Raw genomic sequence first — 72,089 nt, forward strand, 5'->3', positions numbered from 1 at the left:
ACAGCTAAGAATTTAAAAAAAATGAGGAGAATCTCCGAGAGATAGTGGACTCAATGAGGAGAAAGAATTTAAGGATCATAGGAATTCCCGAGAATGTGGAAAAGGAAAATGGAGCAGAAAATGTGCTTAACGAAATTATTGAAGAGAACTTCCCAAATCTAGGGATTGAGGGAGAAATGTGTGTGGAGGAAGCTTTCAGATCTCCTAGATTTATCAATGCAAAAAGACCTACTGCAAGGCATATAGTAGTACAAATGGCAAAAATGAAAGACAAAGAAAGAATACTCAGGGCAGCAAGACAGAAGAAAATAACCTACAAAGGAACCCCTATCAGACTTTCAGTGGATTTCTCTACAGAGACCTTACAAACTAGGAGAGAATGGAGTGACATATTCACAACTTTAAAAGATAAAAATCTCCAGCCAAGAATACTCTATCCAGCAAGAATATCCTTCAGATATGAGGGAGAAATTAAATCTTTTCCAGACAAACAAAAGTTAAGGGAATTTGTAACGAAAAGTCCTCCACTAGAAGAAATCCTCAAGAAGGCTCTCATACCTGAAAAAGGAAAAAAGGGAGGCAGGGGACACAAACCACAGAGTAGGGAGACAGATAGATAGAGCCAGAATAGGATAGCAAATATTCAATTATAGCATTAGGATAAAGGGAAGGAAACTACCAAAGCAAAGACAATCATATCACTCTAACTACAAACTCATAACACGAGTTGGAATAAGAAATGAAAATAACAATTTAGGAGGGGAAGAGCAAAGGGACTAAATCAGTCTAGGCCAAGTAAGTAAGAGACCACCAAAGAATAGACTACATTATACACAAGATTCTAAATACAAACTTCAGGGTAGCCACTAAACTAAAAAACAGAACAGAGACACAAAACATAAATAAGCAAAAATCCAAGAAACCCAGCATAAGAAATTGCAGTATTAAATGGATAGGCTAAGGCACACAGGAAAAGAAATGCAGGAAATCCAGATGACGAGCGACAGTTTGACAGCATTAACTCCACATGCATCAATAATCACTCTCAATGTAAGTGGATTGAACTCTCCAATAAAAAGACACAGAGTGGCAAAATGGATTAAAGAACAAGATCCAACCATTTGTTGCCTCCAGGAAACACACCTCAGCCCCAAGGACAAACACAGGCTCAGAGTGAAGGGGTGGAGGACAATACTTCAAGCTAATAGCAAGCAGAAAAAGGCAGGTGTTGCAATTCTTATATCAGACAAAGCGGATTTCAAAATAAGACAGGTAAAGAGAGACACAGAGGGACAATATATAATGATCAAAGGGACACTTCATCAAGAAGAAATAACGCTTATAAATATCTGTGCACCCAACATAGGAGCACCAAGGTTCATAAAGCAACTATTAACAGACCTAAAGGAAGATGTTAAAAACAACACAATAATAGTAGGGGACCTCAACACCACACTCACATCAATAGACAGATCATCCAGACAGAAAATCAACAGGGAAATAGTGGAGCTAAAAGAAAAACTAAAACAATTGGACTTAATAGACATATATAGATCACTTCATCTTAAAACAGCAGAATACATATTCTTCTCAAGTGCACATGGAACATTCTCAAGGATAGACCATATGTTGGGAAACAAGGCAACCCTCTACAAATTTAAAAAATTGAAATAATAACAAGCATCTTCTCTGATCATAATGCTATAAGGCTGGAAATTAATTACAAGAAAAATGCTGAGAAAGGCACAAAGATGTGGAGACTAAACAATACACTACTGAACAAGCAATGGATCATTGAAGAAATTAAAGAAGACATCAAAAAATACCTGGAAACTAATGAAAATGATAACATGCCATACCAACTCATATGGCATACAGCAAAAGCTGTATTAAGAGGAAAACTCATCGCAATACAGGCACATCTTAACAAACAAGAAAAATCCCAAATAAGCAATCTTAAACTACACATAACTGAACTAGAGAAAGAAGAACAAATAAAGCCCAAAGTCAGCAGAAGGAGAGAAATAATAAAAATCAGAACAGAAATAAATACTATTGAAACGAAAAAGGAGGCAGAAAGGATCAATGAAACAAAGAACTGGTTCTTTGAGAAGATAAATAAAATTGACAAACCCCTAGCCAGACTTACGAAGAAAAAAAGGGAGAAAGCTCAAATAAACAAAATTAGAAATGAAAGAGGAGAAATAACAACAGACTCTGCAGAAATACAATGGATTATAAGAGAATACTATGAAAAACTCTATGCTAACAGAATGGATAACCTAGAGGAAATGGATAAATTCTTGGACTCCTACAATCTCCCAAAGCTCACTCAAAAAGAAGCAGACAATCTGAACAGACTAATCACAAGGAAAGAGATTGAAACAGCAATCAAAAACACCCCAAAGAATAAAACCCCAGGACCAGATGTCTTCCCTGGGGAATTCTACCAAACTTTCAGAGAGGATTTAATACCTATCCTTTTCAAGCTATTCCAAAAAATTAGGGAGGATGGAACACTTCCTAACACATTCTACAAGGCCAAGATCACGCTGATACCAAAGCCTGACAAGGACACCACGAAAAAAGAGAACTACAGGCCAATATCACTGATGAACATAGATGCAAAAATTCTAAACAAAATTTTGGCAACCTGAATTCAGCAATTCATCAAAAGGATCATACATCAGGATCAGGTGGGATTCATACCAGGGACACAGGGATGGTTCAACATCCGCAAATCAATCAACATGATACACCACATCAACAAACTGAGGAATAAAAACCACATGATCATCTCAATAGATGCAGATAAAGCAGTTGACAAGATCCAACAGCCATTTATGATAAAAACTCTGAACAAAATGGGCATAGAAGGAACTACATCAACATAATAAAGGCCATATATGACAAACCTACAGCCAACATCATACTCAATGGGCAAAAACTGAGCGCCATCCCCCTGAAAACAGGAATGAGACAAGGATGCCCTCTATCACCACTCTTATTTAACATAGTACTGGAGGTCCTGGCCAGAGCAATTAGACGAGAAAAAAAAGGAATCCAAATAGGGAGGGAAGAAGTGAAACTCTCGCTGTTTGCAGATGACATGATCTTATATATAGAAAACCCCAAAGAATCCATTGGAAAACTCTTAGAAGTAATCAACAACTACAGCAAAGTTGCAGGGTATAAAATCAATTTGCATAAATCAGTAGCATTTCTATATTCTAATAATGAATTAACAGAAAAAGAACTCAAGAACACAATACCATTCACAATTGCAACAAAAAGAATAAAATACCTCGGGGTAAATTTAACTAAGGAAGTGAAGGACCAATATAACGAAAATTACAAGGGCTTTCTGAGAGAATTGGATGATGACATAAGGAGATGGAAAGACATTCCATGTACGTGGATTGGAAGAATAAACATAGTTAAAATGTCCATTCTACCTAAAGCAATCTACAGATTCAATGCTATCCCAATCAGAATCCCAATGACATTCTTTACAGAATTAGAACAAAGAATCCTAAAATTCATATGGGGCAACAAAAGACCCCAAATTGCTAAAGCAATCCTGAGAAAAAAGAACAAAACGGGAGGCATCACAATCCCTGACTTCAAAACATACTACAAAACTACAGTAACCAAAATAGCATGGTACTGGTACAAAAACAGGTGCACAGATCAATGGAACAGAATTGAAAGCCCAGAAATAAAACCACACATCTATGGACAGCTTATCTTCGACAAAGGAGCTGAGGGCATACAATGGAGAAAAGAAAGTCTTTTCAACAAATGGTGCTGGGAAAACTGGAAAGCCATATGTAAAAGAAGGAAAATCGACCATTCTTTTTCACCATTCACCAAAATAAAGTAAAAATGGATCAAAGACCTAAAGTTGAGACCTGAAACCATACGGCTTCTAGAAGAAAACGTAGGCAGTACACTCTTTGACATCAGTATTAAAAGGATCTTTTCGGACACCATGTCTTCTCAGAGAAGGGAAACAATAGAAAGAATAAACAAATGGGACTTCATCAGACTAAAGAGCTTCTTCAAGGCAAATGAAAACAGGATTGAAACGAAAACACAACCCACTAACTGGGAATAATATTTGCAAGTCATACATCTGACAAAGGCTTAATATCCATAATATATAAAGAACTCACACAAGTCAACAACAAAAAATCAAACAACCCGATCAAAAAATGGGCTGGAGACTTGAAGAGACATTTCTGCAAAGAAGATATATGGATGGCCAATAGGCACATGAAACGATGCTCATCATCGCTGATCATCAGGGAAATGCAAATCAAAACTACACTAAGATATCACCTTACACCCATTAGAATGACAAAAATATCTAAAACTAATAGTAACAAATGTTGGAGAGGTTGTGGAGAAAAAGGAACCCTCATACACTGCTGGTGGGAATGCAAACTGGTGCAGCCACTATGGAAAACAGTATGGAGATTCCTCAAAAAATTAAAAATAGAACTACCATATGATCCAGCCATTCCACTACTGGGTATCTATCCAAAGAGCTTGAAGCCAGAAATTCCAAAAGTCCCGTGCACCCCAATGTTCATTGCAGCATTATTTACAATAGCCAAGACACGGAAGCAACCTAAGTGCCCATCAACAGATGAATGGATAAAGAAGATGTGGTATATGTATATACAATGGAATACTACGCAGCTGTAAAACATAACAAAATCATTCCATTTGCAATAACATGGATGGACCTTGATGGAATTATGTTAAGTGAAATAAGCCAGTTAGAGAAGGATAATCTCTGTATGACTCCACTCATATGAGGAATTTAAAAATCAAAGAGAACAGATTAGTGGCTACCAGGGGAAAGGTGGGGTGAGGGGTGGGCACAAAGTGTGAAGTGGTCCACCTACAACACAAGTGACAAACATTAATGTACAAATGAAATTTCACAAGATTGTAACCTATCATTAACTCAATAAAAAAAAAAGGAAATAATGCAAGGCACAGCCCGCCACCCTTATTCTCTGAACACTACTAAACTACTGTTCCTTCTACATATCTTCCCTTATACCAGTGGTTAATCCTAGTAGCACATCAAAATCTCCTAGGGTGTTTTTAAAAATTATCTGTGCCTGAACTGACTCTAGGCCATTTAATTCAGAATATTAGGAGGGGTGGGAGGGCCTTAGCATAAGGTTGGGTTGTTTTTTTTTTTTTTTTTTAGTGCACCAAGTGATTCTAATATGTAGGAAAGTTCTGAGAAACATCACCTAATACTGTAGCCTTGTGTCACTTTATAAAGCTGGCATGGAAAAGGAACAAAGGGACTAGATTGACTAGTAATTCTAGAATGACTAGAATTGAAACTTAAGTAAAACAAAATACCACAATCAAAGCTCAGACAGCTCAAGAGAATATTTTATATGTGTATATGTATATTGTATACACTTATATAAGTATATATTGTAATATATATTACATAAGTAATGTAATATATAAACATAAGTATGTTGACATATATACACACACTTGTAATATTAAAGAATTAAAAGCCACACTATATAAAACTCCTATAAATTAATAACAAGGTCAAATTACCTAATAGAACAATAGGCAAAAGATACGAAAAGGCAATTTTCAGAAAAATAAATAAATGAAAATATAGTTAATGGTAAATATCAAATCAAATAAACACAAGTCAAAATTATTTTTTCATTCAGCAGATAAACTATTTTTTAATTGGCAATATTTGGTGTTAGAGTATGGCAAACTGTCACTCCCATACACTGTTGGTAGGAGTGTAAACCAGTGCTCATTTTCTTAGAAGACAGTCTGGCAACAAATATAAAAATAACCACAACCCTCAACACAAAAAATCTTCATCCAATAATTTAACCATAGAAAAACTTGCAGAAGAAACAAATGTTGCATTGAACATCCTTTTATATGTATCTATTTGTAATAATGAAAAACTGGAAACCTGAATACCCATCAATACAGGGGCATAAGTTTAAGTTATAACTCATCCATCTCTAGCAGACCTCTATATTTTTGCCTGCAAAGCAGCCCTTCCATCTTCTAGCAACAGAACCCCCTTTTCCTCTAGAAGTGTTCTTCACCACCTGGAGAGTGAGTCGATCACAAGGCTCCACCCCCTCTACGAGGATGGAAATGAGATTCAGTGGGAACAGATGAGGTCCTTCCTCAGGTTTACAGTGACTGGTCAAAGGACAAGCCCAAAATACAGGCAGAGCCACCCAGATGCTAAAACGTCTCTTCCTTCTTAGACCACAAAAACTGGGACCACAAAAAAAAAAAAGGGCCGTCTTTGCTACCATGGAAAAAGCCATCCTGAGGATGAAGCCGACACCAGGAGAGAGAGAACTAAAAGGATGGATCCACCCAACGATGCCTTAAGTCAGCTCCAATCTTCAGATCTCCGAGTTCCCAGAACCTACCCTCATTAGCCTGTCTGGGTTGGTTTTACCACTTACGAAGGAAAGAATTATGTCAATGGAGTATCACAGAATCACCAAAAAGAATGAAGTGGATCTCTATATACAGACGTAGATTTCTACAAAATGTTAAGAGAAAATAGCAAAAGTAATTTTCAGAGCATTATTATACTATGTCTTTCTCATTTTTAAAGGATATATATTTTTCTATTAATAGACCTGGGAAAAGAGAATGTTCACTTGAATATATATAAGACGTTAAAATTTATACATACACAATTCTTTTAATCACAGGATAAAATGTTATAAAATTAGATACTATGTTTAAAATGTACATCAAGGCCTCATTATCAATGTTATCTCATCTTAATTTCCATAAAAATCTGTGGAATTTTTTTCCTAGAGAAGAATAGAAATAATAACAGTGTAAGTAGGATTCCTCCTAGGTGCTCATCAGAGTTTTATATGTTTCTTCTTCATTCTCCCTCAGAAGAGCCAAATCTAGAAAGTGGCTACCTCACATCCTTCTACAACTAGAAGTTAGAAAGAAAAGTGAGGTGTATACATTTGAGATCAAGTGACCTCTGGCTGAATGAAAATACTTTCATGTATTTATCTGTGACACAATGACAGAATAAGAAACTGAGGGAGATACTTCTAGAGAACCTCAAATAAAGAAAATACTGAAATCAAGGTACAGAACTTTGCTACCTGCCATAAATTCAAGGTCACACTTAATGATGTTATTCAATCAACACAGAAGACAGTCCTTTTTCTGTGTCAGTGTTTTTTTTTTATTGAGTTCATAATAGTTTACATCAATGTGAGATTTCAGTTGTACATTATTTCTTGACTGTCACCACATAAGTGTTCCCCTTCCCTCCCAGTACCCACCTCCTACCCCCCTTCCCCTGGTAACCACTGAACTGTTTTCTTTGTCCCAGTACTTGTTTATATTCCACATGTGAGTGAAATCATCTGGTGTTTGTCTTTCTCAGTCTGGCTTATTTCACTTAGCATAATTCCCTCCAGGTCCTTCCATGTTGTTGCAAATGTGATGAATTTGGTTTTTTTATGGCTAAGTAGGATTCAATTGTATATATATACCACATCTTCTTTATCCAATCGTCAGTCGATGGGCACTTGGGTTGCTTCCATGTCTTGGCTATTGTGAATAGTGCTGTGATGAACATAGGGGTGCATATGTTACTTTGGATTGTTGATTTCAAGTTGTTTGGGTAGATACCCAATAGTGGGATAGCTGGGTCATATGGTAGTTCTGTTTTTAGTTTTTTGAGGAATCTCCATACTGTTTCCCATAGTTGCTGCACCAGTTTGCCTTCCTACCAGCAGTGTGTGAGAGTTCCCTTCTCTCTACAGCCTCTCCAACATTTGTTGTTTTTAGTCTTAGTGATTATAGCCATCTTAACAGGCATAAGGTAGTATCTTAGCATTGTTTTGATTTGCATTTCCCTGACGATTAGTGATGTTGAACATCTTTTCATGTGTTTATTGGCCATCTGTATATCTTCTTTGGAAAAATGTCTGTTCATATCCTCTGCCCATTTTTTTTGAGTTGTTTGTTTTTTTATTGTTGAGTTGTGTGAGTTCCTTATATACTATGGAGGTTAACCTCTTGTCAGACATATGATTTGCAAATATTTTCTCCCAGTTGGTGGGTTGTCTCTTTGTTTTGATCCTACTTTCTTTTGCCTTGCAGAAGCTCTGTAGTCTGATCAATTCCCACTTTTATTTTTTCTTTTGTTTCCCTTGTCTGAGAAGACATGGTATTTGAATAGATCCATTTTAGTTCGTGTCCAGGAGTGTACTACCAATATTATCTTCCAGGAGTTTTAGAGTTTCAGGACATATCTTCAAGTCTTTGATCCATTTTGAGTTTATTTTTGTGTATGGTGTGAGATAGTGGTCTACCTTCATTCTTTTGCATGTGGCTGTCCAGTTTTCCCAACACCATTTATTGAAGAAACTATCTTTTCTCCATTGTATGTTCTTGGCACCTTTGTTGAAGATTGGCTGTCCATAGATGTGTGGTTTTCTTTCTGGGCTCTCAGTTCTGTCCCATTGACCTGGGTGCCTGTTTTTGTACCAGTACCATGCTGTTTTGGTTACTACGGCTTTGTAGTGCATTTTGAAGTCAGGGATTGTGATACCTCCAGCTTTGTTCTTTTTTCTCAGGATTGTCATAGCAATTTGGGGTCTTTGATTGCCCCATATGAATTTTAGGATTGTTTGCTCTATCTCCGTGAAGAATGTCATTGGGATTCTGATTGGGATTGCATTGAATCTGTAGATTGCTTTCAGTAGTATGGACATTTTAACTATTCTTCCAATCCATGAGCAAGGAATCTCTTTCTATCTCTTTAAGTCATTATCAATTTCTCTCAGTAATGTCTTATACTTTTCTTCGTATAATTCCTTCACCTCCTTGGTTAAATTTATTCCTAGGTACTTAATTTTTTTAGTTGCAACTGCAAATGGAATTGTATTTTTGAGTTCTCTGTCTGTAAGTTAGTTATTGGAGTATAGAAAAGCAACTGATTTTTGTAACTTGATTTTGTACCCTGCAACTTGACTGTAGTTGTTCATTATTTCTATTAGTTTTCCAATGGATTTCTTTGGGTTTTCTATATATAAGATCATGTTGTCTTCACACAGTAAGAGTTTCCATTCTTTGCTCCCTATTTGGATTCCTTTCTCTTACCTAATTGCTCTGGCCAAAACCTCCAGTACTATGTTGAATAAGAGTGGCCATAGTGGGCATCCTTGTCTTGTTCCTGTTCTCAGTGGGATGGCACTTAGTTTTTGCCCATTAAGTATGATGTTGCCTGTGGGTTTGTCATATATGGCCTTTATTATGTTGAGGTAATTTCCTTCTATCCTCATTTTGTTAAGAGGTTTTTTATCATAAATGGCTGTTGGATCTTGTCAACTGCTTTATCTGCATCTATTGAGATGATCATGTGGTTTTTATTCCTCAGTTTGTTGATGTGGTGTATCATGTTGATTGATTTGTGGATGTTGAACCATTCCTGTGTCCCTGGTATGAATCCCACTTGATTGTGATGTATGATCCTTTTGATGTACTGCTGAATTCAGGTTGCCAAAATTTTGTTTAGAATTTTTGCATCTATGTTCATCAGCGATATTGGCCTATAATTCTCCTTTTTTGTGCTGTTCTTGTCAGGATTTGGTATCAGAGTGATGTTGGCCTCATAAAATGTGTTAGGAAGTGTTCCATCTTTCCTAACTTTTTGGAATAGCTTGAAAAGGATAGGTATTAAATTCTCTCTGAAAGTTTGGCAGAATTCCCCAGGAGAGCCGTCTGGTCCTGGGGTTTTATCCTTTGGGATGGTTTTGATTGCTATTTCAGTCTCTTTCCTTGTGATTGGTCTATTCAGATTTTCTGTTTCTTCTTGACAGCTTTGGGAGGTTGTTAAGAGTCCAAGAATTTATCCATTTCCTCTAGGTTATCCATCTTCTTGGCATACAGTTTTTTGTAGTATTCTCTTATAGTCTGTTGTATTTCTGTGGCGTCTGTTGTTATTTCTCCTCTTTCATTTCTGATTTTCTCTTTTTTTCTTTGTAAGTCTGGATAGGGGTTTCTCAATTTTATTTATCTTCTCGAAGAACCAGCTCTTTGTTCCATTGATTCTTTCTACTGCCTTTTTTGTTTCAATAGCATTTATTTCTGCTCTGATTTTTATTATTTCCCTCCTTTTGCTGACTTTGGGCTTTGTTTGTTCTTCTTTTTCTAATTCATTTAGGTGTAATTTGAGATTGCTTATTTGGGATTTTTCTTGGTTCCTAAGGTGTGCCTGTATTGCAATGAATTTCCCTCTTAATACAGCTTTTGCTGCATCCCATATGATTTGGTATGGCATGTTATCATTTTCATTTGTCTGCAGGTATTTTTTGATTTCTTCTTTAATTTCTTCAATGATCCATTGCTTGTTCAGTAGCGTATTGTTTAGTCTCCACATCTTTGTGCCTTTCTCATCTTTTTTCTTGTAATTAATTTCTAGCTTTATAGCACTATGATCGGAGAAGATACTTGTTATTATTTCAATTTTTTTAAATTTGTAGAGGGTTGCCTTGTTTCCCAACATCTGTTCTATCCTTGAGAATGTTCTGTGTGCACTTGAGAAGAATGCGTATTCTGCTATTTTTGGATGGATTGTTCTATATTTATCTACTAAGTCAAACTGTTTTAGCTTTTCATTTAATTTCACTATTTCCTTGTTGACTTTCTGTCTGGATGATCTGTCCAATGATGTGAGTGGGGTGTTAAGGTCCCCTACTATTATTGTGTTATTTTTAATATCTTCTTCTGGGTTTGTTGATAGTTGCTTTATGAACTTTGGTTCTCCTGTATTGGGTGCATAGGTATTTATAGGCATTATTTCTTCTTGATGGAGTGTCCCTTTGATCATTATATATACTGCCCCTCTTTGTCTCTCTTTACCTGCTTTATCTTGAAGTCTACTTTGTCTGATATAAGTATTGTGACACCTACTTTCTTTTGTTTGCCATTAGCTTGGAGTATCACCTTCCACACCTTCACTCTGAGCTATATTTGTCATTGGAGCTCAGATGTGTTTCCTGGAGGCAACAAATTGTTGCATCTTGTTCTTTAATCCATCTTGTCACTCTGTGTCTTTTTATGGAGAGTTCAATCCGTTTACATTGAGGGTGATTATTGATGTTTGAGGGCTTAATGCTGTCATTATATCACTCGTTTTCCAGTTTTCCTGCATTTCTTTTGTTTCTCGTCCTGTGTGTTTTGGTCTACCCATTGAATTATGCAGTTTTTTATGCTGTGTTTCTGTTTTTCCTTCTTTATTTTTTGTGTCTCTGGTCTGCTTTTTAGTTTAGTGGCTACCCTGAAGTTTGTATTCAGAATCTCGTGCATAACATAGTCCATTTTCTGATGGCCTCTTATCTCCTTAGTCTAAACTGATTCAGTCCCTTTCCTCCTCCTCTTCTAAGTTATTATTCTCATATCTTATTCCAACTTGTGTTGTGAGTTTATGGTTAAAGTGACAGGATTCTCTTTGTTTTTGGTGTTTTCCTTCCCTTTAGCCTAATGCTATAGTCGAATATTTGCTATCCTATTCTGATTCTGCCTATCTATTTGTCTCCTTCTCTGTGTTTTGTGACCCCTTTCTCCCTTTTTTGTTTTTGCAGGTATGAGGGCCTTCTTGAGGATTTCTTCTGGGGGGGGGGGCAGTCTCATGGCTATGAAGTCCTGTAGCTTTTGTCTGTCTGGGAAAGATCTAATTTCTCCCTCATATCTGAAGGATATTTTTGCTGGATAGAGTATTCTTGGCTGAAGATTTTTATCTTTTAAAGTTTTGAATATGTCGTTCCATTCTCTCCTAGCTTGTAAGGTTTTTTTGTTTTGTTTTGTTTTTGTTTTGTTTTTTATTTATGGTCCATGGTGTAGCACAGCTGTGGATTCTGTCAGGACATACCAAATATTAGAAATAACAGGTGGGGCCTCTGTGGATGTACCTCATGTATTATTCTCTATTTTATGAGAAATGGTGTGGGGTTCTTGGATAGTATGCTTAATGTATTGTATGGTGGATTGACTTAACAAGTGCAAGAAAAATTTACCCACAAACTCTTGAGCTGAAAGTTTCTATGTTCTTAGCATAACTACACCCACAGTTTTATTAGTGCTCACTCTCTTGTTCTCATTTTTTTTAATTAATGTTATGATAGATTACAACCTTGTGAGATTTCAGTTGTACATTATCGTTAGTCATGTTGTGGGTACACCACTTCCCCCTTTGTGCCCTCCCCCCACCCCCCTAGCTTGTAAGGATTTTGCAGAGAAATCTGCTGAAAGCCTAATTCCTTTGCAGGTTACTTTCTTCTGCCTTGCTGCCCTGAGGATTCTGTCATTCATTTTTTCCAGCTTTACTACTATATGCCTTGCAGTTGTTCTTTTTCCATTGACAAATCTAGGAGATCTGAAAACTTCCTCCATACACATTTCCCTCTCATTCCCTAGATTTGGGAAGTTCTCTGCTATTATTTGTTTGAGCATGCTTTCTGCTCCATTCTCCTTCTCTTCACCTTCTTTAATACCTATAATTCTTATGTTGCATTTCCTCATTGACTGGGATATTTCTCTGAGGCTTTCTTCATTTCTTTTTAGTCTTAGCTCTCTCTCCTCCTGTCTGGAGCATTTCAACATGTCTGTCTTCGATTATGCTGATTCACTCCTCTATGATGTCCACTCGAGCATTCAGGGAATCCGTATTTTGTTTTGTCTGTTCCATTGTGTCTTTCATCTCTAACATTTCTGATTGATTCTTCTTTATAGTTTCAGTCTGTTTTGTGAAGTAGCTCCTGAAGTCATTAAATTGTTTCTCTACATTCTCTTTTACCTCATTGAGTTTTTTGATGATAGCTATTTTGAATTCATTGTCTTTTAGCTTACATATTTCTGTGTCCTCAGGACTGAGTTCTGGGTACTTGTCATTTTCTCTCTGGTCTGGAGATTTGATGTAGCCTCTGATGTTGGAAGGTGGGCTCTTCCTCATTCTGATATTATTCGGTTGCAGTTACAGCCTATTGCCACTGGGTGGGGGTTGAGAGCTGCATTTTCTGAGCCCTCCACCTTCAGCCGAGATGGTGTGGCACCTGTCCAGGGTGGGACACTGTCTCCTGCGTGCAGTCCCAGGTTTCCTGATCAGCTCTTGCTTTCTGCTCTCCTGGGATTCTTGGCTTGATGAGGTCACCCCACGGGAAAGCTTGTGCCCTGTTAGAGGGCTTCCCTCTAGGCTGCAAGACTCTAGGGTGTCCTTGGTGATCCAGCAGATAAGCGACCCCTTGCCTGCTCCTTCGCTCTTGGAGCCTCCCACGGCAGCTACCGCAGTCTTTAGAGGAGGGAGTGAAGCTCTGTCTCACCCTGTTCCAGCTCTTCCAAGGGGTGCTCCAGCCTCTCCGCCCTCCCTCAGGTGGCTGCTGTGACTCTCCGAGGATTTTTGTGCTTTTAGGGTATTTTCTGTTGGAATATGGCTGCTGTTTTTTTGTTGTATGTTGGAGGGGAGAGAGTCCCGGGCAAGTTCACTCTGTCATGACACTGACGTCACGCCTCCACGTCAGTGTTTTGACCTCAAATGTGAAAATGCACATCCCTCCACGGCTCTCTCTATACTGCCTCTACTAAGTCATCCGAGATGCTCAACTCTTCATGACCGAGGCAAAATACACTGTATGTAACTTCACTAAGAATACATAAGGCCTATTCACTAATATCTTATCATGTGAATAAAAATTAATAAAAGCTGAGATTTAAACTACTATAGAAATGAAATCTGAAAAACGATCGTGCTATAAAAAGGAACAAGAAGGCATTACCTTTACTAATCTAGCTGCTTGTCATTCTCTTGACACTCTAGCAAGTTACATGAGAATACACAGAATCTACACTCCAAGATAAAACGGAAATTCAATTGGAAAACAACTTCGATTTTTTTTAAGTTGAATAAATGGTTTTTAAATCAGTATTTGGGACAAGTTGATGCAGAATTAATTAGCACTACTTTTGAAACAGGATTAAGGAATAAAAGAAAAATGCCTCTCAATGGCCAAACAAAGTATCTAAGATGAATCCTTCCACATTTTAGCAGCATCTGGAAAATAATTATAAATTATTCAAATTTAAGAAACAAACAACCACACTGAGGAAAAAACTTAATACTCTTTCTGAAACACTAAAAAAACCCAAAATGTGTGTACTTCAAAGGATCAATATGCTACACTGGCACTATGGCCCATAACGTATTTGGAAAAATACAAGATTCAATTTATTATTTCATCACTATAATTTTAATCAGTAGGCATATTAATATCACATACTTTTTTAATATAAATATTTTTTAAAGCTGTGCTTTACAATATGATATCAAGAACACAGAGCTGATATAGGTTATATAGGTAATCATTTTGACTGTGTAAGAAATTTGATCAGAATACTGTTATGGCAAAAGGAATGACCCCTCTTTTTAATCATTCGTATTCAGCAACAGTGAAAGTGCTCTGCGTGCACACTGGCTCTGAATACACACCTCACTTCTGTTTCACACCTGCGATGCTATCCATCACTGTTTTGATGATTACACAGTTCAGCATAAAAATGCATCCCACTCAGATTCTCCGGAAGACTGATTAGGCAGATAACCTCCCAAGCACAAAAGCTTTTATTTTAAGACAGGTATTATGCAAATATAACACGGAAATCAGACTCGCTGTAATTGGGATAAAAAGACAACTGTAAGAACTCTGTACATTTAACACCTATCACATTTTTGTGCACTCATCTTGCATTCCCTGTCTTTCTTCCTCGTCTCTGAAGTGCTAGATTAAAATGTATTTACACTACAGTAACTAATGGGCTTAATATGAGCAGAACTACATGTTTGAGAAAGCAAGACTTTCTAGGAAGAAATCTCTAAATATTTTCCATATTATATGTTTTTATAACCTTTCTTATAAAGATGGAGTTTTGTATATGCAACACCTGCAGACAGAAATCTACATTTCACTCAAGTCCAATCGAATATATCAAATATAAAATAGAGACATGAAGCGACCTATGACAGCAGCAGTGATTCTTGGGGCAGCATATGCAAAATCCACTATTTTGCTATCTATTTATATCATAGTGGTCAGAAAAGAAAGGTGCCAAAACTCCCTTTCCCATTCCACTTGAACTGGTTCCCCACAATGGAAACAAACATCTCCTGTGACATCAAGTTGTCATCAGCTTGCATGATCCCCAGCTCACTCAACCTTTTCTTCTTCATCTGGCCCTTCTGTGTGGAGGCTGCAACTAGCTCATTTACAATTTCACAATTGTCTTCAACTTGCTCAGAAAGGTCAGATCTTGCATAAAGCTCCATTTTACCAGTTGCACATTGAATCAGCTTGTCTAGTTCCACTCTTTCAGCTGCACTGGCCTCTTCACTGGTCTGAATTTTAAGTGCATTATTTTCTAGAGAAACAAATTATAACAAATAAAGTTAAATATACAAACCAATCCAACTAAAACATATATATTTCTACAGTCTGTTAAAGCTTTCAGGCTTTTTCTGCTGAGGGTGCCTACTGTCACCTGACTGGATTTTACACTCTTTGCCATAATTATCTCAAAGAGCAGTTGTCTTACTCTTCACACCAAGGTTTCCTGACCCTCATATAGGATTACCAATTTTGAATTCTTTTCTCTTGTTATCCTGGAATCTCATTCACTCAAAAGCCTTTTCCTGGATATTTACTACCCACTAAGACTTCTAGATGGCCCCTATGACGCCCGCCCCTGGTGGTACTTTCACGATCGTTAAATGGCAAAAGGGCTTTGCAGATGTAATTAAGGTTACTAATCAGTTGATCTTTAGAAAAGGAGACAATTCAGGAATACCTAACCTTATTAGGAGCCATTTAAAAGCAGGTTTTTTCTGGCTGGATGAAGAAGAGGAAAGCATGAAGCAGATGTGAAGCATGAAGAGATTTGCCTTGAGGGAGGTTCTCTGTTGCTGAGATGAAGGAGGTCAAGGGGCAAGGACCTGAGAGCAGCCTCTGGAAGCTGAGAGCAACCCCCAGCCAACAGCTAGCAAACAATGGCACCTGAGTCCTACAGCCTTGCAGGAGTGAATTCTGCCAACATGGATAAGTTCAGAAGCAGATTCTCTCCCCAGAGCTTTCAGACAAGAGCCCTGCCCAGCTGACACCTCAACCTCACCCTTGAGAGACCCTAAGCAGACAACCCAGCCAAGCCAACCTGGACTTCTGACCTACAGAACTACAAGGGAAATAGAAGCCCCAGATAACTGGAGTGGCTCCTGAAGGACAACAAGGGCTACTCATCATCCGGTGCACCGTCCTCACCCATGCCTAGGCCCTAATCTTCCTCTGACTGAGATTCCAGAGTGATCTGGGTCATGGCTTCAAATTCATGAATCTCCCACTGAGTTAGCTCAGCTTTGCTGTCAAGAAAGACAGTTGACAAGGAGTCATTTACTTCTACCAATAAAAAATAGAGGCCAACTCCATGATCCCCTCCAGTAATGCAGGCTTCAACCCGCACATTCACTTCTCTGCCTCCATCCTTAACAAATACCAGCAGAGGCCACCATTGCCATCATATGCCCATCCTTATTCTACAAATTTATAGAAAGCCAAGCATGATGAGAAGGGACTTGCAGGACCACAGAAACCACACATCAATGTTTGAATGAATAGTTGAACTAGTTGATCTGGAAAAATTTTTTTTTTTGGAGGAGGAGGATTAGCCCTGAGCTAACATCTGCCAATCCTCCTCTCTTTGTTGAGGAAGACTGGCCCTGAGCTAACATCCGTGCCCATCTTCCTCTACTTTATCTGTGCGATGCCTACCACAGCATGGCTTGTCAAGCAGTGCCATGTCTGCACCCGGGATCTGAACTGGCGAACCCCAGGCTACTGAAGTGGAACGTGCACACTTAACCACTGCACCATCAGGCTGGCCCTGATCTTAGAAATTTCTTTTCCCCTGAGATTCTATAATGTTATAGCTTTACCATGCCTCTCTTTCTCCACACCCAAATGTATGCCAGTTTTCCTTTTTAAGGAGGAAAGGAAGACTCAGATTTTTTTTTTTTTTCCACTGTGAAATACAGCCTTTATTTTAGGTGACCATTAACCCAACTAAAAATAGAAAGATAGCTTACTAATACAAGGCGACAACTAGCAGTATTTTCCATAGGAGGATCCACGCTGCTAGTGCTCAGCAAGCAAAGTCAAGTTTCCCATCCTCTCTGGTTCTCTAGCATCCCGCAATCACAAACGAATTCAGACTGATTCAACTAAAATCTTGGAGATGGCGGGGCCCAAGATCAACATTTTTAAAAGCTCCTCGGATGACTCTAATGAGCAGCCAGTGTTGAGAACCTCTGCTTTTAGCAAACACATATGTTTTGGAATAAGAATATGGTCATCCTTCCCTCCTTCTAAACTTTATATGCTGTTGAGCTTAGTTATCTGGATCTCTGAGAAGAGGTGGGACCTAGCAGAACATTAGGAATCACAGATACCTGTTTCCTCCTGTAGATTCACTGTGATACTGTGAATCTTGAGTGCAAACTACAGACGCATGCTTTTTGGAGTATTGAGATAAAGTCTGTAGAGTGGCATATTGCCATTCTGCTACATTTCTCTGTCAACTGCTATGTGTCACCAAAACCCCTATCCACATAGCAAAGAGAAATAATCCTACTGCTCTCCTTCTGTCCACAAATTTTTCTACAGTTTAGGATCCCTTTTTAGCCTGAGGCTTTTTTTTTCCCCCAGAGTAGAGAATGTTTCTAATCATGCTTTTTTTTTTTTTTTTAATTAATGTTATGATAGATTACAACCTTGTGAGAATTCAGTTGTACATTATTGTTAGTCATGTTGTGGGTACACCTCTTCCCCCTTTGTGTCCTCCCCCCACCCCCCCTTTTCCCTGGTAACCACCGATCAGATCTCCTTGTCAATATGTTAACTTCCACCTATGAGTGGAGTCATATAGAGTTCGTCTTTTTCTGACTGGCTTATTTCGCTTAATATAATACCCTCGAGGTCCATCCACGTTGCTGCGAATGGGCCAATTTTGTCTTTTTTTATGGCTGGAAGACTCATATTTTTAATCAGAGTTTAATGCTGAAATAAACTAAATTAAATCTGGTTTTTATTTTTAAAAATTACCAATTATAGCATACCTTCAGTTTCATCTTGGACATTTTCTTGCAGGTCAGAGAAAATTGTAGGTTTCACCAAGATAATACCATAACCTTCATTATTGTGTATGACATTATTCACCATGGATATTTTGGAAATGTCATAATGCTCATCTAAGAAGTCCTGTGACATTGAAAACAAACATTTTAAGGAACATTCAACACTGCCTACTTTAAAAATCCTCTCACTTTTTTCAGGATATTCTAAAAATAAAGTAGAAAGTTATGCTTATTAATATGTGGTAGCACAGTCTGAGCTCTAAGGGACACAGCATTCCTCTGTCATTTTTGCAGATCTATAGATAGTAAAGTATTCTCACGAGAGAGTTCCAATCACCGAAACTATTGAAACAACAGAACCCAACGTGGGAATTTAATAAAGTCTAACTCTGTCTTAGGTGAAACCATTCTAACCTTTGGAACGAGGGCATTTCAGCAGGTGCTCATCTTTATGAGGATCCCTTCCTTGCAGTGAGGGATCCCATTGTCACTCAGGGTGCACTTACTCCCAGGATATATTTCTATACCAGCACCCTACAAGTTACATTTTAAGATATTGACAATCAGTTTTTAAAAGGCAGGACTATACAAGAAGGTTTATTACAACCACTTCTTAGCCTTTAACATAGTGCAAATATAAAGTGTTATACAGAGAGTTTTATTAGGTATTTCTAATCAACATTTCCATTTGCTCCATTTCCAGAAAGATGCCTGTCATTTACCACTTTCACAAACACCACACACACAATACACTGGCTAGGAGTATCAACTTGTGATTACTGCTCCACTCTCTTTCATTCTGGACAATCAGTCTTCTGATCCTGCCTGCCTCCCCCAGAAAAAAAATTTCACTGAAAGATGCACTTATTCAAAATGACTAACCTCTCAGAGATATTCAGTTAGAGAACAATATTTGAGTATAGTAAAATATTGTAATTTGAGGATACAAATAAGACCCTATTTTTTTTTTAAAAACACCACTTTTAAAATATCCCAACCTAACTTAAAAATCACATCTATGAATTAAACAATTAATGGCCTCTACTACTACACAAATGTTAAAATTAGCAACCAACTCAAGTGTCTCATTTATACAGAGTCACCAGAAAGATCTATGCATGGTCCAATTCTCTCACACTGTCTCTCAGCACCACATGGTACCAACAAGAAAGTAACAGTAACAGGAATAATTTATTTCCTCATACCATGCTAGGTACTTTGGGAAGTAAAAATAATTCACTCAAACCTCTATAGTTATTTAAGAAATCATTTTTGGAATAATTTCATATGCAACATCATATTTGAAGAAGAGTTGTTTCTAAACATTTATGACACATCTACTGCATGTATGTTGTTTTTCTAAGAGTAGTACTGTATCATGAGAAAACATTTATTATTACTTCCCCTTTGGGGATTACTAGAACATATAGGGCTGAATGGCCCACTACACACCAACCCAACTCTCTATAGAGAGGTAAAAAGATCTGCTGGTTGGGCCTTCAGCTAAGAGATTTCATTTTGGGGTTATGTACAAAAAAGGTTTAGGGACAATAACATTAAAAATACATATACAACAAAATAGTTAAAATTAAATATCAAATTATCAGGAATCACGTAAAACTTAAAAAAGGAGAATAACTTAAGCCAGCAGCTACCTAGCAAACCAAAACCAAGAGGTCATAAATGTCATAATTAGTTGACAATGATTTGAAAGCAGCCATGGAAAAAATGCTTTAATGAGCAATTATGAACATACTTAAAACAAATGAAAAATGAATGTCTCAGCAAAGAAACAGAAGATATAAAGAACCAAATGGAAATTTCAGAACTGAGAAAGACAATAACTAAAATAAAAAGCTCCGTGGATGGGCTCAATAGCAGAAAGGAAAGAACCAGTGAACCAGAAGATAGAATAGAAATTGCCCAGTCTGAACAAAGAGAGAAATGCCCTGAAAATAGCAGTGAGCAGAGCCTCAGGGACCTGTGCGACTACAATATAAGATCCAAAATGCGTGTCGTCAGGGTCCCAGAAGGATCTAAATCTGTCTTAAAGTTATAGAGAAATTGAGAGATGTATTATTTTTCTTCCTAATCTCTGTTTTGAAAATGCTAAATAAGAACTTTATAGGGGCCAGCCGGGTGGCGCTGTGGTTAAGTTCACACATTCCACTTTGGCGGCCCAGGGTTCACCAGTTCGGATCCCTGATGCAGACATGGCACCATTTGATAAGCCACGCTGTGACAGGCGTCCCACATATAAAGTAGAGGAAGATGGGCATGGATTTTAGCTCAGGGCCAGGCTTCCTCAGCAAAAAGAGGAGGATTGGCAGCAGATGTTAGCTCAGGGCTAATCTTCCTCAAAAAAAAAAAGAACTTTATAGAATCAAGTCTGGCTGACTTAGTACATATAAGTGTCTGAACTTCTTGGAAGAAAGAGAACAAGAGTATGTATTTATATCTTGGTCCCACATTCTATTTGCTTACTTAGAACTTAACCCTAAACTACTTCCCCAAAGGATAAGAGATTATCATACCTTTGCACCACATAAATCTGAATTCTTCATTAAAAGTTCTGCTGATGTTCGTACTGTGACCCCTGTAGTTTCACACTGCAGTACACAGTTTTCCAACGTCGTCTTGCCATGGTGAATGACTACGATGAAAACATGCAATCAAATGCTTTAAGAAGTAATCTATCTTTTCCAATATTAGACATGGCCTAGAGTTAACATTAGATATAGTCTAAATATTTCTCAATAGCTATCATTTAAAATTTGTTACTGGGATTACAAATTCATAACTTACAAAATAATGACTATTTTGAGTTATTTTCTAAACTCTAAAAGCAGCCTTCTTAAAAAAGAAGGACTTGACCTCAGAAATGCAAAATCAAGTTAAAAAGCACTTTTCATTACAAAAAAGTATCAGAAAGCAACTTTCATGAGTATCTTGAAAGGGAGAGGAAAAGGAGGCCCAATTCAAGAAAGGATCCTAGGAACAAATACCAGCACAGCGTGAGGACGGCGGGTTTGAGTGCAGGGCGAAATCGAATACGAAGAACACAGACAATACCGGAATGTCTTAAAAGAAAAAAAGTGATCACACAGAAACCAAATTTCAAGAATAGGCTGAACTATTTTTCACGTTAGAATAAGCCTCCTAAGTCATCATGCTATGTACATAATTAATCAACCTTTCATATACTCAGGAATGGTGTTTTATTAAATTGTATTTTCCAGAGAAAGTAAGGTTTTCTTTCAAAGCCTAAAACACATAATACACGAAATATTCAGACACTTACTTAAGATTCCTTCTACAGCATCATGCTGAACAAATTTTATGCTTGAGATTTTAATATCTGTGCCCGTACAATCCACAAAAGTGTCTCCTTTGCCCCTCTTTTCTATCACAATATCATCTGGTAGACCATATCCTAAGGCAGAGAGCAAGATTTAAGAGGAGTGAGAGGAAACGTCCAATCACAAAACTGCTACAATAGCAAATGATCTCAAATGATCCAAATGATATTTGAGACCAGTCAACCTAGTGGCATTTAAATAAAACCTAACTATCTCCCCACATACCTTGTTTAATTTAAACCACGTGTACAATTTTTAATAACAACTCAGTTTGCCCATGTATCAGGAAAACTACGCTATCAACCATCTTAGACCAGCTCAGCACTAAATTCACTTACAAAAAACTACTTTAAAAAAATAAATAATCCTAAGTACTCACAACTGGTCAAAGGGCTTTGAAGCATTTAGCCCTTATAAGCCTTTTTTCCAACTGTAAGATTCTATTTTTCTAATATAAATTAGGTTTGAAAAAGCCTAAGCATTTCTCAAGATTTTCTAATTTTAATATTCTCTTAAACAGATTGACTTAAAATAGTTTTAGCTTTTGGAAAAATTGGTCTATCTTGTTAACCAATAAACTACATTGGATCTCTAGAAATCTTAATCAAACTAATAACGCAGGCCAGACCTCTGAATGAGCTTACAAAAAACTGGAATATCAGAAAACTAGAAAATTTGCCTGACTTTCATCATAAAACAGAACCACATAGAGCTGTAAGAAATAACTCTCATTGTCTAAAATGAGTCTTTGCTTGAGGAAATGAAGCTACAGTAGCTACATTAAACAGGCAAAGTCACTGAGGTTCCCCATCCGTGAAGAGTGCAGACCACTCTTGGAGGCACTAGAGAACGCAAGGACCCCAGACCCCGTGATGCCACCAGTGATGGACTCCGGATGACTGGATTATGAGTAATTTTTTTTCTGATTCTTTTTATGCATCTGTCTGTACTTTCCACATTTTCTACAATAACCGTTGTTTTTTCATCATCCAAAAAATAAAAAATACAAAAAGAATTGCCACATTAAGAAAAAAACAGATTATTACATAAACAAGTTATGTATTCTTAGTAGTTTAAAACAAAACCATCACCTAAGTGAATGGATGTCCTAAATAAGAAAGAAAAACCCTACTATAAGTGTTGTTAATACCCTACACATAGTAGGAGCTCAACATATATCTCTTATTTTAAGTGTTACCTACAGGTCAGATAAGCTAGCAGACAAGCCTGATCTTACTCATGAACAAGTACTCCCTACATCACACTAGAGATACCATCTGATTCCCCAGATTCTCAGAAATGCCCTCTACCAGTAATTTTACAGTCATTTTTACACTTAACTATCAGAATTCTATATCGTTAGTTACGACATTTTGGCAATTACATTATAATTTCCTCACCAATCTAGGAAGAACTCTTACCCACCACTTAATCTATAATATTAATGCTATTTTCAATATGCCAAAAAGTAAAGTGTTTTTATTGCAATGATTTATCCTACAAATGTGTTATTTATACACATACATCTATTATATATCAAATATTGGAGAAGAGAAAGAACAAAAATTACACACACAAAACAAAACAGGGGTGAGGTGATGTACGAGTGAACAGCAGGCAATGAAACCCTGAATGGAACAGCCTTGCTTCCATGAAGAAGTGCTGACGATAAAGATAAAGAACACAGCTTAACCAGTTTGTGAACAGCTGCGCAAGTCCCCAAATGATACATGACTTTTTGCTTTATTGCTAACTTGAAGTTCTTTTGGTAAATGATTGAGCAGGTGCATCTAAATTTGACACGTTATGGAAATATACAGGACCGAGATGAAGGACTGCAAAGTGACCTAAATTTAGGAATCACTCTAAATGTACAGTAAGATTATAACTGCTAAAAAGTTACCTTTTTTTTTTGTAAAGACTTTATTTTTCCTTTCTCCAAAGCCCCCCAGTACACAGTTGTGTATTTTTAGTTGTGGATCCTTCTAGTTGTGGCATGTGGGATGCCGCCTCAGCATGGCTTGATGAGCAGTGCCATGTCCGCGCCCAGGACTCAAACTGGGGACACCCTGGGCCACCAAAGCAGAGCATGCAAACTGCACGAACTTAACCACATAGCTATGGGGTCAGCCCCTAAAAAGTTACTTTTAATAGAATCTTTCAACATGAAAATGCAACGTGTAGAATTTGTGACACTCAGCAAAGTCTTAAAGAATTAAAAGATTTTTGATCCATTTTCAAGTTGGACCTATACCTCTCACAAAAATATGCTAAATTTAAAACAAAAAAAAATGCACCAATATAGCCACAACATATACAAAATAAGAATAAGCAACAAATAAAAAAATACTAAACTTTAAAAATATATTGCTGAAAATATTCTATGAAAATAGAAATGAGATTTTCTTTCCATAAACCACTTCGAATCTGGAAAGTATGGTTCTTCCTAATGGTCCTCTTTCTCTGTGTTTGCCTTCCCAACACATATAAGGCTGCAAAGAACCACACGTCAAGTTGCTCAAGCACTGAGTCAATCCCCTGGACACTTGAAACACCCCTAATGCTTCCAGGCAACACATCCTCAGTCAAGTGAGCTGCAATCCTATTCCTGGAGCTTCAACAAGGTCAGTGACGGACCGTTTTCTTCAGCAGATCATGCATGAGAGTTTGGTTGTATGATCTTCATACTCACCTTCCAACTCAATGGAGTCAGCAATGGAGAATGTGCCATGTACCACGTAATGGCCAGGACAAACAATAACAGTGTCACCTTCATAGCAGGCATTTATAGCAGACAATGGATCACCATGGAACTGGAAAACAACAACATATTGCAAATGTGCACCCCCAAAAGCAACCTGAGTATTCCTGCATGCGCCTCTTGTTTCCTTTGAAAAGGAAGCCAAAACTGCCTAGTAACTATTTCCTTTGCTACTGCACTGAGCCCAACGCAGGCTGGTAAGTGACTGGTGCTGATGGAAGGCAGCACTCACACTACTTCCCACTGCCCAGAAAGCAGCTCTGGGAAGCTCCTGTCAACATACTCTGCACAATTCAGGAAAACCCGGGGTGGATGCGAAGGGGAAAAAAACCACCTGCAGCAAGAAATTTTACCTGAATCTCTATTTCTTCCTTACTGGGCTCCTGACAAAGCCTGTCCCTGAGCAGGGACCACAGCAGACCAGTCATCATGGTGCAGGCAACCACGTGGGTGACCTTCTGACCATTTGGACGGACGCCCTTTGCTTGGATATTACAATTCTTCTGATAACAAAACACATATCTTAAAGAAACCAAACAGACCTATCAGTTCTCAGTAAGAGAGCTGGTTAGAAAAGATGCCAACCGGCTAAGAAGGACAAATATGTACCTCAACAAAGGATTCTCAATGAGTTTTAGCTTTTGTTTCAACTGTTCGATCTCTGAATACAATTTTAACCCTTCCACCATGGAGATGTTTTCCTGCTCGGAATCAGAGCTACAGTTTGACAAACTGCTTCTCAGATTTAAAAATTTCCTGTAACTCTCTTCACATTGAGACAAGAGATTGCGGTAGTCAACAATAAGTCCCGAAGGAACTCGGTTTTCAAGGATGTCATAATGCCTGCAAGTTTAAAAGTAAATTGAAATCTACTGCCTTTCAGACACATTTTCTTATCACTAAGACAGTCCATTTACTCCTCAAAGACTCAGTAAGAAAACTGTTTTATAGTGTATAACTCAGGTATGTTAAGTCTTTCTGAACAGCACTCTGAGTGGAAGCTGTTGAAAGTTCTAAGCACCGCTTCACTAAGGTCACTAATTGTTCTTCTTTTGAGAAGTTGCTATTTTTTTCTTAGGTCTAAGCATTTGTGCTTTAGAAACACTGAAATTTCATGTTGCACAATTTGTATTATTCGTATTTATATCATTATTTAATAAATTATTTTCTCATATAGTAGATTCAAAATCATAAGTGGATGGCAGAAGGCAATCTAGGGTGGAGGTGGAGAAGGAAGTATCCCAAATAGTTTCCTAACAATGTTTAAGATTATCATATTTATAAGATCAAAAATTAAAAATGATTCAAATCATCTAGTCCTTCCTCACATTTAAGGCGCTATGGCACAAAATTATGCTGAATATTCCCTCAGGAAGATTTTGGAGTATTTCAAAAGCATAATAAGCCTTTGAGATTCTGGGAGAAAAAAATAAAACTTTCATTACTAGAGAGTGATTAAAACAAAATAAACTTAGTACTGGACAACTCTATTGGCACTTAAAATTTATTATTAATTTATATAACTCATCAAATGCATAGGCAGAAAAGAAAGTACTTCTAGATGCCATAAAATAATTTATGAATGTACAATCAAGTTAATGGATGTGAAATTAATGGATTTGAAAATAAACTGCAATATTATTGTCATTATCTGTAGTTGTAAAATAATTCCTTTATTTTTCATTGAAAGTATATTGATCAGCTACGCCAGAGGCCAGAGCTTCTCAACCTTGGCTGCATATTAGACTCACTGGGGAGCTTTTAAACATACAGATGCTCAGGTCCCCATCCAGACAGATTAAATTGGTCTCTAGAAGTAGAAAGGTATTTTTTAAAGTTCCTTGGGGATTCTATTTATTTATTTATTTTTAAAGATTGGCACCTGAGCTAACAACTGTTGTCAATCTTCTTTTTTCTTCTTCTTCTTTTTCTCCCCAAACCCCCCCAGGACATAGTTGTATATTCTAGTTGTGAGTGCCTCTGGTTGTGCTATGTGGGACACCACCTCAGCATGGTCTGATGAGCAGTGTCATGTCCATGCCCAGGATCCGAAGTGGTGAAACCCTGGGTCGCTGAAGCAGGGGGCACAAACTTAACCACCCGGCCACAGGGCCAGTCCCCGGACCCTTGGGGATTCTAATGTGCAGCCAAGGTTGAGAACTACTGCCTTAGATGATGTTTTTTTTCACTCAGTCATGCTCTAAATAAGATGGGGGAAAAAAACAGAACCACATCCTAAACATACTTACATCAAATTATGGTGAACATTCAAACAGTATTTAAAATGAATAAATAATAAATTTATGTTTGCTTTTCAAGTAAATGAATTAGGTAAAGCTTATAAAGCAAGGATTTCATCTACTTTGGTTAATCCACATTCACTTAGAGATATTCTAGAAATCCACTTCACAAGCAAGGGGATCAAACCACTGACTGCTTGACCAGGTCTATTAAGTTAGAGAGATGAAGACTCATATTTTAAAATAAGTTTCTTAGCATCTCAATATCTGTGCCAGTCAGCTTCTTTCTTCTCATTATAGTGATACTTCGTAGTGTGGAAGCAGTGAACCAACATCTGTGTCTCAGATCCATGAGCTTTGAAGCAGAGTGTTTCAAATTACAAAGGAAAAATATTTACCACACCATGCAAAATCCAGACAATATGGTCCAATTCCCTTTATTTTATTTTATTTTTTTTATAAATTCTTTTTTTTTTTTTAAGATTTTATTCTAATTTTTGTTTTCCTTTTTCTCCCCAAAGCCCCCCGGTACATAGTTGTGTCTTCTTTGTTGTGGGTCCTTCTAGTTGTGGCATGTGGGAACGCTGCCTCAGCATGGTTGATGAGCAGTGCCATGTCCGCGCCCAGGATTGGAACCAACGAAACACTGCGCCGCCTGCAGTGGAGCGTGCGAACTTAACCACTCGGCCACGGGGCCAGCCCCGGTCCGATTCCCTTTAAATCTTGCCTGTTGACAGCTCTACTCCTGTCTTAGCCCAGGGACCTTTATAAAGAATCTGCCTACGTTTGATAACATTCTAGTTTCTCTATCACGTGTCAAAGTTTCTTCTCAATAACTAAAAACAATTCCTCCCTTATGCTTTCCCATCTGCCAGTGATGTACAAGGTATGTGCATAAATCATTTCTTGCTGCTCAAACATGTAAGGCTGTCAAATCAGAATAGAGTTTTTTCCAAGTAAAGGTCAAATTTGCCAGATACTTGATATTCACCCACCATCACATCTCACTTCAATCAAAATCAATCACTGCTCTTTAAGAGCAAGTGTATCAAAATTAGAAAATATGAAATTTGTTGAAATTATGGCATTTTATTGAATACACTCTGGGAAAATAGGAAATGCACAATGGAAAAATTGGAAAAGCTAAATAGAAATCACAACCAATTTATGAAGAGCTGAAATCAGACACACACAGTTCTAAACCAGGTAGAACCATTAAGCAGACTTCTCACATATTTTTCACTTTACTATTTAAACCAAGAGAAACTTACTAAGTCAAACTGGATTCCAAAATGTAGAGGGTTGCTGTCTTATCTCATGTAACCAAACCATCTTTCATACAGGGAAAAAAATTACCTTCTACAATTTTTTTTAGAGTGCAACTTCTAAGTGTATTTTTATTGCTGCACTGTCTGTTAAAAGACTACTCATGAATATAAGAAAAATTACCCGGGCTTCGAGCACCATCTAGTGGAGGCTGAATGCCACATTGAACAAAGTCAGTGCAGAACAACTATTTGGGTTGCATGGTTGATGTTTGGTATTTTTGTATGCAAGGGTTTTTTCCTACCAAGATACAATAAATTAGAAGAAGAATGTGTTTAGGTATTTTGAAAATTTTTATTCACCACTAATATTAACTATTTAGTATGTTCTCTATTTGTCAAATAAGATGTAAGGACAAGAACTTGACAAGACATCCTGAGATAAATCTGTTCACTTAGCCTAGTGTGTTTCACTGTAGGAACTTACAGTAAAGCCATATATCTTTAAAAGTACTCTTTAAAAAAAGTCTTCTATAATTCAATTTAATTTCCCTGTTTTTCAAACGACTGTCTTTGAATTTAACACATTAGTTCAATTGAGTTTTACTCAGATTTACAAAAGTTGTATGTTTTTGAATTCTGGTTTCTTTTTTTAAAGATTGGCACCTGAGCTAACAACTGCTGCCAATCTTCTTTTTTTTTTCCTGCTTTTTTCCCCAAATCCCCCCAGTACATAGGTGTATATTTTAGTTGTGGGTTCTTCTAGTTGTGGCATGTGGGACGCCACCTCAGCGTGGCCTGACGAGTGGTGCCATGTCCACACCCAGGATCCGAACCAGCAAAACCCTGGGCCACAGAAGCAGAGCACGCGAACTTAACCACTCGGCCACAGGGCCAGCCCCATGAATTCTCTGCTTTTAGACTCAGTTTCTAAACACTAAAAGTAGGCTTCTCTGCACTTGTACAAATTCCATATAGTAACTTGTCGATGGGTTGTACTATCTGTACATCAGTCTGTTTCAGTCTGGCCCCTGACGTATGTACACACACGGGTAAAGTTAAACCATGGGTAGCTATTTTTCCAACATGTGCAAGGTTACTAAGGAATACTTACAATCTCAATCGAGGTTCAACACATCTGACAAAATAATCGTACTCATCCTCCTCTTCTTCATCCCAACTCCTCCAAATGTTTTGGTAAAAAAACCTGAAAAGGAAAGCAGCATCATTCAAATTCAATCACTGGCTCAAAATGTTAGGGTGTTGGAGGAGTGACAGCTAACGAGTAAATCCAAACAATTCTACCAACCACGGTGGAGAATGCTGCGGATTTGCTAGACGTGCTTGATAATCATGAGTCCTTCTTCAGATGGGAAACTTCTTTAGAAGTTTCTCTACAACCCTGGTTCTGGTAGGACTGTCTTTTTATAAGAACTATTTATTGACCATCTGTAACCAGGTGGATGGTAGTGCCATTTGTTGAGACAGAAAAAACTAGGAGAGAAACAGGTCTGGGGTTGACAATAAAGAGTTCTGTTTTTGCCATGTTCCAGTTGAGATGCCTGTGTGACCTCCAAGTGGATGATGTCTGAGTGCAGAAGAACATATAGCCCAGAGCTCAAGGGAAGGGCCAGGGCAGGAGACACAAATCTGGGAGTTGCCAGCATGTCGATGGCATTAAAGCAAGAGATGAGATCATCTAGGGACATAATATAAAGCAGTAGTTCTCCACCCTGGCTGGACATTAGAGGCCCTGGGAAGCTGTTAAAATGGATTCCCAACCCTACCCCAGACAAATAAATCAGATTCTCTTGAGGCTGGCGGGGTGAGGGGGTGGCGCACAGCGGCCATGAGTGTGCAGGATCCATATTTTTTTTTAAAGTGCCCAAGTGATTTCACAAATTTTGTATTATAGAAAATTTCAAACATATACAAGAACAACTAGTATCATGAATATCATGGGCCCATCACTCAGCTTCAACAGTTATCAACTCACGGGCAATCTTATTTCCTCTCTACCCCATACCCCTTACTTCTCTGCTCCCCTCCCCTCACCATCCTGACATGGATTATTTTAAAGCAAATCTCAGACATCACATTTCATTCATAAATTTTTAGTATGTACCTCTAAACTAAATCTTTATACCAAAAAAAATGCTTTTAATTCCTTAATATCCAAATATCCAGTCAGTGTTCAGCTTTCCCTACTTGACTCTTTTGTTGCTGTTTTACACTTGGCTTGTTCAAATGAGGATCTAAACAATGGTCAGCCACTGCCTTTAATTAAATCACTTTCTTCTATAGATGATCCCTCCCGCTTTTTCTTCTTGCAATTTATGTAATAGTTTCCCACACTCTGAATTTTGTTGATTGCATCCCTATAGGGTCCTTTAACATGTTCTTCTGTTCCCTTTCTTTCTAGTAAACTGATAGTAAGATCTAGAGACTTGATCAGCTTTAGGAAAGCCTTTTTGGCAAGAATACTTCAAGGGAAGTATAATGTAATTCCATCAGGAAGCACATCATACCCGGTCATCTCTTTTGATGATGAGGTTAAGAACAATCAATGGATTAAATCAATGATCAATGGTGCTGTCAGCCTGATCCATCTACTACAAAGGTCCCCATTAGCTTTTTGCCAGTGGTTGTAGCCATTGATGATCATTGCCTTGAACCTTTATTTCATTACTGGTTGCAAAATACTGATTTTCTGATCCTATCATTCTTTCTTTATGTATTAGTTGGACTACTCCTATAAAGAAAATTCCAAGGTGATTCTATCATGCTTCCAATGCTGATTAGAAAGAGAAAAGAACAGACAGCCTAAAACTGATCCTTGGGTAACTCCAAACATTCTAAAGTTTGAGCATGAGAGGAAAAGCCAGCCAAAATGACTAAGAAAGCAAGCCAGTAACACACTATCAGAATGTTGGTGTCCCAGAAGCTGGAAGGAGAGTGTGTTAAGAAGATGGGAATGATTAGACAACTAGAATGTGACCAAGAGGTCAAGCAAGATGAGATCAGAGAAGTGACAACTGGATACAAGAACATGGAGGACTTTGGTGACCTTGAGCACAGTTTCAGGGGTGCTGCAGGGAAAGAAACATTACTGGAATGCCAGGAAATTCAGACTGTGACTATAAGTCTGTCAAGAAGTTCTGCTGCGAAAAGGAAGGAACAGTGAAAATGCAGCCATCTCTTAATTCTTGTAGGTTGGACTGCCGATCTCTTCACTTTCTAGAATCCATCTTTAACAAAACAAAACAAAACAAGAACCTGAGCATGCCTTTACTGGATAAAGAAACTCTGCTGGCTCCTTGTTGCCCTCAGAATAAAGTCCAAATTCCTGAGCCTGCTGATAGTCCATGGATTCAGTCTGGCCCTAGAGCCTCTCTTGCCTCAGAACCCCTGCATGCAAACTCCTAATTTCACAAGCTCTTTCAAACCTCCATGTGGCATGCTGGTGAGGCTGCCAGAAGTGCCTTTCACCTTCTCCACCCGGGAAGCTGATATTCACATTTCATGAGCCAGCCCTGCTATCATCCTCAGCAGTACCACGTGGGGCATTCACAGATCATTCACATCTGCACCTCCTCCTGTGTGTATTCTCTCAAGACACAAACTTGGGAGTCAACCTTGACTTCTCCATATCCACTCATATCTCCTCATCCCTGATACCCACTCCACCACCAAGCCCTAGCCCTCCCACTTTCTTAGTGAGCCTGACTCTGTCCTCTCCGTGTCCCTCCTCGAGTCCACTCGCTTGCCTCTTAACTGGTCTCCCTACTCCATCTCCCTCCACTTGTTTTCCACACGGCAGCCAGAAGGAACCTTTGAAAACACAAAGCGGATCATATTCACCCTTGAATGAAAACCCTTCGATGGTTTCCCACTGCTCTTACTGACAAAAACGATTAATTGGCTAGCAGCCCTGCATCTTCTGATCCCTGACAAGCTCTCCACACCAGTTCCCTGAGTCTCTCTCATTACCGCCTGTGTTCCAGCCATGCTGGCCTCTCAGCTCCTTGAGCGCACTGAGCTCCTGAACCATCTGTTCCCTCCCCGACCCCTGCCAGAAGCCCTTTGACCTGCCAAGCTTCAGACTCAAGTTCAAATGTCATCTGCTCAAGTTCAAATGTCATCTGTTCAGGCAATAACCACGTAACAGCAACCTGATTCAGTCTTAGAACACTGTAATTCTTCAGAGCACTCACTGCGGTTTCCAATCACGTATATATCTTTGTGCAATTATTTCATCCAGGGTCGTCTCCCACCTGTAGCCTTACAGCTCCCTGGTGATGGTGACCATGTCTGTTCCATGCACCAGTCAAATTTAACCCTCAACTCAGAACCAGCACTCAAGTATTTATTGAATAAATGAACAAATGAAAACCCTCACAATTTGACCTTTCCTGTGCACTGACCTCAAAATGAAGAATAAATTTAGCCAAGCTCTCCTTCAAATAACACCACTACTAATTCCAGATACTTGTCTTTCTGCAACTTCTATACACATAAGACATTAGTTCTTTGATTCCTGATTCCCTAAACTCATCAATTATTCCTTTATCTTCAAATGCTTCAATTGACGGATTACTGTCAGTGAGAGAAACATAAGGGAGTTATTTCAGTCTGGACAGAAGTCAGTTCTTTAGATTTATATTGCTTGGCCTACTATTGAACATCTAGGGTTAAATGTTCTGACATACAATTAAAAATTTTCAATGAGATGTCTTGGAAGCAGGACCCAAGACACTATGCTTCTTTGTAGAGCATTCAAATTAAGCTCAGCAAAACTAGGTGAACTCACTAATGGTATAGAAACAGGAAAGTACTTTTTAAACTAGAAAACACCAAGGAATATTATTAACACGATCATTATATTATTCAGTCTTCCAGCTCCTGGAGGAACGTAAGTCCATTTTTAAATAGCCAAAAGTAAGCCTTTCTTAGTGAGCAGATTTATAAACAGAAGATCCAAAGGAACTATCTATATCAGCAACTATATGACAGAAGATTTATCTGAAAAACTGAAAAAAGTACCTATAAATTCAGGTATGGGCTTTCTTTCTCACTGAAGGGACAAGGGGTGCACTTATGCAAGTGGAAATCAGTTATGTCAAAAAAGGATGAAAGGCAGGAGCACATCCCCTAAGGATCCTGGAAGGGGCCTGAGAAAACGCCTTCTTAGGCCAGACGCATCCTTGAAAACAACGTGTGCAGGCCTTATCAGCGCACAGGTCATGGTCCACCACCTCTTCACTCCTTCCCTTTCCTCTCATATGCAAGTACATCAGCCATAAGCCTTAGCATCCAGAACTTTTAAGATAGTTTCTAAATATATATAAACCAAATTAAGAATCCTCTATCCTTTGTTAACATTTGGGGACAATGAGTGAAAGCTATACAGGAACTCTTTGTAATATTTTTTTCAACTTTTCTGTAACTCTGAAATTATCTCAAAAGGAAAACTTCAACCATCTTCAAATTTTTTTTAATTTAGAAAAGACTCTCCTGTCTTTGAATATTTTAAAATACTGCAATGACCACGTTTACAGTTTGAATTTCAAATCTAGGTATAATACAGACCAGAATTACTGCATTTCGTCCAAAGTTTCTGGCCTCAGGTTATTTTTATCAACTCTCTTCCTACCTGACATGCTCAATTGCAAGTGCTGTCTGGTCAAATACTCCGGAATCATCAAAAACCACCCACAGCTCCTGCAGGGGCAGCCGCTGCTCCTTCAGCTCGAGGAGCTCTTGCATACACTCCAAGGTAAAAGTGCTCACTGGAGAGTCACAGAGGTATGGGTCAGCGAGGCTCACCACCGCCTTCAAGGCCACATAGTCCACATCTATGACCTGAAATTTAAAATAGTGCGACTTAACACACGGAAATCAAAATTAAGACACACAGAGGAAACACTGAAAAATCTCTCAGAATCCAAGTTCTACTTCAAAATAATAAGAACTTACCATCTTTCACAGGTCAGGTTTCTGGTGTTGTCTGTGAAGTTTTTCAGGGAGGCAGAGCAAGAGGGTTGTTTTCTATTTCAGTGGAAATCACCCACGTTCTCCTTCACAGGATCAGCTATGATTCTAACTACAGCTAGCAACTTACAATAGTCAAATATCTCACAGTCTTTTTTTCCCAAAACAATTGCACAAAGCTGCATTAAAGTAAAGAGCTCTTCCCTATACTCCCTCTCAAACGAGTTGAAGCCTCCCTCTATTTCCACAACATGTCCGTCAATGGCTCCTCAATAAACAGGGATGAGAGATTCTCAACAACGCCTAAGGTTTACTTCACTAAAGCTTCTAGGCTCCTCCTCACTAATTTCAGTGACTGTACCTAAGGAAAAGATTAGAAAATGCTAATCACATTTGGTTTGGGCTGTATGTAATTATGTTTCATAAGGCTTCAAAATCATAAGATGTGATTCAGCCAGTGGCATGTCTATTTTTGTGTAATATGATGTTTTTAATCGACAAAACTACTAAATAAACAGTGGTGAGGGTAGCACTCAGACTGGCAAAGTAGTTTCCATAGGTGGTTTCAGGGAGGGCATCTGACACTATAATTAGCAGCAATCTTTCTCTCCCCCCACCTCTTACAGTTTCTCCTTCCTTCGACTTCTTTGCCCCTGTTCAGCCACCAGAATTACTTGACCCAACAGATGACCAAAGGGTACTCATGGGGCTACGACTCACAAACACCAACGCACATGAGCCCCAGAGGACAGCAACACCTTACTGGCTTTGTGACAATCTCTCTATGCCTCAGTTTCCTCACCCATAAAGGGAAGGTATAATAGTATGCCTACTTCAAATAAATTAAGAGAATTAAATAATTTGTTAATCACTTACAACAGTACCCATCACATAGTATACATAAATGTTTGTTAAAGAAGTAATAACTTCACCTGACACCCATTAGGATGGCTACTATCAAAAAAACAAGAAAAACTATCAAGAAAACAAGTGTTGGCAAGGATGCAGAGAAACAGGAACCCTTGTGCACTGCTGACAGGCAAGCAAGATGGTACAACTGCTGTGGAAAACAATATGGTGGTTCCTCAAAAACTTAAAAATAAAATTACCATATGACCCAGCAATTCCACTTCTGGGTACATACTCCAAAGAACTGAAAGCTGGGTCTCCAAGAGATACTTGTACACCCATGTTCATTGCAGCATTGTTCACAACAGCTAAAACATGAAGCAACACAAGTGTCCATCGATGGATGAATGGATAAGCAACATGTGGTATATCCGTACATCAGAATATCATTCAACCTTAAAAAGGAAGGAAATTCCGCAACATGCTACAACATGGATGAACCTCGAAGATATGCTAAGATAAATAAGCCAGTCACAGAAAGACAAATACTGTATGATTTCACTCATACGAGGTACTTAGAGTAGTCAGAATCATAAAGACAGGAAGTATGACGGTGGTTGCCAGGGCCTGGGGGAGGCGGAAGGCGAGCTGTCCTGCACCGGGTGTAGAGCTTCAGTCTACAAGATGAAAAGAGTTACGGGATTGAATTGTGATGATGGCTATACAACAACGTAAATGTATTTAATACCACTGAACTGTACACTTAAAAATGATTAAGAGGGTAAATTTTATGTTATGTGTATTTTAACACAATAAAAAAAGAAGAAAAGAAAGAATACCTTACTTCAGCACCATTCTTTACAGCCACTTTGAAAGTATCCCTTTTTCACACATTATTTCACTTCATCTTCAGCACTCCGTAGGACCATTGGCTCTGTTTTCCAGATAGGAAAACTGAAGCCAAGTGACTTCTGCCAGGTCACAAGAGGGGTTGGTAGTGTAATTAAGTCACAATCATGTTTTCTCTCTGTCAAGACTCTTTCCGCTACACAACGCAACTGGAAATGTTAAACTAAAAACCTGAACCAGCTTAAAATATCAAGAAAAATAAATAAATAGTGGGATCTCCGTAAATAGGCAGAAAGGACTGAGAACTAGATCTGGGTTCTATTTTTAGCCTTTGTCCAAAGTTGGCTCCCCCAGCTTCGAGCCTGTCACCCCTCCGTGCTCAGCGCAGTTATCTATAGGCCAAGGGTTCCGGTTTCTTCTCTTTCGAGAAAGCGGAGTGTGGTTCAGGATCTCCTTCGAGACGCGGAGGAAAAAGACGAGCCCCCTCTCCACCAATCACGGCGCCCAAGCCTCCGGGAGCGCCCCGACAGCGGGCTGGGAGCTCCTGGCCCGGTCCCAGCCCCTCGGGCTCCAGGAAGCGGAGGCCAGACCGGGCGGGGAGAGGCGGGAGTTGCCCGGTGCCTCCCGACGCTGACGTCACGAGAGCGGCTGGGGCCTCGCACGGCCACCGCGTCCCCCGGCCGGCGGGTCCGAAGGCCTCAGACAGGCGCCAGCGGAGGCACCCAGCGCCGCAGGCCGCGCGGACATCGGCCGCCGCAGGAGGAGCTCCGCGGCCGGCAGGGCGGGTGCTCACCTTTCTCGAGGGGCGCCGGCTCCTCCTCGGCCGCCCGGCCTCTGCGCTCCGGCCCCGGTGCCATCGCCTCCGACCGCAGCCAGCCATCTGCCAGCTCCCCGCCAGCCATTTCAAATTTCCGCGGACGGTGCCTCGCCCCGCGACGTGATGACGCAGGCGCTTCTGATTGGAGACTGCGCAGAGGTTCTCGGACCAATGAGAGGAAGACTTGAGCTGCCCGTCTCCACACGACCCCGCCCCCTGCAGCCTCTGCCAACGCGGCGCCGGGCCTGGCGTCGCCTACCAGCTGGCGGTCCGCTGCTCTCCTCCACGCTCTTGGTCTTGGGTTTGCTGGAGGCCGGTGGACACAGTTGAACTGGGCCATAATTTTAGATGATTTCCGAAAAACGAACAAACCACGCCTGGAAATGGCATTGTTAACCTAAAAATGGCCAAAGTGAAAGGCAGTGGAGTATTTATTTGGGGTTGACAAATAAAAATGGCAAGTAATAGGATATATTGGAATATATGAGGAAGCCATTTGGTCTAAACCTAATTCGGCCTGACCTTGTCTTTCCAAAAGGGCCTGACCGAGGCTATTGAGCATGCATTGTATATCTGCTTTAGAGATTCCCTATGGCAAGAGCAAAGGCCCTTGAGATAAAGGTGCAACTTCCCTCCCCCTCGCAACGTTGACGTCTCCTTAAGGATTAAGTATCTTTCCTTAGGCTAGAAGCTGATTGCTGTGCACACCTGTGACCGCCCAGCTGGAGACAATAGACTTGCCTCCTGCTACGCCCACCAAGATAGCAGACCCACTACCTGCTGTGTCCATCAAGTGCTGTGCTGACAGGGCAATCTTGTGACTATTGTGGGAGGGACATTTCAATCATATGTGAAACACCCTCTTTGAGGGTATGTAACCAACCTTATACCCCCACTTCTTTGGAGTGCTCTGCTCCTTTGTGCAAAGACTCTCCCGGGTTATAATCCTAAAATTTAAGCTCAGATAAACTCGCCCAAATTTTCATTTATAGATTGGTTATGGATTATTTTTGTCAACAGGGTCAAAGAATTGCAATTCCAGGAGCACAGATTCAGGTAGAAACCCAAATATTGTCCTGATTACAGCAGAAGGGTTTAGGGTTTTTATGGGGAAAAGGGAGGATAGGGTAAGCTGTATTAAAGAAGAGTTCATTGGTGCTGGGTAAGGTCAGGCTAGGTTTATAGTTCATAGATTGGCCTGAGGTTCCATCTTCAGACAAAAGGCCAGACTTGTACTTCATTGACTGGCTAGTGATGGGTCCCCGGCAAAGTCAAGTTTCATCAGCCCTTACAAACAAGATACCCTTACCCTTACTGACTTCTTTGGAATGTTGGTGGTTTGGTCCAGTTTGGAAGACAAAGAAAACAAGATGTACAAGGTAATTCCTCTGAAATGGCTGCTCTGGCTGTATTTTAACCTATGTCAATGTTTATTCATTACTTGCTCGGATTATATCAGAAGTTCCTAGGGGCCAGCCCTGTGGCTAAGTGGTTAAGTTTGTGTGCTCCACTTCAGGGGCCCAGAGTTTCGCCATTCGGATCCTGGGCGCAGACATGGCACCACTCATCAGGCCATGCTGAGGCGGCATCCCACCTAGTAGAGGTAGAAGGACCCACAACTAGAATATACAACTATATTCTGTATTCAACTATATTATACATTCTGAGGGGCTTTGGGGAAAAGAAGAAAAAAAAACTTGATAAAAATAATCCATAACCAATCTATAAATGAAAATTTGGGTGAGTTTATTCTGAGCCAAAATGTGAGGACCATGGCCCAGGGCCTTCTTTACCAAAGGAAGGAAGGGCACCAAAGTAGTGAGGTGTACAGAGTGGTGATATACCCCCAAAGAGGATGTTTCACATATGATTGAGATGTCCCTTTTACGACAGTCACGAGACTGCTCTGTTGGCACAGTGATTGATGGACACAGCAGGTGGCAGGTCTGTTGTCTTGAGCTAGGTGGTCACAGGTGAGCACAGCAATCAGTTCCTAGCCTAGCGAAAGATACTTATCCTTAAGGAATTGCCAATGTGGGGGAAGTTGCACCTTTATCTTAAGACCATTTGTTCTTGTCTTTGGGACACAGCAAATACTTCAGCAGATATACAACACATGCTCAACGGCCATGTCAGGCCCTTTTGGAAAAACAAGGTCAGGCCAAATTAGGTTTACACCAGATGGCTTCCTCATATACTCCAATATATCCTATTGCTGGCTATTTCTATTTGTCAAAACAATTGGCAACAGATGTTAGCTCAGGGGCAATCTTTAAAAAAAAAAAGTTATGAAAAAAAAAAGTTCCTAGAGTTCCCCTGAGTGGGGTCCCTCAGGAGCACCTTTCTTGGTTTCCTGCCGCCCGCCCCATCCTAAGGAAAGAGGTTTTTCCTTCTTCCTTTCCAATCCCTCCATTCGTGGCCCATCACAACCTTCTACCTGCCCTAAGGTGGGATGGCACCCATTAGTCCCAGTCTTTTTTATATCTTCACTCTCTCTCTCACTACTAGGTTCTTATACTGTTTCTATATACGAGCTCAAATCTAACTGTCCTCCCCAAAACCTCCCAAAGCCCATTTGCAATCTTGAGATGCTGCCCTCACGCACCTTTCTCTCCGGCTCACTTGGAGCTCCCTCCAGAGGCTGGCCTCCCTGTCCCGCCGTCTGCTGCCCTCCGCCCTCCACCCTACTGCAGCACTGACCCAGCACCCATCTCAGACGCTCCTCCCTAGCCTCTGGGCCCTCACTCTGCTGGTCCTCCTTCCTGCCCTCATTCCTCTTCCTCCCCCTCAGATTCCCTAAACCTAGGGGGTTCCCAAGGGCATATCCTGAGTCCACCTTCCTCAGGAGGTAACATAGTGAGTGAAGAAGGCCGAGTGCAGACCGTGGCAATCACTGTGAGCACGCAGGAAAGCAGATTTGCTCGCTCATGTGACCAAAATTAAACATGTAGAGTATAGGCTGTGTGCCAGACACTGTTCCAGGTTCTAGGGAAACGGGCAAACAAGACAGACCAGGTCTCTGCCTGTGTGGAGTTCACAGCCTAGTAGGATGCACAATGAACAAGCAAAAAGTCAATTAACAAGCAAGATTCAATTGTGAAAAATACTAAAAACGAAATAAAATTCAGTCTTGTGACAGAGAACGATAAGTGGGGAGGTTCAGATTTTTATGCAAAAATGCTTGATTTTACACTATTAGATACTATTTTTTTAAAGAACTTAAACTCTATGCAACTGAGAAAAACCTTATTTTCCAGACCAAATTTGGCCTACTGCCCACTGGACTACAACCTGTGTTCTAAGTCCCAACTACCCAAAGTATAGTCCAGGGACCAGGAACTTGTGAGAAATGCAGAGTCTTTCCCCTACTCCAGATCTGCTGGATGATCAGAATCTGCATTTCAACAAGATCCCCAGTCCCCAAGCGACATCATTCACATTTGATATAAAGGCCTTCAGACCCGACTTCTCTCCTAAAGCTAGATCAGTTTTCATCTTTCAGGAAACTTGACCTAAAATTCTTGCCCATAATTCACGTTCATTATGCTGTAAAGCCAAACTCAAGGGCTGCCCATCCTTCAGCTTCTCTTACTCTCATCTCATTCCATCCTCCCTGCCACAGCCGCATTATCTCCCATTCAGGCTGTTGAGATGGCATTTGGGAATTGATCCCATCAACTCTCTCATGCTTCCAGAATAAATTGCTCCCCTCTTGCTGCTCCTAGTACAGGGGTCTCAAATGTAATGCCAAGAATGGCCAGACAGATGACATAAAGAGAGAAGTGGGCACTGGTCATGACTCCTCTGGAAAATGGTGGGTATGAACCCAGTGGTGCTATGTTGGTTTTCCAAGAGAATCCAGAAATCCAGATTTTTATAGGAAATCTCCCACATTAAAATGTTGGCAACTTGTCTCTAAAAATGTAAACACTGTGCCAGCCAAATAAAATATATCTATAGACCACCAGTTTGCAACTTCTGAGACCTAGTCTACTCATGACATTGAGTCAGATGCTGTGGGTTCTTTGAAGGCAAGTATGTCATCATCTTTGTCTTTGTATTGCTGGCACCTACTACTAAACTTCACTTAGTAAAGGGACAAACTAAATTAATACTGGTTCTTTTACATTTAAGGTGATACTATGATGTCATTAGCCAAAGGCTCAGGTTTAGAGTCAAGTGTTCAGGGGCCTTGGCCATTTCTGTTGCTGCTACCCAGAGGCCTCCTAGAACCACAGATTCATCACTGGTACCATTACGTAAATCAGTGTCAGTGAAAGCTCTTGTATATGGGGCCTTCTGCCCCCAAACCAACTCACAAGCTCCCCCCAAGGAAAGAAACACCCTCTAAGGTGGTGATTCATTGTGTAGCCAAGGGCTTTGGTCCCCTGGGAGACAGGGGTCTACTATTGTCCAGCTACCCAACTACAGAAGGTGACTGCATGTGCATATGAGTGAGCTTCTGAGAGCAGGCGTGGACCAGGACAGACAGTACAAATTCTGAACATCAGAGAAGGGTAAGGAGGGCCCGAGATGCTGGGAGAGGGCCCACCTGGAGAGACTTGTCCCTGTATGAGCTCCACGTGGTCCCAGGGTGGGCAGTAGCCCATGGTGGCCACTCTGCTGCAGGAAGAGAGAGATGCTAGGTCTCTGCTATGTCAATGGGCCTCCCATTGACAAAAATAAAAACAAGGAAAGCCAGATCTGAGTCTTGGCTGTATTCTCCACTAAAGGGCAGCTTAAACTTTCAGAAGAAAATAAATCTTTAGCGCTTGATAAAGCATTAAGGAGCCCTTCCAGTAAGTTTCCTCTTGGGCCTCCAGCCCCTGTGTGAGGCTCTGGGGATGAGAAGGGAACAGATAAACTGAGCTCTTGCCTCTTGAAGCTCACAGTCCAGTGGGAGGAGAGACATATTAAATACAAGAACATGCAATGAATGTAGAGTCAGAACCTGGAACAATTGCCATCAAGGAGAGAGAATCCCAGGCAGAGGGCTGTTTGCATTGGAGGCCATGGGAAGACCTCTCTGAGAAGAGGATGCTGCACTAAAATCTTGAGGATAAGACAGAAGCAACCATTGGTGGGAGGTGGCAGGGGATTCAGGAAGAAGGGAGAAATCTAAGAAGGAGAGGGGGTGATCAAGGAAGAGGGGAGCTCCAGCTCTAGAGGCCCTGAGGCAGGAAAGATTTTGATGTGTTCCAGAAGAAGAAAGAGTCCTTGAGGCTTCAGAGCACAGAGTATGAGGGAGGAAGAGGTTGGAGATAAAGCTGCTGGGGTAACAAGACCTTGAAGGCCGTCCTTCGTTAAAAGTTCAAATTTTATTCAACACGTAATGAGATACCATTGATGAGCTTCAAGGAAGAAGAGGCGACTTGACTGATGCTCTTGCCAGAGCTTTCTGCCTGCCATATGGAGCATGCATTGCCGAGGGACTGTCCATTTGGCTACATTTGCCTCTAGCCTGCATAGATTATGTAAAACTAACAGGAACACCCCACATTTGACTAGTGCTCTCCAGTTTACAAAAGTCATTTCATTTGATCTCCAGCCCTTGCCTCATGTCTTTCTCCTTTGCCAGCTTTGCTATGAGATGTTTTCCTAGAGGAAATATGTCCAGTGAATTCTCATGGTCACCTAAATTTAGAGGGATCTGTAAATGGGGAGTCTGGACTCTAACCAAGTCTGCTGAACTTCTAGTTCAGGGCTCTTTTAGTTTTGACTTTAGCCATATGGTACAAATATATATTACTTGATATGTATAGATAAATATAAATATATTTACACATATATTTTTTATTTTATTTATTTACTTATATTTGTCTACACATATCAAGTAAAAGTGATGCTCAAGTACTGATCTTCCAAACTCTGCAGAGAGCAGGTCAGGCATTTAACTCGCCATGTGTCTAGACATATGTAGTCCAGGGAACTGGTCCAGGACAGAACTGAAAATTCTTAAGAAGGTAGAGGAGAGGACAAAAGAGTTAGTGCCAATCATCTTCCCTCTCACCCCAACCCTTGGACACCCCTAGACCTGCACAGCCCAGTGTTTATGCTTATATTAACCAACTGTAAGAACACAAGTCAATACTTCTGCTTCCATCAATAACTGGTATTGGGAAAACTGGACAGCCACACGCAAAATAATGAAAGTAGACCATTATCTTACACCAAACACAAAAATTAACCTAAAATGGATTAAAGACTTGAATGTCAGACCTGAAACCATGGAACTTCTAGAAGAAAACATAGGCAGTATGCTCTTCGACATCAGTGTTAGCAGCATATTTTCAAGTACCATGTCTGACCAGGCAAGAGAAACAATAGAAAAAATAAACAAATGGGACTACATCAAACTAAAAAGCTTCTGCACAGCAAAGGAAACCATCAACAAAATGGAAAGACAACCTAACAATTGGGAGAAGATATTTTCAAACTATATGTCTGATAAAGGGTTAATATCCAAAATGTACAAAGAACTCATTCATCTCCACAGCAAAAAAACTAACCACCCAATTAAGAAATGGGCAAAAGATCTGAACAGACATTTCTCCAAAGAAGATATACAGATGTCCAACAGGCACATGAAAAGATGTTCAATATCATTAACTATCAGGGAAATGCAAGTCAAAACTACAGTGAGGTATCACCTTACTCCAGAAAGGCTATAATTAACAAGACAGGAAACAAGTGTTGGAGAGGATGTGGAGAGAAGGGAACCCTCGTACACTGCTGGTGGGAGTGAAAACTGGTGCAGCCACTATGGAAAACAGTGTGGAGATTCCTCAGAAAATTAAGAATAGATCTACCATATGATCCAGCTATTCCACTGCTGGGTATTTATCCAAAGAACGTGAAAATACAAATGCGTAAAGATACGTCACCCCTATGTTCATTGCAGCATTCTTCACAATAGCCAAGACTTGGAAACAACCTAGGTGCCCATCAAGGGAGGAATGGGTAAAGAAGATGTGGTATATATACACAATGGGATAATACTCAGCCATAAGAAACGATGAATTCTGGCCATTTGTGACAACACGGATGGACCTTGAGTGTATTATGCTAAGCAAAATAAGTCAGAGGGAGAAAGCCAAATATACTGCATGATCTCACTCATAAGTTGGAGATAAAAACAGTGATGGGGGGCCAGCCCAGTGGCACAGTGGTTAAGTGCACACATTCTGCTTCAGTGGCCTGGGGTTTGCTGGTTCGGATCCCAGGTGCAGACATGGCACCACTTGTCAGGCCATGCGGTGGCAGAAGCCCCACATATAAAGTGGAGGAAGATGGGCATGGATGTTAGCTCAGTGCCAGCCTTCCTCAGCAAAAAGAGGAGCATTGGTGGCAGATGTTAGCTCAGGGCTAATCTTCCTCAAAAACAAACAGACGAAAAACAGCGAAAGTGGCCAGCCCTGTGGCCAAGCGGTTAAGTTCGTGTGCTCCACTTTGGTGGCCAGGGTTTCCCTGGTTCAGATCCTGGGCACGGACATGGCACCGCTCATCAGGCCATGCTGAGGCGGTGTCCCACATAGCAGAACTAGAAAGACTTGCAACTAGAATATACAACTACCTACTGGGGGGCTTTGCGGAGAACAAAAGAAGGAAGAAAAAAAAAGGATTGGCAACAGATGTTAGCTCAGGTGCCAATCTTTTTTTTAAAAAAACCCCAAAAAATGACAAACAAACACAAAGCAACAAAGATTGGATTAATGATTACCAGAGGGGAAGGTGGGAGGGAGGAGGGCAAAAGGGGTGATTAGGCGCATGTGTGTGGCGATGGATGGAAATTAGTCTTTTGGTGGTGAACATGATGTAATCTGCACAGAAATCAAAATATAATGATGTACACCTGAAATTTATAAAATGTTATAAGCCAGTTACTGCAATAATTAATTAATTAATTTAAAAAATTTTTAAATACTTTTGCTTCCAGCTATAATGAGCAACGAGGACTAAATTAACCTTCTCACCATAAACAACTAGAAAACTGGACAGAGTATATGAAACAACAGTTTTCAAACCACAGACATGGCAGGACTGTGATCCCTGAGACAAGGGAAACAGATAACGGGTCCTGTAATCACCTTGGCTCTCTGCCTGGAGGCAGCTCCCAGACTCTAGTGCAAGGAGGGGGATTTGAGCAGAGCACAGCATCCCACTGAGCTGCAGAAAAAGGGTCAGAGTTTGGTGAGACAGAGGTGGCTGGTCTTTTGAGGAAGGAGGACCAGGAGAAAGATGTGATCACAAAAAGAGCTCCAGAAATCTGCAGAGAGCTCCCCTCCTGACTGTTCTTGAATACTGAGCCACATGTGCACAGGCTGGAACTCCAGGAGGCTGGGCCAAGAAGCTGTAAGTTAAACAAGAGCCAAAACTCTCGCAGGCCTGGGAGACATCGGAGTTCAGACCAGCCAGAGAGGGGACTCCTCATAAGGACTAGTATCTAGAATATATAAAGAATTCTTAAAACTCCACAGTTAAAAAACAAACAAAAAAAACAATTAGAAAATGGGCAAGAGCCATGAACACACATTTCCTCGAGGAAGATATACAAATAGCCTGACAAATTGAAATGGCAAGCAATAGGATATATTGGAGTATATGAGGAAGCCATTTGGTATAAACCTAATTCGGCCTGACTTTGTTTTTTCCAAAAGGGCCTGACTGTGGCCATTGAGCATGCATTGTATATCTGCTTAGACATTTCCTATGACAAGAACAAAGGCCCTTGAGATAAAGGTGCAACTTCCCTCCCCCTCCCAACATTGGTGTCTCCTTAAAGATTAAGCATCTTTCCTTAGGCAAGGAACTGATTGCAGCACTCACCTGTGACCACCCAGCTCAAGGCAACAGACCTGCCACCCTCCTGTGTTCACCAAGACAGCAGACCTATCTGCTGTTTCCATCAATTGCTGTGCCAACAGAGCAGCCTCGTGACTATGGTAAAAGGGACATTTCAATCATATGTGAAACATCCTCTTTGAGGGTATATAACCACCCTGTATACCCCCACTTCTTTGGAGTGCTCTGTTCCTTTGTGGAAAGACTCTCCAGGGTTATAAACCTCACATTTTAGCTCCGAAAAAACTCACCCAAATTTTCATTTATAGATTGGTTATGGATTATTTTCGTCAACAAGCCAATAAGCCAATAAAAAGATCCTTGAGTGACGTGGGGCACATACCTACCTCACAGAGGCCTGGCACATAGTAAGCATTCAATAATTGCCCACTACTGTCATTTTTACCATGATTTCAAGCCCAAGGCACAAGACTGGCTTTCAAAAAATTAGTCAAGCCCCAATTTGAAGGAAGATTCTAGCCACAGGGCCTTTGGTTCAACACTGTGATGCTGGTGTCCTGGAGTAGCCATTGCCAAGAATGATGACCTTGAGTTCAGGGAACATGGTTTGACCTGTGACATATCTAAGCTCGTGTGATAATGAGGATGGAGATGAGTCTGACCAGACGGACCTGCTGCATGAGTTTCTGTCAAACCCAGACTGCTGACCTCTCTACCCCTGTTGCCTGTCGCTGCCTCAGCCATCCTTTCAGGCCTAGCCCTACACCCTCCCGGAAGCCCACTCTGGCTCCTCCAGCCCCCAGGATCCCTCCCTGCTGTGAGGTTCTCAGCCCTGGCAGTCCATATCTCAGCACTGGGCCTTCCATTGCCCCGTGAACCAGTCCCCAAGTGCCTCAGGCCAGAACAACAGCTCCCCCATCCCCTTGGCTCATTGATATCTTCTGGCGCAGAGCATCCAGAAGGCACTGACTAAATAACTCATTCTTGATGGATTGATTCATTGATCAATTGCTGAACCAGAGGCCAAAAACAATAAGAAGAACTAAACTAATGATAAAAGCCTCAGGGATTTTGGAATCATACAGTATCTCCTCTTGTGCCTGGCTTATCAATTCGTGATTATGAACTAGATTTATATGTATCAACATAGATACATCCTAGAAGCAGTGTTGAATAAAAATAACAAATTGCAGATGATATGCTAAACCTACTGGAGTAGTCATTAGTGCTATCTACCAATTATTTCCAGTTCTCCCAGGTACAAGATCCCACACTCCTTGGAGTTAGGTGAGGCCATGTGACTTGCTCTGGCAAAAAAAAAATGTGAGAAGTGACATGACTCACCTCTGGGTGGAAGCTTTAAGAGACAGTATACAACTCACCATTTTCTTCTTCTTCCTGCCTTGGTCTCCATCAGCCTGAGTCCCTCAGTGACACCAATAAACAGATTCCCATTGTAGACTCCTGTCAAACATGTGTTGAAGTGAGAAATAAATGTGTGTTAAGGTAATGGAATTTTGGAATTATTTGTTACCACAGCAGAGCCTAGCCCATCCTGACTGATACATGCACAGACACCAATAGATATGTTTTCTGAAGACAAAATTTATTTTTAAAGTATATTTAATAGGCAACTTATAAAACTGGTAACAGGAGTGAGACATGAGATTAGGGGTGGCAATCAAAAGAGACTTTACATATAAAATGATCTACTTTTAGAAGTAGAATGGAATATATTTAATTTTATATTAAAAAATTACAAAACAACTTGGTTATGCCCTCTCATATCTTCACCACGTCCTTTCTTTGACTGGGAGCCAGGTAACTGCTATGACAGGATAAAGACCACATTCTTGTCCATTCACTTGCTCAGCCCTCAGGGTTCTATGTTCATTTGGGGCCAAGAGTATTCCTAGCCCACTGTAACAGGCAGGCCCAGCTAATGACAGTAGCAAGGAGAGGGCTCTGTGCAGAGAAGTATTTATGCAGGCCAAACAGCCCCCTCATCATTGGAGACAGCAATGTTGCTGTGGGTCCCTGAGAGGGGCCTCTCTCGGGCTCAGGACCCATCAGGGATTAGGGAGGGCGTGAGTTCTTGCTGGGCATGATATCAGTCATATGGTGGCTGTATGTTTACTCTCTGTTCAACATCTCTTTGGGAAACCATCCCTCACCCTTGCTCAGTCCATCCACTTTGGGGATGGACACATGACCCAGGCCAAGCCAATCAGGAAACTCCATGCCCCTGGCCATAGTAATTGGCTCAGGGATGGGCACATGACCAAAGCTGGGCAGTCAAAATTCTCCCCAGGACTTTTGCTGAAACACCCAGAAAGAGGAGTTTCTCTTTTCACTGGGACCACCAGCTATGAGGATGATGTAAGTCTAACATGCCAGAGTCACCTTTGCCAGCACATAGGAGAGTCTGCTTGAATAAGATGACACAGAAGAAAACAAAGCCAAGAACTAGAGAAAAAGAGAAGATTCCTGTTGACAATAGTTCATTCCTCGGGTCCATCTGCACCTAAGACAGATACCCACACACACAAACACACACACATACACACATGCACAAACATACATGTGCACAAACACACACACTCATGTGCACAAAAACATATGCACACATGCACACATGCGCAACACCCACATGGATCTTTTCAATTTCATGAGTGAAAAAATTCCACTTTTTATGTTGTTTAAACTAATTGAATTGGGTTTCTGCCACTTGCAAACAAAGGGGTCTGTCCTGATTCATCCCATGCTCCTTCGAAGCCCCTGTGGTCCTCACACCATCACTCTAGAGTGAACGGAATATATATTCCTCCACCTATTTTACCAAAACGGAAACTGAGACGGAGAAAGAGGAAACAACTTGCGCCACCTCCCAACTGTTACTATCATGGCCGCCACCAATGTCATCGACTCCCTCACGCAATGGTGCACGCTTGGGTCCCTAATTGTGCTCCCCATCACTCTGCTGAGAGCCTCCTGGCTGTGGTACTAGGGCGGACGGGACCCACACTCTCCTCCAGCCTGGAAGTAGGACGGGCACGGCTTCCTCTGGTGAATCTCTCCAATCCGGAGACTCGGAGTTCATGGATCCAAGTAGCACCATCCTCTCCCGGTAATTCAGTCTCTGCTGTTGATCATTAGGTTGTTAATCTTCACCCGGAAAACACGCTCATGTTTAATTCAAACAGGTCTCTTGCCAAGGCAATCAGAATCTCCTTCCCCTTCTGGGAAGGACTGAGGGTGGGAGTGGGGAAGGAAAAGGGAGGGAGGTTCTAGACATTTTTCTGGCTTTCAGTGAGTTTTGTCGATCTTAAGAAAATAAAAAGCCTCAGACAAATCATTCTGGTGAATTCCTGGACTTCAGTTTCTCCAACTAAAAAATGAAGAGTCCGGACTAACCCCAGTTCCAAGATGTCCAGATAAGTTCCAGGAGGGGCAAGGGTGGAGGGCTCTTCCTCACTCGGAGCAGCTGGTTTTTTATCTGCCTTTTAAATTTTGTTTTAATTTCATCAGAAAGGTGTAAAGAGATTCCTCTTGTGAAACATCCAACCAACAAGGTTAAGGTCCCTTGACCACCTCTCCTAATTCCAGTTCCCCTCCTTCCACCCCTCGAGGTATGGTTAGTTTGGAAGAGTTTCACCCTTCCAAGCCTTTATATATATACATATCCCTAGAAAATGGACAGTATGTGTGTGAGTTCTTTTAATTTTTTGAAATAAAAACACCTTTGACAACTTACTCTTTAAGTTGCTATTTGAGCAATATATCTTAAATGTGGTCCATCTTAGTACCTAGAGTTCTACCTCATTATTTTTAACTGCTACCAAGTCACTTCACTGTCAAGGCTTTGAAATAATATTTCAAATATTATTTGAAATCAATATTAAATTGAAATCAATAGGGGCCAGCCCGTTGGCGCAGCAGTTAAGTTCACACATTCCGCTTCTCAGCGGCCCAGGGTTTGCCAGTTCGGATCCTGGGTGTGGACATGGCACCGCTTGGCAAAAGCCATGCTGTGCTAGGCATCCCACGTATAAAGTAGAGGAAGATGGGCATGGATGTTAGCTCAGGGCCAGTCTTAGCGAAAAGAGGATTAGCTCAGGGCTAACCTTTCTTAAAAAAAAAAAAAAGAAAGTAAGACAGAAATCAATAGTCTATAGCCATACCACCCTGAATGCACCTGATCTTGTCTGAAATAAGTCAGTAAAACATTTCCCACTTTCCTATAGTTCTGTTTTCTTTCATGGTTTTCCAAACTAGAAAACCACATGGAATCACATTAAAGGGTTTAACAGATAATTAAAAGGAATCATTTGTTCAAGGTGAATGTTGTTATTACATACATTATTTGGAATCGAACTTTCATCTGACTTTTATGTGTGTATCTCAAAAGCACCAAAAAGAAAAAGTGGAGAGTGTTTTCATCATCCCCAAAGGGCAATGTCTCCCTCAGTGGAGCTGACTCTAGTTTCCTTCCAGTTCTGTAACGTTGTGCCTGTGGAGACCTGAGCTCATTGGCCCCACATTCCCAGGTAATGATGTAACTTCCCTCCAGATTGGCAACTGCTTGCCAGCCTACCCTTTAATCTGACCCTGGCTCAGATTTTTCAGATAAAATGACAAGAGGGACCACAGAACAAGGTCACTCACTGATTGGACAATGTGGTAGCCAAAACTGCAACCCTTCCCTGAATCTGGAAACAAGCCTAAGTCCTGGCAACAGGATCTGGAATGACTCAATGAGGGAGGAGGAGATGGCAACCTCTTCTCCTTTGTATGTCTGAACCAAGTTAATGAGACTGTAAACAGCCACGGAGTCAATCTCTCTTACTATTTGGTGGCAACAGAAACAGACTGGCTAACTAAAGCAAAACTCAGCAACAACAGAAATAAAACCTTGGAAGCATCTGGGGTAGCTTATAGAATGGAAGAAAATGAAAGGACAAGGCTTTAGAAAGGATAGGTCTCAGGGAAGCTCTGGGTTCCAAAGGAGCAATTTCTTTGAGGTGCTTCCTCCAGGATGATCTGCTTCCCTGATTTTCTGTCCTTATCTCATCTGCTCAAGATTCAGATTCCTACCAGATTTCAACTAGCCATGTTCAGTCACACACCCATCCTCTGGCTAGTGAAGGGCAGGCACTTTGGCAGCCCCACCAGCTCCCATGGGCAGAGATAGTTTGCAAAGAGAACTCAAGCTTACACTCTTACCAGGAAGAAGGAAGACATATGCTGGAGATGGAACCAATGCCCACCCTGTTAAACAGCCATTTCACAAATGCTGACTTAGCTCAGTGCCCAATAGAGGTTGGGTAGAAGAGAAAGAAGGGGATGGGGTAAAAGAAAAAGAAGAGGACAAAGAAGGGAAGAGGAGGAGGAGGAGAGAAAATCCAGAAGTTGCTGTGAGGGCCATGGGGGCCTGAGTAGGAGGGGCTGCTCTAGGCAATAGAGCCTCCCCTGTCTCCCCCTCCAGCTTACTTCAGTTAGAAATAGTCCTGGAGGTCAGCCTGGCCCCTGACCAGCTATCTTTGGAAAATCTCTCTGCTTCTGGATGTTTCTCTGGCTTTCCATGGGTTTGTCTTAAGAAAATAACACTGCAATAAAATATTCTGATATTACCCATACCCACAACCTCAGATCTTCCCAGAATTGACTTTTTTAAAGAAAACCTAGAAAATATAGAAAAGAGGACAGTAGAATATTTTTTAAATAAAATTGCTTCCTTTTTATTGTAAATTTGCAGCTTTTTTTTTTGAGGAAGATAGCCCTGAGCTAACATCCACCACCTTCCTCTTTTGCTGCGGAAAAGTGGCCGTGTTCCCATCTTCCTCTATTTTATCTGTGGGATGCCTGCCACAGTATGGCTTGATGAGTGTAGCTAGGTATGTGCCCAGCATCCGAACTGGTAAACTCTGGGCTGCCGAAACAGAATGCACAAATTTAACCACTACGCCACCAGGCTGGCCCCAGTAGAATATTTTAAAAACTATAATTTTCTTCCTGTATTTTTTGTTTGCATAGATAAAAATGACATAACATGGTTGGAGTTATGCAATATACAACTTTTGTGACCTGCTTTTCTCACTTAAAATAAACAAGCTATGTCATTAAAGTTCTTTAAAACATAATTTCAGTGTCTGTGGAATATTCTACTTTATAATGACATTATAATTCATTTAATGTCTATGTTTAAGAGTCTCTATTCAGAAGGACCTGGGTTCAAATCCTGGGTCTACCACTGAATACTTATTGCTTTATTCTCCAAGGATCTCAGTTTCCCCCATCTATAACACAGAAATAATAATAATGCCTCTCTCCTAGGTTGTCAGGAAGATTAAATAAGAGGATGCATATGAAGCTCTTGGCACAGGGATAGTTAGAGTAAGCATTTTCACTGGTATTATTAGGGTTTTTTCTAAATTTTCACCAGTATTATTAGAATTTTTTCTAAATTTTCACCTGTATTATGAGGGGGTTTTTTTCCTTCAAATTTTTGCAAATGTAAATGACTCTGTAAGGAAAATCTCAGCACATAGATTTCTGGAATTAGAATTCCCGGGTATGCACTTTTTCAAGGTTCTCAGTACAGTGCGCCAGATTGCCCTGAAAAGTTGGCTCCTCACCCACCAGACTTTCAATTATTGGCAACAAGGTCTCAAGTTGTCTCTTTGTCTCTCTGTGTGTCTGTTTGTGTGCCTGTCTCTCTTTTTCTCTGCTCTTCCTCCTTCTCCCTCTTTCTCTCTCTCTTCCACCATGTTATCCAGATTCCTGTTTTGATGGTGCCCTGACCACAGCCCCCAAGAAGACTTACTCATCCACAATCCCAGAGGAAGCCAGCACCTGGGCCTGGTCACAGAGGAAGATCTGAAGATTCAAGTGTCATTTTCCTTTTACAGTTTGGAGGCTGCTTCAGTCAGCCTTCATCAGGTGTCTGCGTTATATCCTGTTATCTCTGTGCTTTCCTCATTTATCCATCCAGATAGGGAAATTTCAGGAGAATTCATTGCCATTCTGTGCTTCATTTTAATTTAGTCTTTTTTTAAAGATGTGTCCCTACCTGGCCGCATCAGTAGAGAGGTGGTTTTGTTTCTATGGCAACTGAGGGGTCTATTGTAATCAAATATTGAGCCCCATTAAATTGCAGTCTTCCTATCATCATTGCAGTTGCTCTGATTTCTATGCTGTATTATGCTGCTTTTCTTCTGCGTCCTTGATCAGGCAATCAGCACTCATTTCACTGTGATGGGCAAAGGCCATTCTAGATGGTTTAAGAATAGGCATTAAAAAAATTATGTCCAGATAGTGATGTCAGCATCATGGTGGAGTAAGCTGTTCCCTTAGTCTCTCCTCCCTAAGGTACAACCAAAAGGATATAAATTAACCAACAAAGGACACCCACACAGAACAATAGGACATTTGAGACATCCATGCAGCCATATGTCTGAAGGTGGGGGTACTGCATTCCTGGAAAGCAGTGGAAGGAGGTGAGTGGATCTTTTCCCCTTCCCCAGCAGCAGCGATCTAGGGCACAGGAACTCATGCAACAGCTAGCACAAGACTCTAAGAGGACACAGGGGAACAGGCAGGCCTCTGCAGGAATGCTTTTGTTTTCAGAATTGCATCCCAGCATGCAGGAATTCTTCAAACTGAGGTAGCTCAGCCACCGTGTGGGCACCCCCACCAAGCCCAGCAGCCCAGATGGGCCACCAGTGAGTACAGAGCTGACTTGTGCACCCAAAAGAAAGTGCTCCTCCCCTCCCCTCCCACCTGGTGCACCAGCTCAGCTGGTCAGCTGGGGCAGTGGATCCACATCAGAGCATCTGCACCTGTGTGTGGGAACCACCAAGCAGTGGTGGCCAGGGGTGGACGCAGAGATAACCTATCAGCACAAGTTCCAAAGGGTGGGCACAACTTCCAGTGGACTCAGCAGGTTCAGAAAACACAGCTCCTGCACCACCCCCCAGTAGCAGGTGGAATCTGTGACCAGCACCATTATGCACCAGCAAAGGTCCACTTCATCAAACACAATGAAGAAATACATTAACACTCCAGATCAGAAGGAAAATGACAAGACAGAAACCAATCCTGTAGTCACAGAAATTTATCATCTAAATGACAGAATTCAAAATAGTTATCAGAAAGAAATACAACGAGTTAAAAGAAAACTCAGAAAGACAGTTCAATGAACTCAGGAATAAAATTAATGAGCAGAAGGAATTCTCACAAAAGAGATTGAAACTATATATATATTAAAAAAAAACCCAGAAATGCTGGAGATGAAGAATACAATGAATGAGAAAAGAGACAATCTAGAAACCTTGAAAAACAGAGCTAACATTATGAAGGACAGAATTAGTAATTTAAAGGACAGAAATATAGAAATACTTCAGGTGAAGAAGGAGAGAGAACTAAGACTAAAAAAAATGAAGAAATTCTCCAAGAAATAGCTGACTCAATTAGGAAATGCAACATAAGGATCATAGGCATTCAAGAGGGAGAAGAGAGGGAAAAAGGAGCAGAGAGCTTGTTCAAAGAAATAATAACTGAGAATTTCCCAAACCTGGGGAAGGAACTGGAATTACAAGTAAGTGAAGCTAGTAGAACTCCTAATTATATCAATGCAAAAAGACTTTCTACAAGTCATATATTAGTAAAACTGGCAAAAGTCAATGACAAAGAAAAAATATTAATGGCAGCAAGGCAGAAGACAATAATCTACAAAGGAAACCCTATCAGGCTTTCAGTGGATTTCTCAGCAGAAACCTTACAGGCTAGGAGAGAATGGAATGATATGTTCAAAATTCTGAAAGACAAAAACTTTCAGCCAAGGATACTCTATCCAGTGAAACTATCCTTCAGATACAATGGAGCAATAAGAACTTTCCCAGATAAACAAAAGCTGAGGGAGTTCATTGCCACAGAACCCCAACCCCCACCACCACAAGAAAGGATCAAGAAGGCCCTCATACTGAAAAAAAGGAAAGGGTAGACAAAGCCTTGAGCAAGGAGATAAATAGACAGACAAAATCAGAAAACTGTAGCTCTCTATCAGAACAGGTTAACAAACAATTATAACATTAAAGATAAAGGGAAGGAAAATATCAAGAGTAGCTATAATCACTGCATTTTAACCAAAAACTCACAGCACAAAACAGAATAAGTTGTGGCAACAATAACTTAACTTAGACAGGGAAGAGGAAAGGAATGGAACCTGCTTAGATGAAGGAAATAAGAGACTATCAGAGAATGGACTACCTCATCTATGAGATCTTTTTACAAACCTCATGGTAACCACTAAACAAAAAAGTCAGAACAGAGACACAAATGATAAATAAAGAGAAAACTGAGAAAATCATCATAGAATATCACCAAACTGAAATGGAAGTCAGAAATACACAGAAAGAGAAATGAGGGAAATGTATAACAACTGGAAAACAAGTAATAAAATGGTAGCGTTAAGCCCTCATGTATCAATAATCACTCTAAATGTAAATGCATTGAATTCTCCAATCAAAAGACACAAAATGGCTGGATGGATTAAAAAACAAGACCCAACAATATGCTGCCTCCAGGAAACACATCTCAGCTCTAAAGACAAACACGAGCTCAGAGTGAAGGGATGGAAGATGATACTCCAAGAAAATGGCATAGAAAAGAAAGCAGGTGTTGCCATATTTATACCAGACAAAGCAGATTTCAAGATAAAAAAGAATGAGAGACAAACAGTGGCAGTATATAATGATAAAAGAGACATTCCACCAAGAGGACATAATACTTATGAATATGCATGCACCTAACACAGGAGCACCAAAGTACATAAAGCAACTATTAGCAGACCTTAAGGGAGATATTAACAGCAACACAATAATAGTAGGGGACATCAACACCCTACTTATATCAATGGATAGATCATCCAGACAGAAAGTCAACAAGGAAATAGTGGAATTAAATGAAAAGCTAGACTAGATGGACTTAACAGATATATATAGAACATTCCTTCAAAAAACAGCAGAATATACATTCTTCTCAAGTGCACATAGAACATTCTCAAAGATAGACCATATGATGGGAAACAAGGCAAATTTAAGAAGAATGAAATCATATCAAGCATCTTTTCTGACCATGATGCTATGAAACTAGGAATGAACTACAAGAAACTAGAAATGAACTTCCCCAAGGAAAAAGCTGGGGAAGACATAAATATGTGGAGACTAAACAACATGCTGCTGTACAATCAATGGATCAATGAACAAATCAAAGGAGAAATCAAAAAATATCTGGAGACAAATGAAAATGAAAATACATTATGCTGCATCTTACGGGATGCATCAAAAGCAGTTCTAAGAGGGAAATTCATAGCAATACAGGCCCACTTCAACAAACAAGAAAAATCAGAAATAAGTAATCTTAAACTACACCTCACAGAACTAGAGAAAGAAGATAAAACAGAGCCCAAAGTCAGCAGAAGGAGGGAAAATAATAAAAATTAGATAATAAATAAATGAAATTGAAACAACAACAACAAAAAACAGTAGAAAGGATCAATGAACTAAGAGCTGGTTCTTTGAGAAGATAAACAAAATTGACAAACCCTTAGCCAGACTCACTAAGAAAAAAAGAGAGAAGTCTCAAATAAATAAAATTAAAATTGAAAGAGGAGAAATTACAACAGATACCACAGAAATACAAAGGATTATAAGAAAATACTATGAAAAACTATATGCCAACAAACTGGATAACTTAGAAGAAATGGATAAATTCTTACACTCATATAACCTCCCAAAACTGAATCAAGAAGAAATAGAGAATTTGAATAGACCAATCACAAGTAAAAAGATTGAAACAGTAATCAAAAGCATCCCAAAACACAAAAGTTTAGGACTAGATGGCTTCTCTGGAGAATTATACCAAACATTCAAAGAAGATCTAATACCTATTCTTCTCAAACTATTCCAAAAAATTGAAGAAGACAGAATCCTTCCTAACTCATTCTATGAGGCCAACATCACTCTGATCCCAAAACCAGACAAGGACAACACAAAGAAGGAAAATTACAGGCCAATGTTGCTGATGAACATAAATGCAAAAATCTTCAACACAATACTGGCAAACCGAATACAGCAATACATTAAAAGGATCAGACATCATGATCAAGTGGTATTTATACCAGGGACACAGGCATGGCTCAACATCTACAAATCAATCAATGTGATACACCACATTAACAAAATGAGGAATAAAAACCATATTATCATTGCAATGATGCAGAGAAAGCATTTGACAAGATCCAACATCTGTTTATGATAAAAACTCTCAATAAAATGGGTATAGAAGGAAATTACCTCAACATAATAAAGGTCATATATGGTAAATCCACTCAACAGGGAAAAACTGAAAACCATCCCTCTGAGAACAGGAACAAGACAAGTGTGCCCACTCTCACCACTCTTATTCAACATAGTACTAGAGGTTTTGGCCAGAGTAGTTAGGCAAGATAAAAAAATAAAAGGTATCCTAGTTGGCAAGGAAGAAGTGAAACTCTCACTGTTCGCAGATGACATGTTCTATATATAGAAGACCCTAAAGAATCCATTAAAAACTATTAGAAATAATCAAGAACTACAGGAAAGTTGCAGGGTACAAAATCAACTTACAAAAATCAGTTGCATTTCTATACTCTAGTAATGAACTTGCAGAAAGAGAACCCAAGAATACAATTCCATTTACAATCACAACAAAAAGAATAAAATATCTAGGAACAAATTTAACCAAGGAGGTGACAGATCTATACACTGAAAACTATAAGACATTATTGAAATAAATTGAAGAAAACATAAAGAAATGGAAAGATATTCCGTGTTCATGGGTCAGACAAATAAACATAGCTAAAATGTCCATACTACCTAAAGCAATCTACAGATTCAATGCAATCCCAATCAGAATCCCAATGACATTCTTCACAGAAACAGAACAAAGAATCCGAAAATGTATATGGAACAATCAGAAGACCCTGAATAGCAAAGGCAATCCTGAGAAAAAAAACAAAGCTGGAGGCACGACAATCCCTAACTTCAAAATATACTACAAAGATACAGTAATCAAAACAGCATGGTACTGGTACAAAAACAGACATACAGAGCAATAGAACAGAATTGAAAGCCCAGACATAAAACTACACAACTATAGACAGCCAATCTTCAACAACGGAGCCAAGAACATACAATGGAGAAAGGAAAGTCTCTTCAATAAATGGTGTTGGGAAAACTGGACACCCACATGCAAACGAAGGAAAGTAGATCACTATCTTGCACCATACACTAAAATTAACTCAAAATAGATTAAAGACTTAAAGGTAGATGTAAAACCATAAAACTGCTAGAAGAAAACATAGGCAGTACACTCTTTGACATTGGTCTTAGAAGGAAGGTCTTTTTAAATCACCCGTCTCCAAAATATATAAGAACTCAAACAACTCAACAACAAAAAAACCCAAACAACCTAATCAAGAAATGGGCAGAGGTTATGAACAGACATCTTTCCAAAGAAGACATACAGATGGCCAACAGACACATGAAAAGATGTTCAATATCACTAATTATTAGGGAAATGCAAATCAAAACTACACTAAGATATCCCCTTACACCCATTAGAATAGCTATAATCACCAAGACAAAAAAATAATATTGGAGACACGTGGAGGAAAGGGAACTCTCATACACTGTTGGCGGGAATGCAAACTGATGCAGCCACTATGGAAAACAGTATGGAGATTCCCCAAAAAATTAAAAATAAAATTACCATATGACCCAGCTATCCCACTACTGGGTATTTATCCAAAGAACTTGAAATCAATAATTCAAAGAGACTTATGCACCCCTATGTTCATTGCAGCATTATTCACAATAGCCAAGATGTGGAGGCAACCCAAGTGCCCATTAACTGATGATTGGATAAAGAAGATGTGAGATATATATATACATACACACATATACATATACACAATGGAATACTACTCAGTCATAAAAAAGACAAAATTGTCCCATTTGCAACAAAATGAATGGACCTTGAGGTTTTATGTTGAGTGAAATAAGACAGACAGAGAAAGACAAACACCATATAACTTCACTCATATGTGGAAGAATAAGAAACACGTGGACAAAGAGAACAAATTAGTGGTTATGAGAGAGGGGGGTTTGGGGGTGGGCGAAAGGGGTAAAGAGGCACATATTTGATGCAGATATAAATTAGACTATTGGTGGTGAGCATGATGCAGTCTATACAGAACACTGATAAATAATAACATACACTTGAAATTTTACAATGTTATACACTACTGACCTCAATAAAATTTTTTTTTAAATATGTCCATTTCAAATTCCAAAGTCAACGTGCACGTGCCCAATTGCTCTTTTAAAAGAGCAAAAACCTCAAAGACCATTTCCCTCAACAACATTCTCGTGTCATACTTACCTTTGATTTACATACATGACTCCAAATTGGACTAGGTCTTCCTAAGCCCCTAATAATACAATTACTAATAAGCTACCATATATAGAATCCATACTACATGCCAAGCACCCTGCTAAGTCTTTTTTGTTTTATTTCTTGTAACTTAGTTTTTGAATAAACCATTAACTTCAAGCTTTCAAATTTTTAAACGGTGATGCATTTTCAGTAAAAATTTCCCTGCTACCCTCTCTTGCACTCACCCAGTTTCCTTCCCCACAAACAACTAATTTTATACAACTCCAGAGATGTTTTATACATATACAAGCAAATATGTGTGTGTTTATAACCTGCACCTTGTTGTTTTCATTTAATATCTCTTGGAAATCATTCCATATTAGTTCATAAAGAGCTTCCTTATTCTTTCTATGGCTAGATATTATTTCATTACATGGAAGTACCACAATTTGTTTAGACATTTATATGCTACTAAATATTTGGGTTGTTTCTAATCATTTGCAAAATCTTGTGCAATTTTCATTTCATACGTATCTAAGTATGTATGAAGGAAAATTCTTAGAAGTGCAATTGCTGAGCCAAAGGGTAAGTGCATGTTAAGTTTAAATAAATACTGCAAAATATCCGCAAAGATGCTTTACCAATTCACACTCCCACCAAGAACACTAGGAAGGAAATTCCACCATTTCCCTTTGTGTGTGAGCCCAAGAGAGGAATTTGTTTTGCTGAGGTAAGGATTGTGTGACAGAGAAAAGCATCTTGTGTGACCTAGGAAGGTGGCAGTTGTCAGAGAAAAAAACGTTCATTCTAATTGTTAAAGAAAAAAGCATTCAAAGGACACTTAGAGCATGCTAAGGAAGATTTTGCTCAAGGAGGGATAATCACAACAGATATAGGGACCACTGGAAAGGACTTCTGCAGTGAAGGAGAGAGATTGGTTTCAATTTCGAGTACAGAGTGGGCAATGGGAATTTATAGTCAAGGAGCAGGGCAGGGGCCAGAGGATGGAAGATCACTGAGAGGAAACATCAGGGGTAAGGGGAGATTTGGGCTACACCAACCTAACAGGATTCTTTCTGAAGGTAGGCCAGGGTGATCACACATCACCTGGGGGATGGTGGAAGATAAGGAACCTGATTGGATATTGAGGGTGATCAGATATTGAGGGTCGGAGGTTCTGGTTAGACTGAGTTAGCAGAGTTCTTGCTAAAATTGGACAGTGCAGATATGAATGTGGAAGTCCAAAAGTCAGGTCTAGTTGAGAAGAGAGTTCAGGGGAATCTGAGTAGAGTTTGGTCAATGAAAGAATCTTTGTCACAGGCTTCATGATGTGTCCCTTGCTTGTGACACTTAAATCTCTAGTAGAATTTATTGAACTCATAAAATGCCTAGTGGGAATGAGGTTGTCCTGAAAGTTGGTGAAAAGGTTCATTTTGCATCCAGCAGGTGTTATGTGAAGCAGAGGCAGCCCTGGGGATCCAGGCTTGGAAGCGGGAGGGCCGTGAGGACCCACACAGAAATTGGAGAGAGGGTTCTGGGCTTCCAAGGGCTGTTGTTTATGGGGTTTTAGTCAAGCCTAGCTGCCCTCCAGGTGCAGGGTACTGCAGGGAACATCTGGAACATACACACACAGAGCTGGTAGTTCATATGGAAATAGAGCTGGTGCTCTGTGGAAAACATGTTTGGGAGTGAATAGACAGAGGGAAGTCTATCCCTCTCTGCTCATCCTCCCAATATTCTCTCTAAAAGGATAGCCCCACCTTCTTCCTTGGAAATGAGTACCGACTGCCTGAATGAGGATGGAGAAGAAGAGCAGCATTATGCAGCATAAAAGTCAGAGCAAGGAAAACGGCTGTTCACTCCCTTTGGGAGTCTTTGTGTCTAACATGACATCATCTCTTTATTCCTACCAGCTGCAGTTGCTGGAGCTGCTGGCCATGCTGAACCATGCTGGCTGCTTTGCACAAGTTCTTGCATATAATCTCCAGGGCCAAACACTATTACAGTGCTTCCCAAAGGTTGCTGTATGCCAGAATTACCTGGGAGCTTTAAAGACTCCCAATGTTCAGCCATATCTCAATACCAATTAAAGCAGAATGTCTGGGGATGAAAATCAGGCTCAGTATTTTTGTTATAATTTTTTTTTCCTTTTTATCCGTAGAGCCCTCCAGTACACAGTCATGTATTTTTAGTTGTGGGTCCTTCTAGTTGTGGCATGTGGGACACTACCTCAGCATGGCCTGATGAGCAGTGCTATGTCCGCGCCCAGGATTCGAACTGGCGAAACCCGGAGCCACCAAAGTGGAGCATGCAAACTTAACCACTCGGCCATGGGGCCGTCCCCCAGACTCAGTATTTTTTTAAGAAGACCCCAGGTGATTCATTGTGCAGCCACATTTGGGAACCATTGCTCTACTATCATCCCCCTTTACACATGGAGAAACTAAGGCTCAGTGTGACTAAGGGCCCACAGCTGGTGGAAGTTCTAGAACTAAGACTTCTAAACCCACATATTAACCACCAGGTGGAACTGCCTCAGAGCCATGCAAAACCCTCCTTTTACACATCAGGGATCAAGAGTCAGAGAAAGGAGGGAACTCATCCAAGGTTACATAGATGGCTGGTGGCAAAGCTGAGACTGGAGCCCATTCAGAGGGTTACCAATAAGCTAAAGGGGCATTAGCCTGTGGCATGAGAGGGACAGGGCCCACTGATGGATGCAATCCAAAACCAAACCACTCCCATCTCCTCTCCTCCTGCCTCTTATAGAATTGGCATATGCCTCTGATCCCACCTCTGTCTTCTCAAGTGGGGACAAGGCAACTTGTGCGTGGAGGGTGTCATTTAAGGGTTAAGCTAGGGCAAAGAGGAAGAAAGAGACTCAGAAAAGACAGCGGTAGCCACCACATGGGAGGACTGAGCCTGTGTTTCAGCCCCACCCTCCTCCCTTCTTCGCCCAACAAGTTCATCCTCATGCCCCCAAAAGAACAGAAGACAAAAAGCTTTTGTCTCTATCTGTTTGCCTGACTCCAAGCCAAGCAACACCTCATCGTAGCTCTAAACAATCTCCCCTGGGATTTCAAGCCCACATCTTGAAATAATAGACTCAGAAATACACTATGAAGAAAGGAAAACAGAAACAGAGCTATGATTATGCTCTGGGTCTGGGAGACTGTGTCAGCAGCATCCATCCCGGCCAAAGCCAAATCAGGACCAGCAGCCTACACAGGCAGAACTGTGGAATCAAAGATTCCTGGCACAGAGAAGACCTCCAAGTTCATCTTGCTATTTTGCCTGTGACATTGTATTAGTGTTCTCAGAGAAATAGAACCAATAATATATATTTATTTATTATAAAAAATCGACTCACATGATTATGGATATTGAGAATTATCAAAATGTGCAGTCAGCAAGCTAGAAGTCCTGAGCACCAGGAGGGCAGATGGTGTAAGATTCATTCTGAAGCCAGGTCTGAAGTCAGGAGAAGACCAATGTCCCAGCTCAAAGACGTCAGGCAGAGAGAGAATTCTCCCTTACTCAGCATCTTTGTTCTGCTCAGGCCTCCAACGAATTGAATGAGGCCCACTCACATATTGGGGAGGGCAATCTGCTTTACTCAGTCTACCAATTTACATGTTCATCTCATCCAGAAACACCGTCACAGACACACCCGGAATAATGTTTAACCAAATATCTGGACCAGTCAAGCTGAAACATACAGCTAACCATAGGAAGATACACTCCATTCTCACTGCAACATCCCATCCAGCCTTGGCCTGCACACATATCCAGAGTTGGGGAGCTCACTGCATCTAGGGAAGCCCATTCCATCACTGGGAAAACCTTGACCATCAGAGATCCCATCCTTATACTGAGTGGAAATATTCTCCCTCCTAATCTCTGCTCATTGGTTCTATTTACTGAATTTTCTTCAAATTCCACAAATATTTATTATTTTGAGAATCTCTAGCATCAGAGAAATGTGTTCCAGATAATTGTGTCTTGTCTTAATCCTACAGACAGACAGCTCTTTACAAGATATGGTCATGTTGGAGTCATTGCTAGGAAGTTCCAACCCTTCTCTGATGAAGATTCTATAGTATGTACACATTTTTTGGCTACCCAGCATCTACTTGCCCCATTTTAACAGCATCCTGATTTCCCTCTGGGGAATGATCTCTCCTCCATTGTGTGGAGTCTTGGTGGGAGAGTAAATCAAGGGTCCTACCAACTCTGAGGAAAGCAAAGTAATCAGGCCTGTCCCCTCCCCACCTGGAACAGACAGGGAGTGGGCATGTGACCTAAGCATGACTTGGCCAACAGCTCCAGGAGTCCTTCCAACAAATTTCCTTTCACTTAATTTAGCCCAAGTTGGTTTCTGTTGTTTGCAGCTAAGAAAACTAACTACGGTGAGGGCCTAATTCTGGGGGAGAGAGGAACCCAGCTTGGAAGTAGGACATAAGCCCAGGTTTGAAGGCAGATTTTAACTATTTCCAGGATATGCCAAGGCCGACACTGGCATGAAGAAATAGGTAGGAATCATTAGCTTCTAGATTTAAAATCCCATTTCCCAATTATTTACAAATCATATATCTGACAAAAAACTTAAATCCAGAATATACAAAGAATACTTGCCACTCAATAAGAAGACAAAAAATACAATTTTTTAAATGGACAAAGGATTTGAATATATATTTTCACCAAAGAAAATATGCAATGGCTAATAAGCACATGACCAGATGTTCAATATCATTTGTCACTAGAGAAATGTAAATTAACACCATAATGACATACCACTTCACACCTACCGGAATTTCTACAATCAAAAAAGACAGACAATAGCAAGTGTTGATGAGGATGTGGAGAAAAAAGAATCCTCATGTCCTGCTGGCGAAGCCTCTGTGGAAAATAGTTTCTTAAAAAGTTAAACATAAAACTTACCATACAACCCAGAAATTCTACTTCTAGGTATTTACCCAAGAGAAATGAAAACAAATGGTCACACAAAGACCTGTATCCAAATGTTCATAGAAGCTTTATTCATAATACCCAAAAAATGGAAACAATCCACATGTCCATCTACTGGTGAATGGACAAATAAAATGTGGTACACCCACGCAATGGAATACTCAGCAACGAAAAGGAATGAACTACTGATGCAACAACAGGGATGAACCTCAAAAACATTATTTTAAGTGAAAAGAAGCCAGATACAAAGGGCCACATGTTGTATGATTCCATTTATGTTAAATGCGCAGAAAAAACAAATCTATAGACAAATATCAGATTAATGGTTGCCTCAAACCGGGGTTAGGAACAGGGATTGACTGCAAATGAACACGAGAAATCTTTTTGGCGTGATGAAAATGTTCTAAAAGTGCATTTTACAACCCTGAAAATTTAATAAAAATCATTGAATTGTACACTTAAAAGTGGGTTACTTCTATGGTACATAAAATATATATCAATAGCTGTTTTTTTAAATTCCATCTTCCAGGCTGGCTGGTGGCACGGCGGTTAAGTGCCCACATTCCGCTTTGGTGGCCCGGGGTTCGCTGGTTCGGATCCTGGGTGCAGACATGGCAACACGTGGCAAGCCATGCTGTGGTAGGCGTCCCACATATAAAGTAGAGGAAGATGGGCATGGATGTTAGCTCAGGGCCAGGTTTCCTCAGAAAAAAGAGGAAAATTGGCAGATGTTAGCTCAGGGCTAATCTTCCTAAAAAAAAGAAAATAAATAAATAAAATCCCATCTTCCATTTTTGAGAAGAAGGCATTAGAGAAATAGTTGCTTTCTATCCACTGTAGCTGACATTACATATTATGTTTCTGTTGTGAAGGACATGTAAATTCCTAAAACAACAGAGCTAGAAGGGCTCTTACTGGTAGTATTAGTTAGAATTCTCTTTGTTTAAAGTGACAAAAATCCAACTCAAAAACGTTTAGTCAAAAGAATGGTATCAATTATCTCACATAATTGAAAGGTTCAGGGGCATGTTGGTTTCAGGCACAGCTGTGTCCAGAGGGTCAAATGATGTCCCCAGTACTTCCTCCATCTCCTTCTCTCTTTTTCTCTATCTCAGGTCAGCTTTCCTCATATGCCAGCTTCTGTATCCTCTCCATGGGATGACCCCAGAAAGTTCTCCCAATATAATAATCACAAAAGAAAAAGAGCTCCTCTTTCCCAATAGTTTCCACAAATATCACAGGTTAACTCTTACTGACCCAAAAAAATCACATTTTTATTGCTTATCCAAGTGTCATCATAGACCACATATTTGCCTCAACTATATGGACCAAGGATGGGGGGAAAAAGTGGTTCCAAAAATAAAAATCAAGTTACGATTATCAGAAGAGGACTGGATGCTTGATAGGCAAAAACAAGAGATGTTCAATATAGAAAACATCCCGTTAGACCCTGAGGCCAACAGGAAGTTGGAGATCTGCCTAAGGCAGCAAAAGGCAGAGAGGAGTATAGGGATCACATGCTTTCCAATATCCAAGAGACACAAGCCTGCTGCAGCCTCCAGTGGGCAAAGTGGTCAGCACCATGGAGAGCAGACTATCCTACTTTATCTTTGTGGTGTCCTGGCCCTGGGCCAGGCAGAGCTGGTTCCCAAGTCAAAGCTAAATCCCATTGGACCTCTTTCCACCACGCTTTGCAGTCTCTTATTTATTCTTCATTCATTTCTCAATTATCTTTGGTTGTAAAATGAGTGTCTCCTGATGATTCTTGAAAATAAATCACTAGAGAAGCAGACTGTTAGATTTTAGGCAAAGTACACTGAAATCTGGGGTTGGCAGTGGTCATGAATTCTGAAGAAGAATCTTGGCTTCAGCCCAGAGGGAGCCCAGAGACTCAGTGAGCAAGCATGGAGGTTGGACATTGACTTCCATCAGGAGCAAAATGAGCCAGGGCCCCTACCATTAACCCCAACACAGGGAAGAGACAAGAGGGCACGCAGCTATACTCAGTATTACCACTTCCTCACCTCCCACTCACTCAACCCACTAAAATATGACATCCTGCTGGGCCACTCCACCAAAAAAGTCTCACCAAGATCACCAATGACCTCCACCTTGCTGAATCCAAAGTAGTCTGTGATTTCCACTTTGTCTTTCCTTGCAACAGCATTTGACGTCTTGGCCATGCCCACATACTGAAAGGACCTTCTGCACAGACTTCTGTGACACCTTGCTGTCCAGAGTTTCCTATCAATTTGGCCTCTCATGCTCAGTCTGCTGGAAGACCTACTCTTCTCTACTGGACCATTAAATGATGGAATTCCTCAAGGCTCAGTCCTAAAACCTTTTTTTAAAAAAAACAGACTTATTTTTCACATCTCATACAATTCACTCATTTAAATTGTACAGTTCAATGGTTTTTGACATATTACTTTAATTTTTTAAATTGTGGTAAGATATATATAACAAAATTTTACATTTTAACCACTTTTTAGTGTATGATTCAGTAGCATTAATTACATTCATATTGTTGTACAGCCATCACCATTTCCAAAACCTTTATATCATCACAAACAGAAACTTTGTAACCACTAAACAATGACTCCCTATTGTCTCCTCCCTCCAGCCTTTACTCTCCTTTCTGTCCCTATGAAATTGCCTATTCTATGTACCTCAGATAAGTGGAATTATACAATATTTGTCCTTTTCTGTCTGCCTTATTCCACTTAGCATAATGTTTTGAAGGTTCATCCATGTTGTAACATGTATCAGAACATCGTTCCTTTTTATGACTGAATAATATTCCATTGTATGTATATGCCACATTTTGTTTATCCAGTCATCTGTTGATGGACACTTGAGTTGTTTCCACCTTTTGGCTATTGTGAATAATGCTGGAATAAACATTGGCATACAAATATCTGTTGGAGTCTTTGCTTTCAATTCCTTTGAACATAAACCTAGGAGTGGCACTGCTGGGTCATATGCTAATTCTATGTTTAGCTATGAGGAACTGCCATACTGTTTTCCACAGGGGCTGCACAATTTGATAGTCCTACCAGCAATGCACAGGAGTTCCAGTTTCTCCACATCCTCATCAACATTTATTTTCCATTTTTTGATTATAGCCATCCTAGTAGGTATGAAGTGGTATCTCATTGTGGTTTTGATTTGCACTTACCTAATGACTAATGATGTTGAGCATCTTTTCATATGCTTATTAGTCATTTGTACATCTTCTTTGGAGAAATGTCTATTAAGTCCTTTGCCCATTTTTCAATTGAATTGTTCATCTTTTATTGTTGAGTTGTAGGAGTTCTTTATATATCCAGATATTTAACCCTTATCAGATATATGATTACCAAACATTTTCTCCTATTCTGTCGGTTGTCTTTTCACTTTGCTGATAATGTTCTTTGATGTACAAAAGCTTTTAATTTTGATAAAGTCCAATGTATCTACTTTTTCTCCTGTTGCTCATGTTTTTGATATCATATCTAAGAAGCCGTTGCCAAATCCAAGGTCATGAAATTCCTAAAACCTGTTTCCTCTAATTTTCTTCTCTCTCCCCAAGCAATATCATTCATACCTATATATGTACAAATGACACCAAAATGTCTATCTTCACCCTAGACTTCTCCTTTGCAGATTATATAGACCTGGTTTCAGCTGCTTACTTGTCTCCCCATTTAGCAGTCTCAATGGCACCTCAAATTCAGCACATCTGACATCAAACTCATGATCTCCCCAAACCACCTCAAAAAGCTGATCCCCTTCCAGTGTACAGTATCTCAATAAATGGCACCTATGTCCTTCCATTCAAATATATCAGCCAAAGACTAGGAGTCATTGTTTTCATCTCCTTCTTCCTGAACCCTAGTATCTAATCACTAGGGTTCAAGTGCTACCAATTCCACCTGCTACTCTCTATTGTCACTGCCAACTACCTGGTCCAAGCCACTGTCATCTCTCACCTAGACCATTCCAGTTGCTTTCCAAGTACTCTCCCTACATCTACTCTGTGGATCTATTCTTCACAATATAGCCAGGTCAGCTTTTCAATATGCAAGTTTGATGTTATTACATCTTTGCTTAAAATTCTTCAAAGATTTTTCTGTGACACTTTTTGAATATAGACCCAAGCCATCTTGTATTTCTTTCCCCCTGTCCTCCTTGTTCTCTGTACTTCAGCCTCACTGACTATCCTCATCTCCACAGAGATACCAAGCCTTCCCTCACATTGGGTCATTGCACAAGCTGTTCTCTTGTCCTGGAGTGTGGTATCAGTCAGAGTCCTAGCAGAAAACAAGTGGTACATTCAAAAGAGGCAAATGAATTAATTCACTTGGGCTTCTATAACAAAATACCATGGACTGGGTGGCTTATAGACAACAGAAATTTGTTTCCCACAGTTCTAGAGGCTGGAAAGTCCAAGATCAAGGTACTGGCAGATTGCATGTCTGGTGAGGGCCTGCTTTCTGGTTCATAGACAATTGTCTTTTTGCTGTGACTGCACATGGTAAAGGGGCAAGGGATCATCTCTCTGGGGTCTCTTTTATAAGGGCACTCATCTCGTTCATGAGGGCTCTACCCAAAGGCCCCACCTCCAAACACCATGAGGACTAAGTTTCAACACACGAACTTTTAGGGGACATGAACATTCAGCTGTAGCAGTAACTTACTTAATAGAGTTTAATGATAAGACTTCTCAAAACATCACAAAAGGGCTAAGGGAAACAACACCCAGAGACTAGCAACAGCTGGAATCACAGCCAGGCCTGAAGAGGCAAGTAGAGGGAGCAGGTGAAGCTGATAGTTGAAAGTGAAGGATCTGTCAACAAATGCAGGTTGTCCAAGAAGCAGATGCCGAGATAAGATTAAACATGCAAGGATTTTATTAAGGAAAATGTTTATGAGAGGAAATGGCGAGGGAACACACAAAGGCTGGGAGAACCATTAAACATGATGTAAGTTTGACCGCAAATGAAGAATAGAGGGAAGGAAGGATAGGAAGGAAGGATGGGTACGAGCATCCTTAACTGCTGAGCAGACTAAGGAAGTTTTGTCAAGTCTGTCAGAGCCCAAATTGGCCATCAGAAGAGTCCGGTGTCTCCCAGGAATGCCTTAGTATCCCTAACTGCACATAGGCGTGGGCTGGGGGAAGCCCATGCAAAACACAGCCTTGGTGCAATGCAGGGATGGATTTCAGAGCACAGCAACTAGGACCCTCAGTTAATGATGCTTCCTGCGATCAGATTTGTCTAGTGGTTGCCACAGAGGTTGTGGCCATAAGTAGAGGAATGCTACCCCAGGCAGGAAGGGAGCCAGGGGACTAAATACTACAGCCTCACTCTGCTCCCTCCCTCTCATCTCCTGGGGGTGCCTCCCATTGGCCAAACTCAACTGGAAGCAAGAGCCTGGTTAGGCAGTCCCTGGAGGTCATCCCTCCTGGGCACAGAGCAGGATGGAGAAGAGTATCAAGTGGATCCTGAAGGGCAAACAGGAGATAGGGCATAAAGACTCTTCCTATTCCCCTCTCCTCACCTAATCATCTCCTACAATCTCTCAGCCTCCAGCTCAAACTTCCCTTCTTCAGGAAATCTTGCCTGGACCATCAAGGTAGGGCAGCCTCCTCTGTTGATCCAATCCTTTCCTTCCTTGCACTTACCAGTCTGTAACTGTATTCTTGTATTTGTGCTTGTTTTCTCCTGCCAGCCTTCCCCCACCAGACTGTAAGCTGCAAGAGTACTGGGACACTTCTGTTATTTCTCACCATCGTATACTGAGCTTTTTGTACTGTGCCTGGCACAAAGCAGATGCCCAATAAATATTTCTTGAATGAAAGAGAATTCAGTGCAGAAATCTCCCCTAAACCTCCAAACATGCTCATCATTTATTTACATATGGAGAAACTGAGGCCTAGAGAAGGAAAGTGATTGCCCAATATAACCTAGACCAGCACTTCTCATACTATATGGGCTGAAATACCTTGGTTCATTTTTATTTCCAATTTTTTGCAGACTGATACTTTTGTAATATACAATAAAAATGAATTATTAGAAAAATGAAATAAAAACACAAAGACCTACAAAAGAGAGCCCACACTTTTTATTGAATTCAACAGAAATAAAATTGCTTTTTTCAAATTTCTATAATGTTTCTAAAGGCTAACAATTTCTATATTTATCTTGTCTCAAACAAGTAACAGTTGGCAGACATTGACATAAACCATTAATGCTGGAACCGAGTGCATGCTTACCCCACCCGCGCCCCAGGCTGCATCCCGGGCAGGGCTTGGCCTTCTAGCTCCTCCACGTCAGTGCAGGAGGGAACCAGCCCCAAGCCACCCCTTTCCCAGCCCTGGTCTTCCCAGAACAGGATTTGAAGCTTGTCCCAGTTTTGGAGCCAATTTCCCTCTGAGGCAAGTTGGCAGGGACCTGCAGCCCCCCCGCCCCCCATGCAGTGCTCCAGGAGCTGTCAGGCACAGAAATGCAATTGCAGAGCTTCCATCTGTATACTGCTGCCTGCCTCTCCCTTGCAAATCCTAACTCTCTCCTCTAGAGCACAAGGTCAGCAAAAAGGCTTTGCTGCATTCTGGCCTCCCTCAGCCTGGGGGTCTCTCCCTGGCCCTGCAGAGACCCTTCTCCAGCCTCCCCTACAGTGGAAACACTGATCTGTTTCTGAGAGAGGCCTGGAGGGCAGCAGATGCAGCCATCACAAACTTGGGTGCCAGAGCCTGAGGAAGCCTGACCATGCAGACCAAGGTGCTCGTTTTCAATGGGGAGACCCAGATGTGGAGCAGGGTAGGCTGCCCACATCCCATGGGAGAGTGAGGAGCCTGAAGCCCCTTCTTGCCTCTGCTCTTCTCAGTGGTCTCATCAGCATCCCTGCTGTGATTGCCATGTACTCAAATGTGCCTTCACCTCTCAAGAGATCCCCTACATCCTTTCTGGATTCCTTCTGATCTATTCTCACACTGAAGTCAAAAGCAGGGTCCCCCTACTTAAAACCCTTCAAAGGCTTCTCATTGCTCTCAGATCAGGTGCAATGACCTCACCATGGCCAGCAAAACTTGCATGGCTGGATTGATCCACTTAACTCACAAACAGAACCCCACTCAGATGTCTCAAATGGACCTGAAGCTCATTAAGTCCAAGATGAATTTGAGCATCCCTGTAGACCCATCCTCCTCCAGAGTTCTTCACCTTGCCAATGACACCACCTTTCACACAGCTGCGGAATCCAGAATTAATGGAGTTACTACTTCTTTTCTTTCTTTTTTTTTGAGGAAGATTAGCCCTGAGCTAACTGCTGCCAATCCTCCTCTTTTCGCTGAGGAAGCCTGGCCCTGAGCTAACATCTGTGCCCATCTTCCTCTAATTTATATGTGGGACGCCTACCACAGCATGGCTTTTGCCAAGCGGTGCCATGTCTGCACCCAGGATCCAAACCGGCAAACCCCTGGCCACTGAGAAGTGGAACGTGCAAACTTAACCACTGCGCCACTGGGCTGGCCTCCCAGAGTTACTTCTGATACCTCCTTTCCCTCAACCTCTGTAGCCAAATCAGTGCCACATGGTTTTTCCTCTGATGTATATTTCAAACCTATCCTCTTCCCTCCATCTCTGCCCCACCAGTCTAGTCTCAAGGCACCATTGCCTCTGGCGAAGTGACTATGTTAACCTCCCACCCAGAACCACACACCCACTTGGGCTCTACTCTACCCTTTCTCCTCACTGCAGCCAAACTATGGGTCCAGCCATGTCCCCCTCAAGCCTTTCAGAGTCTTCCCACTGGTCTCACATTCGGGCACAACATCCTCACCACAGCCAGCAGGACCTTGTGCATGCTGCCTCCTGCCTCCTCCAGCCCATCTCTGCAACTAGCTCACTCACTTCTTTCAGGTGCTCAAATATCACACTCTCCCTCACCTCAGGGCCATTGTACATGCTATTCCCTCTGCCTGGTGTGCTCCCTTCCCTATTCTCTTACCCTAGCCCCAGTAAATGCCGACTCCATCTGGAACAAACACTTGACAAGGTAAAGTCCCTAATGTGTGCATTCCTAGCACAGACAGATGGCCTTGTTCTTGATTTTGATGCAGAGGAGGAGCCAGCCCCCCACATACTCCCTCCCCACCACCTCTCAGACCCCCAGGCATTAGCAAAGCTCCTCTTTGCCAACATCCACCTTCAGTAGTCTCCTGGCAGGCCCTGGCTCTGCCCACTGGACTGGGAGGTGAAGGCAAAGCAGAAGCCCATGAGTCAGCCCCAGGAGTTGACACAGGGACTGTGCTCCCAGCTGGCACACACTGTAGACCCAAGCTCTGAGGACAGGAACTTAGGATCCAAGCATCACACTGCCGAGACATACCTCAGAGATGATATTGTCCACCTACCTCATCATGGTCCAGATGGCAGCTGGAGCCCAGCAGGAGGAAGGGGATTATCCAAGGCCATTTTGTGGGT

The 72,089-nt window shown here is 40.7% G+C and overlaps 1 protein-coding gene across 1 annotated transcript; it reads right to left on the reverse strand.

The window, feature by feature from the left end:
* Nucleotides 1-12,631: 12,631 nt before the first annotated feature.
* Nucleotides 12,632-36,572, reverse strand: SHCBP1 (SHC binding and spindle associated 1). The gene is made up of 10 exons (XM_070566465.1): nt 36,355-36,572; nt 33,526-33,734; nt 28,987-29,079; nt 24,977-25,210; nt 24,721-24,889; nt 24,299-24,419; nt 21,549-21,680; nt 20,782-20,900; nt 18,230-18,371; nt 12,632-15,486 (listed from the first exon to the last, which is right to left on the reverse strand). Exons 1-10 carry the CDS (start codon nt 36,439-36,441, stop codon nt 15,161-15,163), a joined length of 1,632 nt encoding a protein of 543 aa, XP_070422566.1. The 5' UTR covers nt 36,442-36,572; the 3' UTR covers nt 12,632-15,160.
* Nucleotides 36,573-72,089: the final 35,517 nt, after the last annotated feature.

This window comes from Equus przewalskii, chromosome 12 (assembly GCF_037783145.1).
Source record: "Equus przewalskii isolate Varuska chromosome 12, EquPr2, whole genome shotgun sequence".
Taxonomy (NCBI): Eukaryota; Metazoa; Chordata; class Mammalia; order Perissodactyla; family Equidae; genus Equus; species Equus przewalskii.

Bases quoted from the DNA above. Each gene is read 5' to 3' on its own strand.
- SHCBP1 (XM_070566465.1), bottom strand. From the start codon at position 36,441: ATGGCTGGCTGCGGTCGGAGGCGATGGCACCGGGGCCGGAGCGCAGAG. The intron at 25,211-28,986 runs GTAAGTATTCCT...TTAAACTTGCAG, and splicing joins GTTGAACCTCGATTGAGATT to GCATTATGACATCCTTGAAA. The intron at 20,901-21,548 runs GTAAGTGTCTGA...TTTTCATCGTAG, and splicing joins TGCTGTAGAAGGAATCTTAA to TCATTCACCATGGCAAGACG.